General features: G+C 38.9%; 1 protein-coding gene, 1 long non-coding RNA gene and 1 other non-coding gene across 3 annotated transcripts; all 3 read left to right on the top strand.

The window, feature by feature from the left end:
* Nucleotides 1–14,305: 14,305 nt before the first annotated feature.
* Nucleotides 14,306–14,412, top strand: LOC148211844 (small nucleolar RNA R71). Its single transcript, XR_015790630.1, has one exon. It is a non-coding gene; the product is annotated as a small nucleolar RNA R71 (small nucleolar RNA).
* Nucleotides 14,413–35,806: 21,394 nt separating this feature from the next.
* Nucleotides 35,807–47,196, top strand: LOC148211845 (uncharacterized). The gene is made up of 3 exons (XR_015790149.1): nucleotides 35,807–36,318; nucleotides 36,407–36,444; nucleotides 46,796–47,196. It is a non-coding gene; the product is annotated as an uncharacterized LOC148211845 (long non-coding RNA).
* Nucleotides 47,197–48,815: 1,619 nt separating this feature from the next.
* LOC111024162 (Ribosomal protein L10 family protein) lies at nucleotides 48,816–53,874 on the top strand. Its single transcript, XM_022301778.2, has 9 exons — nucleotides 48,816–48,973; nucleotides 49,220–49,286; nucleotides 51,249–51,414; nucleotides 52,158–52,248; nucleotides 52,333–52,391; nucleotides 52,939–52,999; nucleotides 53,139–53,229; nucleotides 53,346–53,422; nucleotides 53,550–53,874. Exons 2-9 carry the CDS (start codon nucleotides 49,259–49,261, stop codon nucleotides 53,664–53,666), a joined length of 690 nt encoding a protein of 229 aa, XP_022157470.1. The 5' UTR covers nucleotides 48,816–48,973; nucleotides 49,220–49,258; the 3' UTR covers nucleotides 53,667–53,874.
* The last annotated feature ends 7,074 nt before the right edge of the window (nucleotides 53,875–60,948 follow it).

A 60,948-nucleotide genomic window follows, 5' to 3' on the forward strand; every position in this document is an offset into this window, starting at 1 on the left:
CGCACGACGCACGGGTCAGCTCCACGGTGGTCCCGACGATCTGCTGCTACGAGAACATCCTCCGGCGACGTGCGCAACCCCCGGCGGGCCTTCTCCACGGCGGCGATGCGTTCCGAGCAGAACCGGACAGCAGCGGCAACAGCCCAGGTCCGACGTCATTCCTCCGGTGACCCCGCGCCCAGATCTGTGAACGCCCAGCAAGTTTCTTGACGTTTTCCTTCCTCAGTTTGGTGTTACCCAGCCCCTCCGGCAACGTTAGATAATTACCCACACATAACCGAAGCTTGATTCTTGATACCCACTCCTTACGGCATTGGGTCGGCATTGATCCACCTTCAATCGGACCCAAATCTATGTTACCCATCAGTTTTTGACATCGGTTCAGCAAGCCTAAGGCCATTCGAAGTCGAATTTTGGAGCCAGAACATCCTCGGCGTCGACCCACTTCTAACCCAAGAGGTTTTGGTGTGAGTTAGTAGGTAACAACTCACCTAAATTTGGGTTCAATATTATTTAAATGTTTCCAATTGGCTACTAACCTCGAATCGTACTTTTTCCTTTTAGGAAGTGTTTGACAAGCTTAGAAGCTTTAGGACATTTGTGGTAAGTAGCACGGGGGCGGGTGCGTGCGTTGAAGTTTGTTATTTGGTTGTCGATGTACTGTTTATGATGCTTAACATTGGTTCTGATACGTGGTTGTGCAGTGTAACTCTTGTTTATGTAGTTTTGTATGCCTGGTTAGTGTTGAATGTCCATCGGTGTTAATAGTGGAAATTTTGTATTGTTGAACTGCTGAGATCTGTTGTAGAATGATGTATGCTTGTAGGGAATGTTCGTTAAAGTGAATTTATTTTGGAAATGTTTGTTGTCTAAATTCGTATGAAGTGTTTGGCGTGTCTCATGAGTTTTTATTGTATCTAGCAGTGCTTATTGAATATGAACGTTGGATATTAAGTGGTTGGATGAATTGTGTTGGGCTCCAATCGTTTGCAATTTGTTGACTATGCTCTGTTATGATTAAACTCACTAGGGCGCTGTTGTTAGGATTTGGTATGTTGCGAAAGCATGTTTGGTTTATTGTTTTGCTATTAGAATGATGTTTATGTTGTGGAAGCACGCTGAAATGTGTTGGTGAGCTGTGAGATGCATTGAAATCATACTAGTGGTGGTGTTGTTGATGGGCGTTGTGGTGGTTGGTGTTATTAGGAAGTTAGTACTGGAATTTTGATTGGAGGCTAGAAACGATATGTGGAGTTTTGCAAATTATGAAGTGAATGGGTGAGTGTCAGGGCATCGGGTATAAATGGTCGGGGACTGATACGTCACTAATTGGGTATCGAGGCCTCGGGTATAAATGGTCGGGGGTCGATACGCCAATATTGGATAAAGATGAGTGTCGAGGCCTCGGGTATAAATGGTCGGGGGTTGATGCGAGGAGTCTTTCGAAAGGAGAACTATTGGGGCCTTGGGTATAAATGGTCAAGGGCCAATAGATTGTAAAACATCGAGGCCTCGAGTATAAATGGTCGAGGGTCGATGCACTAGTGTCGGGGCTCTGGGTATAAATGGTCACGGGCCGACACTACCAAAAGGAATGGTTTCGAAGAGCTCGAATAACTGAGGTGAACATAGTTGTATTTGAGGTGTTGGGGAGCCAGGTGGACAGTAATTGTTTTTATATGATTGTGGTTAGCATCGGGTCTTATAAAGCATGTTTATGGATGAATATATAATGTATTAGTAGAGCATGTCTATGGCTGTTCGCGTACTGTAATGATAGAGCATGACGATGTATGTTTCCTTTATGGTTATGAGCATGATGTTTGTGTGTGCTTGGTGAGGGCTACTTACGGAGTATATTTTATATACTCGCCCCCCCTCTACAATGATTGTTTCAGGTGAAGGACTCGTGGGTGACCATGGTGATGGGACGGAGGAGACCTGACGAGCGAGGACCATAGGCTGCTTAGTTTTCCTGTTTAGTTTAATTCATGGGTTAGGGCCTTATGTTGTGGCCAATAAACGGTTTATTTACATTTGAATAATTGAGAGATTTTTCCTTGTTGTTAGTTTTGCTTCGGGATAGGTGCCTATTTGAGTTTTATTCCATTTGTTTAGATTCATATAGATTGAATAATAAACTTGCCTCGTGAAGTGGTTCACGAATGTTGTTGAATGTTATTCCATGAGATTGGTTTATCGTTAATTTGATGAGGATTGGAACTTGATTTTATAAGTTTATGTGCATAGGAAGTTGGCAGGATGTAACCGGGGTTAAATTTGATTAGTTGGGTAGTTAATGTGACCTAGAGGTGTGCGGAAAAATTCTGGGTCGTTACAATCGGGCTCTAAACTCCAATTAAATTAATATTTACCGGACTCCGTGTGGAAGGTCTTGTTTTAAAGGGGGATGGATTCCTTATCTTTTGGGTTTGGACTTGTTGGGCCTCTATATGGTTAATTTGGTTTTAGAACAAAGGAAAAAGAAAACAAAAAAAGGGAGGGACTTCATCTTCTTCTTCTCATTCTTCCTTTTGCCCTAGCCATCACCCACCCCTCTTCTTCTTCTTGTTCACCGGCGACCACACCTCACGGCGGCGACGGAAGCGGCGGCGCCTCCTCAAAACAGCAGCAGCGGCGGCCGGCGACCACACCCGTAGCAGCAGCGGCGGCGGCATCTGTAGCAGCAGCGGCGGAGGCGTGACTTCCCCGACGTCCCGACGATCTGCAGCATCGGGCGGCGCGTTCCCCGGCGATCTGCAACGAACCAGCACCGATCCTCCTTGCGGCGGCGCACGGGTTGTTACAGAGGCGAACCGGCGGCGCACGACGAACGGGTCGACGACCTGCTGCTACGATCCGACGAACAACAACTCCAGCGGCGGGATTTGTGCGTTACAGCAGTGTTTAGGACGTTTGGCGGTGACCCACATCCGTTCGAAGCTCGATTTAGGCTACTCACACCATGGCGAGCTAGATCTAGGTGACCCACATCTATACGGAGTCGGTTTTGGTGGTAATGAGTCATTCGAACCCTTTTAGAATTGATTTCGAAGGCTAAATAGTGTACGTAACTTGCTGTATTTTTCTGTTTTAGTGCTTAGGTGTGAGGTCGACGCAAAACTTAAGGGTGCGGTTGTGTGTAAGTAGACAAGGGGCGTGTGCGTGCGTTAATGTATGCCAAAATGGTCTCTAATATGCTGATTTTGTGGCGTTTAATACTAATTTTGTTACGTCATTGTGCTAAATAATTCTCGTTGTGTTAGTCGATATACTTGGAGTAGTGTTGGATATTTGTCGATGAAAATGGTGAGATTTCTGCGTTGCTAAACTGTTGAGTATTGATGTAGTAATGTTTGTTGCCTAGATATGCATGAATTGTTCGGCGTGTCTTGTGAGTTATTATACTTAGTAATGCTTGTTAAATAATGATGTTGGATATTAAGCATGATTGGGTTATTATCTCATTATTAGAAAGTTGTCTATGTCGTGGAAGCATGCTGAATTGTATTTGTGAGTTGAAAGATGCAGGGGTAGTGGCTTAAGAAAGTATATAGTAAGACTCTGGTGAGAGTTGGATTCTTGGAGGGAATGAATGAGTGAGTGTCAGGGCCTCGGGTGTAAATGGTCGGGGGCTGATACGTCACTAATTGAGTATCGAGGCCTCGGGTAAAAACGGTCGAGGGTCGATACGAGGAGTCCTTTGGAAGGAAGGTTATTGGGGCCTTGGGTAAAAATGGTCAAGGGTCAATAGATGGTGAAGTCATCGGGGCCTCGGGTAAAAATGGTCGAGGGCCGATGCAGCAGTGTCGGGGCTCTGGGTAAAAATGGTTAGGGGCCGACTCTACTCGAAAGAGTTAACTGTGGAAGGCTAGGATAGCTGTGATAAGCGTAGAGGTACTTGGGATGTTAGAAGACTAGGGGTTGGTAGTTAACGTGTTCCTGGTTGTGGTTGTCACCAAATTTTATGGAATGTGTCCATGTTTGAATGCATAATGTGATGAAAGGCATGACTATGAATGTTTCATGATTTAGTTGAGCATGATATGTGTGTGTTGTTGGTGAGAGCTACTTACGGAGTATATTTTATATACTCACCCCCCCTCTACAATGATTGTTTCAGGTGAAGGACTCGTGGGCGACCGTGGTGATGAGACGGAGGAGACATGACGCGCGAGGACCATAGGCTGCTTAGTCACTCTTGCTTAGCTTAAGTTATTAGTTAAGACCTTATGTTATGGTCAACAAACTATTTGTTCGTATTTTGAATAATTGGGAGGTTCCCACTTGTTATTGATTTTATTGCAAGATAGGTGTCTATCTTAGTTCTCTACCATTCATTGAGTTTTGCCTAGTTTGAATAATAAAATTGCCCGTGAGGTTGTCCACGGATGTTGTTGATTGATATTCTATGAAATTGGTTTATTGTTGAATTGACCAGAGGTGGAACTTGATTTTTATATAATTTTTAATAGGGAGTTGAAATCTTGCGTTTGGGGTTAGGTTTAAACAGTTGGGTAGTTAACGTGACCTAGAAGTGTGGGGGAAATTCTGGGTCGTTACATCAAGTATCTTAGGAGAACGAGGGACTACAAGCTCGTGTATGACGCTAAGGATTTGATCCTTACAGGATACACTGACTCTGACTTCCAAACAGACAAGGATTCAAGGAAATCCACGTCGGGGTCAGTATTCACTCTTAACGGAGGAGCGGTAGTTTGGCGAAGCATCAAACAAGGATGCATCGCAGACTCCACCATGGAGGCTGAGTATGTTGCAGCTTGTGAAGCAGCAAAAGAGGCGGTTTGGCTTAGAAAGTTCTTGACAGATTTGGAAGTCGTTCCAAACATGAACTTGCCCATCACACTTTATTGTGATAACAGTGATGCTATAGCAAATTCTAAAGAACCTCGAAGCCACAAGAGAGGCAAATACATTGAAAGGAAGTACCACCTTATACGGGAGATAGTGCAACGAGAAGATGTGATCCTCACAAAGATCGCTTCGAAGCACAATATTGCTGATCCTTTTATGAAGGCATTCATGGCTAAAGTGTTTGAGGGTCATCTAGAAAGTCTAGGTCTACGAGCATTGTACAGTTAGTCTAGGGCAAGTGGGAGAAATGTAATGGGTATAGTGTATGCCCTAGTTTATTGTATTTTCCCTTTGCTTTATGATAATGTACACCCCACTCGAGTTTAGTTCAAGCGGGAGTTTGTTGGGTGTGTTGCCCTAAACTCGTAGTTTGTATTTATGTAAAAACAAATTTATATTCAATAAATTTTTATTCAATAAATTTGTTGTTGAATTCATTGCGTTGTATTGTCCACAATCCAATAAACTAAACATCCGAGGTTATTTTAGTGTAATCGGGACAGTATATGTACTGGGTGTAACGACCCAGAAATTTTCGCACACCTCTAGGTCACATTAACTACCCAATCAAATAAATCTAACCCTAACTACATCCTGCCAACTTCCTATGCAAACAAACATATACAATCAAGTTCCAATCCTCATCAATTTAACGATAAATCAATCTCGTAGAACAACAATCAACAACATTCGTGAACCACTTCACGAGGCAAGTTTATTATTCAATCTATATGAATCTAAATAAATTGAATAAAACTCAGATAGGCACCTATCCCGAAGTGAAACTAACAACAAGGGAAAAATCTCTCAATTATTCAAATACGAATACCCCGTTTATTGGCCATAACATAAGGCCTTAACCAAAGACTTAAACTAAATAGGAGTAACTAAGAAGCTTATGGTCCTCGCTCGTCATGTCTCCTCCGTCCCATCACCATGGTCACCCACGAGTCCTTCGCCTGAAACAATCATTGTAGAGGGGGGGTGAGTATATAAAATATACTCCGTAAGTAGCCCTCACCAACACGCACACACGTCATGCTCAACTATATCAAGAAACATTTGTAATCATGCTTTTCAATACATTATGCATTTAAACATATACACATTTCGTAACATATTAGTGGAAACCACAACCAGGAAACATGTTAACAACCAAGCTCTAGTCTCCCTAATATTACCAGTACCTCTAAGCTTATCTCAGTTATCATACCCTTCCACAGCTATCTCCTTCAAGTAGAGTCGGCCCCTGACCATTTATACCCAGAGCCCCGACCCTGCAGCATCGGCCCTCAACCATTTATACCCGAGGCCCCGATGACTTCACCATCTATTGGCCCTTGACCATTTGTACCCAAGGCCCCAATAGTCTTCCTCCAAAGGACTCTGACTGGGCGTTTATGCTGAACGCACGCACTAAGCGTGGTAACAATTATATAGATGCAAGCGCACACCTGTCAGAGTAATATAAAATGGATGGAGTATCCAAGTATCGATCCTCAAGGACTTCTAAATAATTTCCAAACTCTGAAGTTTTAAAGAATAGTGAATGTTGAAATGAGTGATTCTTGTAAAATGGGAAGTGGTCACAAATAATGGTTTTGGATTTGGGATTTGGACTTATAATAATAAAACCTAGCCCGAATTACTTCAAGTTAGCCATCAAAGAATCAAGGACATGCTAAGGACAATATGCATTTTACTTTAGAAACCAACGACTACGCTTCTCACTTGACTTATGTCTAAGCAAGTTCAAAGTCCTAAGACATTCCCTAATATGTCTATTATGAGAGATATCTTAGTTTTAGGATGGAAATAGTCGCAACTTCGGGTTAAGGTCCTATGTCTAGGCTACTTAAGCGGAACCCTTATGTCTAAGGCGCTCCTCTCCTCGGTTTAACCACTCAACAATGCAAATAAGCAACCTTTTCAGTATTGACTTGTTAAGACTTACAGTGGCCTTCTCTAAATCCTAACTTTTTGGGAAAACATGTTGAGCAATGAATGCAAAGCAAAAAACACTACGTCTTAGCAACCCTTTTTAGACATAAAAGGCTAACTATCCATAACCGGGCTAGAGACGGGAATTTAGAAAGACATATTGAAGAAAATACAGCAAGTAAAATGGTTGAATGTGGAATGCATGTGTGAAAAACAAAAGTTATCTAATGGAGAGTTTTTATCGGGATTGAGAGCTTCGCCCTTCTCTTTCAAGCAAGGGAGAGTGTCACGTGCTCTTTCCTCCAAAAACACAACTCTCTTAACTGAAAATAAAGTAAAGGCAAAGAGAGAATAAGCAAAGTGCTAGATTTTTATATATTTGAATAAGTAGAAAAATGACTAAGTACAAATGGAAACAAAACAAGCTCAATAAAAGAATGTAAAGTGCTCGGGATTTAAAAACCAAAAGTAACTAATGAAAGCAACTCAAAAGTACTTAGAAAGCAACAAAGAAACACTAAAAATGATCAAGAGAAGGAAGCAAGGCTTGATGATTTTGGTGTAGAAGTTGCTGGAATTTATAGCTGTGCAGAATTGGTTAGGTAGGTCCTAAAACGATGGTGAATCACCCATTTCCAACTCTTTTGACTGACCAAATCGTGCTCAAACTGATAGTGGAACACTTCTTCTACACGTATGCATCGGTTGGAACCACCAAAACGCATTGGAAGACGCGTTTCATTAAGGGCAAAGTTGGAAGAAAACCTGTTTTTCTGCAGGCTTCCCAGGCGCCTGGCGCCTCCCATGATGGTTTTTCCGTCTTTTTGCTTCTTTTGATTAATTTGCACTCCCAAATGGTCCTAAAATGTCATAAATACAATATAAGCCAACCACAAACCATAATATATGAATTTTGCATGAATTGGAACTCAAATGATCGAGAAAAATCCGAAACAAAGCTGAAACATTGTAAAAACAGCATCTAAAACATTCTTTTTACGCATGTAAACAAGCGTAATCACACCCCCAAACTTAACTTTTTGCTTGTCCTCAAGCAAAACTTAGCAACTTTAATCAGCTTTCTAACACATGGACAAGGAAAAGCAAAAGCAACCGAGATGTTCAATCATAAATTGTCTCAAGGAAAAGATGTCAAAGCCTACCATTCTATTGCCTTTGTAAACTTAGTCACTATAAACCAAGTTTGAAATGATAAAAACTTTTTCTTTCAAAATCTTTTTTCTCTTTCAGAAACAGAAAACGTTTTCAAATACCCCTAAGGAATCTGCACACTCCCTTCTTACACTAAGACTTTTACATCTGACAGACCGGCTACTAGCCCCTGAGGTTTCCACACACTAACATCGGTTTCAACCACAGCTACTCGTAGAAAGACTTTGAACTAACAGCTAGGTCATAAAACGACGACAATGAGAAACACGAAGTCACTTATCACCATCTTTACTGCTATTTTCAAAGTCAACACCCAACCTAAAACTAAATGGGTGTCTACAGTAGGACTCGGGAATCATAAATACATTTTCTTTAACTCTCATTGTTTTTACCGCTCTTTTCTTTCTAACACAAGTCTTTTCCCCACTCTTATTTTCTCTCAACAAGACTCTTTTTACTCTTTTGCAACTTTTTTTTCTTTCTTTCTTTCGTTTTTTTTTTCTTTTTTTTTAGCTAAGTGCTTTTTCAACATTTTATTTCTTTCCAACTGACTCTTTTTCAAAAGAAAATAGCATGATTTTTTAAATATAAATAACACCTTATCTTTCTGAAACAACGACTGACACAACGACTGTCCCCCCCAAACTTAAGAGAGACAGTGTCCTCACTGGGAAAAGACTTTTGCATCGGATGAAAAAGGCTTAACAGTAAAAAGGACAAGGACTTCCTATATAGGGGCAAAGAAAAAGCTTAAAGTCTGTAAAGATCAAAAAGACATAAAAGAAAATGAGTTTATCACATAAACAAAGGAAATAGCTCAAAGCTTAGTCAGGCATAGAACCGAAAACTCAACAATCTCTTATAATCATCATGGACATGAAATCACATGCACAGCACAGATGCTTCAAAATAGGCATGTGAAAAGCTAAACTAAGGTTAAGTGAAGGCATACTTTAAGTGATCAGAAGATAAACGATACTAATTTATTCATGCTTCAACTGAGCTCGAAACATAATCAATACAAAAAAAAAAAAAAAAAACATGCGTAGGAATGCTAGAATATGCAAACTACGTCATTAACAAAAAGAATAAAACACAAAAAATAGCAAAGAAGGAACCTCCCCTTCATGAAGTCGGAGGTTGTGGACTAGGATCAGTGTCAGTACTGGGAGATGGATGACCAAGGATAGCAGCTAGCACTGGAGGCCATGAAGGTAAAACCGCAAAATCCAATGAAGTCCGTAAGTTGTAGATATGTTGCACGACTTCTCGAACCTGAGAGTTTTCGAAATGCTGGAAAAACAGGGTAGGCGCCAGGCGCCTACGTAATTCTTTTTTTTTTTTTTTTTTTTCAACATTTTTTTTTTCAACGTTTCTTTTTTGTTCTTTTTTTTTTCAACGTTTTCAAAAACATTCTCTTAATAAGAAAAACTTTATAATGAAACAAAGAGAAAATACAAGATACAAAGACTTCCTTCCTTTACTTTTGTTCTTTCAAAAACGGATAAGAAGGAAAAAAACATTTTTCGCAAAAATTTATTTACCTGAAAGTTGAATAGAGGTTTTTCCTCTATCCACTGGTTCTCCAAAATACGGCTTAAGTCTCTGCCCATTTACTTTAAAAACATTTCCCTTAGAGTCAACTAGATCCACTGCCCCATATGGGTAGACTTTAAAAATTTGAAAGGGACCAGACCATCTAGACTTAAGTTTTCCAGGGAAAAGTTTCAACCTAGAGTTGAATAACAGAACCAGATCATCTTCTTGAAGATTGTTCGGCCGAAGACGCCTATCATGCCACTGTTTAGTTTTTTCCTTAAACAACTTAGCATTCTCATAAGAAAAGTGCCTGTGTTCTTCTAATTCCAACAATTGTAACTTCCTCGCTTCACCTGCAGCCAACAAATCAAAATTTAATTTCTTAGTAGCCCAAAATGCTTTATATTCTAGCTCAAGAGGCAAATGACATGCTTTTCCAAAAACTAGCCTATAGGGGGACATGCCGAGGGGAGTCTTAAATGCTGTCCTATATGCCCAAAGTGAATCATCAAGCTTAAAAGACCAATCCCTACGGTTAAGATTTACAGTTTTTTCTAAAATGTTTTTTATCTCCCTATTAGATATTTCGGCTAACCCATTCGACTGAGGATGATATGCTGTTGCAACCCTATAACGCACATTGTATTTAGTCAGCAACTTTTGCATAGACCTATTCACAAAATGAGCCCCCCCATCGCTTATCAGACAACGCGGGGTTCCATAACGCGTAAAAATGTGCTTTTGCAGAAAACGAATAACAACTTTGGAATCATTGGTAGCAGTTGCAATGGCTTCTATCCATTTCGAAACATAATCTACTGCTAACAATATATAAAGCTTACCATTAGAAGATGGAAATGGACCCATAAAATCTATACCCCACACATCAAATATTTCAATCTCCAGGATCGGGGTTTGAGGCATTTCGTGGCGTTTAGATATATTACCTGTCCGTTGGCATTTGTCACAAACCTGGGCAAACTTATGTGCATCTTTGAACAGAGTGGGCCAAAAGAACCCACTTTGCAAAACTTTGGCTGCGGTTTTGTGTCCTGCAAAATGTCCTCCATATGGAGACATATGACAAGCGTCTAATATCGCCTCGTGCTCTTCTTCTGCGACACACCTGCGTAAGATATTGTCAGGTCCTAGCTTATATAAAAAAGGCTCATCCCAACGATAACATCGAACTTCATTTAGAAACTTCTTTACCTGTTGCTTGTTGAACTCATAAGGAACTATTCGACTTACCAAATAATTTGCTATATCGGCATACCACGGAACTGAATCAACTCGCAAGAGTTGCTCGTCAATAAACTGTTCACGTATAACAGTTCCATCATCACAGAGCGGGGATTCCAATCTAGACAGGTGATCAGCAACTTGGTTTTCAGTACCCTTCCTGTCCCTAACTTCAATATCAAACTCTTGAAGTAACAAAATCCACCGTATCAAACGTGGTTTAGCATCTTTTTTAGCAAATAAATATTTTAAAGCAGAATGGTCAGTAAAAACAATGACTTTTGTGCCTATCAAGTAAGACCTAAACTTATCAAAGGCGAACACAACTGCTAACAGTTCCTTTTCAGTAGTAGTGTAATTGAGTTGTGCACCGGTCAGAGTCTTACTAGCATAATACACAGGATGCAAGATCTTGTTTTTACGTTGTCCTAACATAGCTCCTATTGCATAATCACTAGCATCACACATGAGCTCAAAAGGTAAATCCCAATTAGGTTCGATAATTATAGGAGCTGAACTTAGAGCAACTTTCAACATTTCAAATGATTTTAAACAGTCATCATCAAAAACAAATGGTCTATCATGTTCTAACAATTGACACAAGGGTTTAGAAATTTTAGCAAAGTCTTTTATAAAGCGGCGGTAAAATCCCCCATGCCCTAAAAAACTTCTAATCCCTTTGACATTTGTAGGAGGAGGTAGCTTTGAAATGATGTCTATCTTAGCGTGGTCTACCTCTATTCCTTGCTTGGAAATTTTGTGACCCAAAACAATACCCTCTTGTACCATGAAATGACACTTCTCCCAATTTAGGACTAGGTTTGTTTGTTCACATCTCTCCAATACTCTCTCCAAATTAACTAAACAAGCGTCGAAAGAATTTCCAAAAACAGAAAAGTCATCCATAAAAACTTCTAGAATATTTTCTACCATGTCAGAGAAGATGGCCATCATACACCTCTGAAAAGTCGCGGGTGCATTGCATAGTCCAAAGGGCATTCGCCTAAAAGCGAACGTACCATACGGACACGTAAATGTTGTCTTCTCCTGGTCTTCTGGAGCAATAGTAATTTGATTATAACCCGAATATCCATCTAAAAAACAATAGAAATCCTTACCTGCCAGACGGTCGAGCATCTGGTCAATAAACGGGAGAGGAAAATGGTCTTTCTTTGTTACCTTGTTGAGTTTGCGATAATCAATGCAAACTCTCCACCCGCTCACAGTTCGGGTTGAGATGAGCTCATTCTCTTCGTTGGCCACCACGGTAATACCCCCTTTCTTTGGTACACACTGTACTGGGCTTACCCAGCTGCTGTCGGATATTGGGTATATAACACCGGCGTCAAGCCATTTGAGAATTTCTTTCCTTACAACCTCTTTCATCTTCGGGTTCAACCGCCTTTGACTCTCAATAGAGTTCTTAGCATCTTCTTCCAATAGAATTTTGTGCATGCAAAAGGCCGGGCTTATCCCTCGGATATCTGCTATCGTCCATCCAATGGCCTTTTTGTGCTTCTCCAAAATCTGCAATAAAGAATATTCATTAGTAGGTGATAAATTAGAAGCTATAATAACTGGTAAAGTGTCGTTATCCCCTAGATACGCATATTTCAAATGCGACGGCAATGGCTTCTGCTCCAACGTGGGTGGTTCCACTATGGACGGAAGTAACGACTTGCATTCTTCTTTTTGTATTTTTTCAATAGGATTAGCCACATCTTCTGGTCCTTCTGCTATCTTATCAAGCTCTTCTTCAATCTCTGTAACTAACGAGTCATAAAACTCATCAAACATAATAGGATTCAAGCTATTTATAGCAGAGCACTCTTCAAAGTCTCCTGGTAATTTCATGGCATCTAGAACGTTAAATTTAACTTCTTCATTATTTACCCTCATTGTAATTTCTCCCTTCCTTACATTAAAAACTGTATCCCCAGTGGCTAGAAATGGTCTTCCCAAAATAATGGGAACGTCTAAGTCTGCCTCGCAATCTAGAATGATAAAGTCCGCAGGGAAAATGAATTTGTCCACCTGGACTAAAACATCTTCTATCTTTCCCTCAGGTCTTATGATAGATCTATCTGCTAGTTGGAGGGTAACCGTAGTAGGTCTAGCTTCTCCTATGCCTAAAGATTTGAAAACTGATAATGGCATAAGATTAATGCTAGCGCCTAGATCACATAATGCCCTACCTAAGTTTTTTCCTCCTATGGAACATGGAATGGTAAAACTGCCAGGATCATTACATTTCATGGGTAGCGGGCTGCCTACAGCTTCACTACTACATTTTGTCATGGCTACCAGTTCATGCTCGCCTATTTTTTTCTTCCTAGAAACTATATCTTTCAAAAACTTAGCATAATTTGGCATCTGTTCTAGAGCATCTACTAATGGTATATTTATATGCAGTTGTTTTAAAATATCTAAAAATTTTCTAAACTGGGAATCATTATTTTTCTTAACTAATCTTTGTGGAAACGGGGGAATAGGAGTAAAAGAAGGCTGTACCTGTGGAGGAACACTCGGGGTGTCCTCATTACCTTTTCTAATATTTTCTTTTTCTGGTGTTGTTGGATTTTCTGGTATCTTTACAATTGGTTCAGTGGACGGAATCTGTACATCTGTTGTTGGCATTGTTGGTCCATCATATGCCAGTCCACTCCTGAGGGTGACAGCTTTGCACTGTTTTTTCCCTTCTCGTTTTGGTAATTCAGTATGGCCTGGAAAAGAACCTTGTGGTCTATTCTTCAATTCATTGGCGAGCTGTCCCAATTGGGTCTCGAAATTCCTCATTGATGCCGCTTGGGATTGTATCACTGCGTCGGTTCGGGCCATGTACTCCTTCATCATATTCTCAAGATTTGAGTTGTTATTTTGAACTGGTGGAGTCTGTGTTCTCTGATTGTACTGCTGTTGCGGTGGTGGGATGTATTGCTGTGTAGGTGGAACATAGGGCTGCTTGTTCTGCTGGCTCTGCCCTTGATTAAAACCGCTCGAACCTCCTTGTCCTCCCCATGAGAAATTAGGGTGGTGCCTCCAACCTGGGTTGTAGGTGTTCGAATATGGGTTAAAGTTCCTATTGTTCCCATGTCCTACATAAAAAACGGAAGCAGGGTTATGTGGACAATTATCATAGATATGGTTTTCACTGCAAAATGAACAAATGAGATCGTTGACTTGGCAAACAGGGGCAGGAGTGCAATAATCCGACTGCACAGGTTGTATCGGCGTGGCTAATGGATTTTTTATTCCCAATGCCATCTCTTTCAGCCTCTGGTTCATTGTAACCATCTCTTTTTGCATCGAGGTCGCAATGTCCAGAGCCAAAACTCCAGCTGGATCTTGCTTCTTTGGTGCTGCCCTAGATCTTTGCGAACACCATAGTTCGTTGTGTGAAGCTAAGTCATTTAGGATGTCAACTATCTCGTTGAATGTCTTCTTTGTAAAGGCTCCGTTGGCAGCATTGTTTAGCATCATCTTAGTAGGATGATCTAAGCCTCTAAAGAAATGTTCTATCTGGATGCATGCCGGCAAGCCATGGTTCGGACATTTCCTGATTAGTTCTTTAAATCTCTCCCACGCCTCGTGAACAGGTTCACGATCATACTGTCTAAAAGAGATGATCTCCTCTCTGATATCAGCGTGGCGAGTAGGTGGGAAGAATTTTGTTAAGAACTTCTCCACTAACGACCCCCATGTGGTGATGGATCCCGGTGGAAATGCATTGAGCCATGCTCTAGCTTGGTCCTTCAAAGAAAATGGAAAAAGTGTTAGTCTCAGAGCATCGTCTGTTATACCAGGTAATCGAAATGCATTTGCAATTTGAATGAATGATTTCAGATGATCATGTGGATCCTCATGTTCCTGCCCTCCAAAATGTCCAATTGTCTGCAACATTTGGAACATCATTGGTTTAAGCTCAAAGTTTGCGTGGGCTGGAATAGGGTTGACTATCCCTGAATCAAAGTTCTGAAAAGCCGTGGCGGCATATTCTCGCATTGCCACGTCTCTGTTGTCCGCCATCTGGATATGGTTGAATTCATCATTTCTCGCATGATCCCTCATATTACCGTTAACAGCAGGTGGATCAACCGGATCACGAGGTGGAATATCTGCCATTGATGTGCTCGTACTCTCTACCTCACTTTCAGGACTGATTTCACCTTCTCTCTCTTTTTGCTTTTCTAGTTGTTTTCGAAGTCTTTGCTCCTTTCTAGTTTTTCGAAGGGTCCGCTCAATCTCAGGGTCAAGGGGTAGAAGAAAAGATCTTGTGCTCATGCACTTTAACTTACCCTTGTGAGATAAACGACCAAAAATATAGAACAAAAACGGTGGATGGAAATTACACCCAACAACAATTCACAAAAATAAAAACTAAAAGAATTTGAAAATAATTTTAAAACTAAAGTCCCCGGCAACGGCGCCAAAAACTTGACTGGGCGTTTATGCTGAACGCACGCACTAAGCGTGGTAACAATTATATAGATGCAAGCGCACACCTGTCAGAGTAATATAAAATGGATGGAGTATCCAAGTATCGATCCTCAAGGACTTCTAAATAATTTCCAAACTCTGAAGTTTTAAAGAATAGTGAATGTTGAAATGAGTGATTCTTGTAAAATGGGAAGTGGTCACAAATAATGGTTTTGGATTTGGGATTTGGACTTATAATAATAAAACCTAGCCCGAATTACTTCAAGTTAGCCATCAAAGAATCAAGGACATGCTAAGGACAATATGCATTTTACTTTAGAAACCAACGACTACGCTTCTCACTTGACTTATGTCTAAGCAAGTTCAAAGTCCTAAGACATTCCCTAATATGTCTATTATGAGAGATATCTTAGTTTTAGGATGGAAATAGTCGCAACCTCGGGTTAAGGTCCTATGTCTAGGCTACTTAAGCGGAACCCTTATGTCTAAGGCGCTCCTCTCCTCGGTTTAACCACTCAACAATGCAAATAAGCAACCTTTTCAGTATTGACTTGTTAAGACTTACAGTGGCCTTCTCTAAATCCTAACTTTTTGGGAAAACATGTTGAGCAATGAATGGAAAGCAAAAAACACTACGTCTTAGCAACCCTTTTTAGACATAAAAGACTAACTATCCATAACCGGGCTAGAGACGGGAATTTAGAAAGACATATTGAAGAAAATACAGCAAGTAAAATGGTTGAATGTGGAATGCATGTGTGAAAAACAAAAGTTATCTAATGGAGAGTTTTTATCGGGATTGAGAGCTTCGCCCTTCTCTTTCAAGCAAGGGAGAGTGTCACGTGCTCTTTCCTCCAAAAACACAACTCTCTTAACTGAAAATAAAGTAAAGGCAAAGAGAGAATAAGCAAAGTGCTAGATTTTTATATATTTGAATAAGTAAAAAAATGACTAAGTACAAATGGAAACAAAACAAGCTCAATAAAAGAATGTAAAGTGCTCGGGATTTAAAAACCAAAAGTAACTAATGAAAGCAACTCAAAAGTACTTAGAAAGCAACAAAGAAACACTAAAAATGATCAAGAGAAGGAAGCAAGGCTTGATGATTTTGGTGGAGAAGTTGCTGGAATTTATAGCTGTGCAGAATTGGTTAGGTAGGTCCTAAAACGATGGTGAATCACCCATTTTCAACTCTTTTGACTGACCAAATCGTGCTCAAACTGATAGTGGAACACTTCTTCTACACGTATGCATCGGTTGGAACCACCAAAACGCATTGGAAGACGCGTTTCATTAAGGGCAAAGTTGGAAGAAAACCTGTTTTTCTGCAGGCTTCCCAGGCGCCTGGCGCCTCCCATGATGGTTTTTCCGTCTTTTTGCTTCTTTTGATTAATTTGCACTCCCAAATGGTCCTAAAATGTCATAAATACAATATAAGTCAACCACAAACCATAATATATGAATTTTGCATGAATTGGAACTCAAATGATCGAGAAAAATCCGAAACAAAGCTGAAACATTGTAAAAACAGCATCTAAAACATTCTTTTTACGCATGTAAACAAGCGTAATCAGACTCCTCGTATCGACCCTCGACCATTTGCACCCGAGGCCTCGATACTCCGTTAGTGACGTATCAGCCCCCGACCATTTATACCCGAGGCCCTGACACTCACTCCTTCACTCCACTAGTGGCGTATCAGCCCCCGACCATTTATACCCGAGGCCCTGACACCCACTCTTTCATTCCTTCCAAAAGTTCCAACTTTCACCAGAGTCTTACTATATATTTTCTTTTACCACTGACCCTGCATCTTTCGACTCACAAGTACAGTTCAGCATGCTTTCACAACTTTATCAACTTTCTAATAATGAAACAACAACCCAATCATCCTCAATATCCAACATCAGTATTTAACAAGTATTACTACGGATAATAGCTCACTAAACACGCTGAACAAAACATACATATCCAGGCAACAAACATTACCACAGCGATACTCACAGTTTAGCAAAGCAGAAAACTCACCACTTTTTATCGACAAATACCCAACACCATTCCAAGTATATCGACTACCACAACGAAGATTATTTAGCACAATGACATCACAAAATTAGCATTAAATATCACAAAAATCAGCACGTTAGAGACCATCGAGCATACATTAACACACACACCCGCCCCTTGTCTACTTACCCACAACCGTGCTCTTAAGTTGTGCGTCGACCTCACCCTAAGCACACCAAAACAGAAAATACAGCACGTTACGTACGTTATTTATCCTTCGAAATTAACTCTAAAAGGGTTCGAATGACGCATTACCACCAAAACCGACTTCGTATATATGTGGGTCACCTAGATCTAACTCGCCAAGGTGTGGGTAGACTAAATCGAGCTTCGAACGGATGTGGGTCACCGCCAAACGTCCTAAACACTGCTGTAACGTACCAATCCTGTCGCCGTTTCGCTGCTGTACCGTCGTCCGTCGTGCGCCGCTGCGAAGAGGGGGCCGCACCGCCGCTGTACCTGTCACGGAGTGCAGCCGCCAAGGGAATCGCGCCTGGCCGCCGCTGCTCGAACGCCGCCGAGGGAATGTTGCGCCGCTGATGCTCGTGGAACCCGTGCGCAGAACCGCCGCGACGTCGCACAACGTCGGAGGAGGGAGGCTGGGTCTCGCGCCGCCGCTCGGGGTGTCTTCGCCCGCCGCTGCTTCGCCCGCCGCCGCTCGTGGTTCGTCCACCGCTGCTACGGGTCGTCGTCCCATTTGGTGGGCGGCAGCACCGGTGCTGCGTCGAGGCATTAGAGAAGCTACCGGAAAGGAGGGGCGGCGGGATTGGGAACGAAGAAGAAGTCGGGGGAAAAAGCGGCTAGGGTAGAAGGAAAAGAAGAAGAAAGAAAAGGAGCTTGGGGCTAGGGTTTTCTTTTCCTTTTGTTTTGTTTTAAAAACCCATTTACCCCAATGGAGGCCCAACGTGTTCAAGCCCAAGAGGAAAGAAGTCCATCCCCCTTAAAACAAGACCCACCATACTGAGTCCGGTAATTATTAATTTAAGTTGGAGTTTAGAGCCCGATAACAAAGATAAATTTAATTAACGATCAATAAATTTAATTAACAATCAATTTAAAATTAACTGAAAAAAAATTCTCCTGATTCGAGACTAACTAACCTGAGGGACTCGGGGCGTTACACTGGGTATATATTTGATATACCCCTGATATACGAGGTATATATTTGATATACCCTTATATACAAGTGGATAATCTCCCGTGAATAACCTAAAGGGTCTATAGTATATGGCTAAGGTTGGGTACCTTATCCTGGCAACACTATAGATACGGCCCACTCTGTAAAGGTTACAGACGACTCGATCCAGGTCGTTCGTGTGGAGACATGCGAGTGGGGGTATCCTATACAATGAGTTTGTATAAGACCGGACCACGAAATAGTCAATCTTTAGATGTAACACCGTTAACTAATAGATTGTTGTTTCTTAGAATGACCAGACAACTCATTCTCAATCCTGAGTGAGTTATGGACTCCTACCCGTGATTGCTCGTCCTTTGATCTGTATGGGTGAGAGTGGCCCAAGTTGCCGACTCAACATTCCTACCATTTTGGGGACGAGACCGAGTGGGGAGCTGGGAACATAACTTCACAAGATGGAATTCACTCATCTCCGACTTTAGGGGAGTAGATGAGTGTTCCCTTAAATGCTGACTCCGGGACTTGAACAAGGGCCCCACCCTCTCATTGGCCCAAGAGGGACTTCCGGTTATTGGTCGTACCATAACCGGGTTGTTCATTAGACGAGCAGTGGTATTTAAGGAGTAAGATGTAACTCAGGGGTAAAACGGTAATTTGACCCAACTTGAGTTACGAGCACTCGTGAAGGATTGACTCGTCATTAATGGTCGTATATCCATGGACACGAAAACATTCTGCAGTGAGAATAGTGCAACTGCGGGTCTTTAGTGAAATGACCCGTAGTTAACGAATCTTGATTAACTCGATCAATGAGTTTGACAGATTAATCTTGCATCGTTGGAGCTTCTGATCTGTAGGTCCATTAGGTCCCTTTGTTAGCTCATAACGCGTAAAACGAGAATCAAGTTTTTGGAAGAATTTGAATTGTTCAAATTACTTAAGGGATTATATGTATATTGATACGTTAGAATATATAGTTAATTATAAATTAAAACTAATGAAAGAAATTATTTGAATGAGATTCAAATAAAATTAATATAAATAAGATTCATATTAAAACAATAGGTTAAAAATAATGTGCATAAGATGTACATTAGAACTATAGGTTATACGACAGAAATGTTTTAGAATATGATTCTATTCATGTGATAAATAATTAAGGGTTAATTATTTATTTGATATATATATATATATATATTAATTAATTATTAATTAGATTATTAATTAATTAACATTTATTAATTAATATGATTAATTAATTTTATATTAATTATGATATATATATTATATATGTATTAATTATTAATATTAATATTAATATTTAACTCCCCTACATTATTGCGGGGGAGTGGGGGAGTTATATGACGTGGGGACTGGTTTTCTGCAAAAGTCTGCAATTGTTACAGAAAAAAAATAGAAAACAGAACAGAACTCCCACTCTCTCTTGCTCAAGATCTCTCTCAAACTTTCCCTCTCGTTCCAAGGAAGCACTCCCACAAGCGTGATCTCGAAACCCAAGAGGATAACAAGGAAGATTCAGTGGTGGTGTTCGAGGGAAATTCATTGAAGAAAAGTTCTTCAAAGGTATAATTTTTCCTCTGTATTTTCATCTTTAACGGTTTTGGTTTTGTTTCCCAAATGTCACGAACAACGGTCCGCTTCCGCTCCGGGATTCACATCCCTTCAAGAAGAACAACTTCTCTATCTAAGAGAAGTCCCAGATACCCTCCGTCTGCTGGAGGCGCGAGTTGATGAGTTCTCCGAGAAGTTTGGAGAAATAGACGCAGTGAATGCCCGTGTAGACGGGTTGCCGATACAAGATATAGCCAAAAGGTTGAGGCCCTAGAAAGTAAAGCTACGGGTCCTGGTAGCTTTGAACGTGGAGGCAGTTCCACGAACCCAAACACACAGATAGAAGTACATATGCGTGAGTTAAACAATTCGCAATCAACAATGATGCAATTGTTTAACTAAATGACGGAGGACTTCAAAGTAACCATCGACATTGGAATCTGGGCTCTTCTACGTCATTTTTATTTACTTATTTTTCCCTCTCTTTTTTTTTTTCTTTTTTTATTCCCTCCGAGCTGAGATGACTGAAATAAGCACTAGAGTGAACCTGACCATGCGAGCCGTGGGAAATTAAGCTCTCAACCAAACGAACATGGGGTTCAACAAGCTGAACGTCCTAGAGCCCAAACCATTTAATGGCAATAGAGACGCGAAAGATCTCGAGAACTTCATGTTCGATGTAGAACAATACTTCAAGGCTACTGAGACAACGTCAGAAGAGATGAAAGTGACTTTGGCCACCATGCATCTTACTGATGATGCAAAGCTGTGGTAGAGATCTAAAGTCAACGACATTCAGAATGGACGATGCACGATCAACAACTGGGATGATCTTAAGAAGGAATTGAGGGGTCAGTTCTTACCCAACAATGTCGAGTTCATGGCTAGAAGGAAGCTACGTGAACTCCGACACACTGGAACAATCTGGGACTATGTGAAAGAATTCTCTGCCGTGATGCTGGATATTCGCGACATGTCAGAGAAAGACAAGGTGTTCGTCTTTATCGAAGGATTGAAACCGTGGGCCAGAACAAAGCTGTATGAACAAAGAGTGCAAGACCTTGCCACCGCCATGGCCTCTGCCGAACGATTACTAGACTATAACAGTGAGCCGTCCCAATCGAAAATGAACACTTCAAACCCCACTGGGGGAAACAAGACGTTCAAATCCTTTACCCCAAAGAGTGGGGGAGCTGACGAGAGACCCCAAGGCTCAAATTCCGGTCCTTCTCGAGGATCCTATCCACAAAGTCAAAACGCTCAAAGACCGATATCATGCTTCTTGTGCAAGGGCTCTCACCGGGTAGCTGAATTCCCGCATCGAGCTGCTCTTACTACCCTTCAAGCATCCGTTCAGTCGTGTAATGAACCTGAAGTTGAAACAGAGTGAGAGAAGGAAGAAGACGAAGAAACACCCAGAATGGGGGCGTTAAAATTCCTATCTGCCATTCAAAAGAGGGTCAATGGACCCAAAGGAACGTCCAAAAAGGGGCTTATGTTCGTAGATGCTACTATCAACTCTAAACCTGCCAAGAGTACCATGGTGGATTCAGGTGCAACCCACAACTTTATATCAGAGCAGGAAGCCCGCCGACTGGAATTGACCATTGAGAAGGATACAGGCAAGATGAAGGTCGTCAACTCCGAAGCTCTACCCATTGTTGGAGTTTCTAAAAGAGTGTCGTTGAAATTGGGGACGTGGACAGGCAGTGTCAATTTCGTAGTGGTTGGCATGGACGACTTCGATGATGTACTGGGGATGGAATACCTCATCGAGCATAAAGTCATACCGATGCGTTTGGCCAAATGCATGATCGTCACTAGTAATAATCCCACTGTGGTTACAGCTAGCATCAAACAGCCTGGTGGTATAAGGATGATATCCGCATTACAGTTAGAGAAAGGCCTCAACCGGGAGGAACCCACCTTCATGGCCATCTTAATGGTCGAACAGACTGTAGAGGCAAGAGATGTCCCACCTGAAATTCAAGTTGTCATGAGAGAGTATGTTGACATAATGCCAAATAGTTTACCGAAGACTATTACCCCCTCGACGAGGGATTGACCACGAAATCGAGCTCATTCCAGGAGCTAAACCTCCAGCAAATAATGCTTACCGAATGGCTCCACCTGAGTTAGCTGAACTCCGGAAGCAGCTAGACGATTTGTTAAATGCTGGATTCATCCACCCAGCTAAAGCTCTCTTTGGAGCCCCAGTGCTGTTTCAGAAGAAGAAGGATGGGACGTTGCGTCTGTGCATTGACTATAGAGCCCTCAACAAAGTCACAGTTCGCAACAAGTACCCCCTCCCCATCATAACCGACTTGTTTGACCAATTACATAGAGCTAAATACTTCACGAAATTGGATCTCAGGTCGGGCTACTACCAAGTGCGTATTGCAGAAGGTGACGAGCCTAAGACTACTTGTGTGACGAGGTATGGGGCTTTTTAATTCCTCATGATGCCTTTTGGATTAACGAATGCCCCTGCCACGTTCTGTACAATGATGAATCGGGTCTTTCACGAATACCTCGATCAGTTTGCGGTAGTCTATCTAGACGATATAGTGGTATACAACGACGCTGAAGGAGCACCAGATCCACCTCAGGCTAGTCTTCGACAAACTAAGGCAGAATCAGTTATACGTGAAGAAAGAAAAGTATGCGTTCGCACAAAAGCGGATCACGTTCCTTGGCCACGTGATCGAACAGGGGCAAATCAGTATGGACACAGATAAAGTAAAGGCGATCCAAGAATGGAGAGTCCCTACCTCTGTGACCGAGTTGCACTCTTTTTTGGGGCTGGCTAACTATTATCGACGATTTATCGAAGGATTCTCAAGGCGAGCCACCCCAATGACAGAGTTACTGAAGAAAGGAATGACCTGGATGTGGTCAAAGGAAAGTCAGGACGCCTTCGAAGATCTAAAGGCGGCCATGATGAAAGGCCCAGTACTTGGGCTAGCCGACGTGACGAGACCGTTCGAGGTAGAAACTGATGCCTCAGACTACGTTTTAGGTGGCGTTCTCCTCCAAGATGGCCACCCTATTGCTTACGAATGTCGTAAGCTGAACGACGCTATACCGTATCGGAGAAAGAAATGCTAGCGGTCGTTCATTGCTTCAGGTATTGGAGGCAGTACTTGTTGGGCTCATACTTCGTGGTGAAGACAGACAACAGTGCCATTTGCCACTTCTTCAACCAGCCGAAGCTAACATCCAAACAGGCTAGGTGGCAAGAATTGTTAGCCGAGTTTGATTCTAAGTTTGAACACAAGGCATGAAAGTCCAACCAAGCTGCTGACGCTCTTAACCGGAAAGGCGAACATGCGACTATGTGCATGTTAGCCCACATTCACGCCAGCAAAGTGGACGGGTCGATCCGCGACCTTATCCGAGAATATCTTCAAAGAAACCCCTCAGCCCGAACTGTGGTCGAGCTGGCTAAGACTGGGAAGACCCGCCAGTTCTGGGTCGAAGGGGACTTGTTATTTACAAGAGGAAATAGACTGTATGTGCCAAGAACGGGAGACTTAAGAAAGAAGCTCCTATACGAGTGTCACGATACTCTATGGGTGGTCACCCTAGGTGGCAACAAACTTATGCTTTGCTGAAAAAGGGATACTTCTGGCCTAATATGCGTGAAGATGTGATGCAATACACGAAGACCTGTCTTACCTGTCAGCAAGATAAGGTAGAAAGGACAAAAATAGCAGGGTTGCTTGAACCCCTACCAACTCCTACGAGACCACAGGAGAGTGTGTTGCTCGACTTCATCTCCCACTTACCCAAGGTAGGGGAACACAAAGCCATTCTTATCGTTATTGATCGATTTTTCAAGTATGCAACTTTCATTCCGACTCCCAAGACGTGTCCACCGAGCTGACGGTGCAATTATTCTTTAAACATATAGTAAAGCTATGGGGAGTTCCGACGAGCATCATTAGCGACAGGGATGGCCGATTTACAGGGACCTTCTGGACTGAACTTTTTTCTATTCTGGGTTCAAGCCGGAACATCTCCTCGAGTTATCACCCACAAACCGATGGTAAGACAGAGAGATTCAACAGCATGCTCGAGGAATACCTGCGTCACTTCGTCGATGCCAGACAAAGGAGCTGGGTTCAGCTGTTAGATGTGGCTCAATTCTATTTTAACAGCCAGATGAGCTCTTCAACAGGGAGGAGCCCCTTTGAGATTGTGTGCGGAACTGCCGCATATCCTTGACCACCCATATGTTGGGAAAAGTCCTCAAGCCCACAACTTCACAAAGGAATGGAAGCAGACGACAGAGATTGCTCGAGCATATCTGGAAAAAGCTTCCAAACACATGAAGAAATGGGCCGACCGCAAGAGACACCCTCTCGAGTTTCGAGTAGGTGACAAAGTTCTTATCAAGCTGAGACCAGAACAGATTCATTTCCGAGGGCGCAAAGACCAAAAACTCGTGAGAAAGTACGAGGGACCAGTGGAAGTCGTTAAGAAGGTGGGGAATGTCTCGTATAAGGTGGTGTTACCAACTTGGATGAAGATCCACCCAGTAATCCATGTGAGCAATTTAAAACCTTATCACCTCAACCTTGAGGATGACGAACGCAATACTGTTGTGCGGCCCGGCATCGACTTCAAACTGAAGGAAGACAAAGAAGCAGAAGAGATCCTTGCAGAGAGAACTAGAAAGGTTGGGAGACCCGTTCGCAGAGCTCCTTGATAGGCTTATCCTTGAAATGGGGCTACTTGCTTGACCTCTCTTCGTCTCCACGCTTCCTCTTGACCCTAGGGGTTACTTCATTGGTCTTTAAAATAGTCAAAATTTGTTAATGTGTCCAATGAAGTCTCCATCGCTTGTGGGGTCTTTCCTCAAATTGTTCTTCTTTGTTGGTGTAGGTGCCTTCTTGGAATGTTGTGCCAAATATGATCACATCAGCACGCGTTGGCTGGACTCTGGCGGGCGCACGCGAGGCGGCATCTTGTGAGGTTAGCCCACCGTTGTGACGTAGGCATGCGCACTGTGGGCATTTTGCGTGTGGTCGAGCTCTCATCTTGCCTTGATTTGGTTGTTAGAACTTAAGGCCAATTATAATCATATCACATGGTTTATGGCGACCCCAAACCTCTTCTCTCGAAAGAGACCTTTTAGGGGATGATGTTAGCCACTCCACGTTGCGATGACGTTGTGACATATATCATGATCTATCGTATTGATTTACCAATGGTTTACTATTAATTTACCTTATTGATATACCTTATGAAATACTACTGGTGATTTACCATTAATTGATGTATCACTGATATGCCATTGATTTACTAATATATCCACTAATTTTTTTCAGATTGAAACAAGTATACAAACAAGGAAAATAAAGCTAAAATTAATGCAGACAAGTTTGATGTGAACCATGGACGTCCAAAAGGACACATTAAACCAACACCAAAAGTCTTGTCTTTACAAAAATAAAAAACCAAAACATCTCCCCCAAAATCACGACAATCAATAAGAAAGAAGGCTGATAATGGTCAACCTAGTTTTGACTTAAAATTTTCTCAAATAAAATGAAAACTTGCATTTAATACAATATCTTTTAGATTCAAAATTTGTATCTACTTCTAGTCATTTATGCATATTTTAAATGATATGACAATGAGCTTGTTTATATGTAAAACACTTTGTATTATGTAACGCCCCACGCTCAGGATTCGGAATCCATCGTACTAGGAGAGGTTCCGATCTGATACCATTTGTAACGCCCCAAGCTTAGGACAGAATCTGGATTCGGCACCTCTTTGCCCCAGGATTCCCTTGCGACCTGGCTGCGCCACCGTCTAGTTCGGAACTACTTAGAAGAGCGTAGACTATCCCTACACGAGTCCTTCCAATATGCTTTGTCCTCATTCACATGCTTCCTAGTAAAGCAACTAGGAGGTCACCCAACCGAAGATTGCTCCAAGTTAAACACGCTTAACTTTGGAGTTCTTACGATTGAGTTACCGAAAAGGAAAGTGTACCTTGTTAATATAGGTAGTGGCTATCAATTCTTTTAAGCCTTTCTTGACCATTCTTCCATGATCTCAGGATCTCTCTCATTCGGACGTGGTATCGGTTCATTCATGCATCCATCCTCTCTACTCGGGCGTTAGGGAGTTCAGATGTACTACGGCTAATGTAGTTGACACTAGATGTACTACGGTTACAGTGGCTTCAATACCCGTGGTTAGGGAGTTCGAAGATGCGTTCCCTGAAGATCTTCCAAGATTACCACCAATTAGAGAGGTGGAATTCAGCATCGAACTCGAGCAGAGAACAACTCCCATCTCTAAGGCTCCATATAGAATGGCACTAGCGGAGTTGAAAGAGCTCAAGTCACAAATACGGGAGTTACTGGATAAAAGCTTCATACGTCTCAATGTTTCGTCGTGGGGTGTACCAGTTTTGTTTGTGAAGAAGAAAGACGGGTCAATGCGACTATGCATCGACTATAGAGAATTGAATAGGGTGATGATAAAGAACAAGTATCCTCTACCTCGAATTGATGATCTCTTGGATCAACTCCCGGAAGCAGTTGTATTCTCCAAGATCGACCCGCGATCAGGATATCACCAGTTGAGAATAAAAGAGGAAGATATCCCCAAAACAGCTTTCAGGTCTAGGTATAGGCATTATGAATTCATTGTAATGTCTTTTGGACTGACAAACACACCAGCAGTTTTCATGAATTTAATGAACAGAGTTTTTAAGGAGTTCATCGATACCTTTGTGATTATTTTCATTGACGATATTTTAGTTTATTCTAAAACGAACACAGAGCATGAGGAACACCTTGGAAGAGTGTTGACAACTCTAAGAGTGAATAAGCTATATGTCAAATTCTCTAAATGTGAGTTTTGGCTGCAACAGGCGTCCTTCTTAGGACATGTGGTGTCAAAAGACATAGTCTCAGTAGATCCAGCAAAGGTGGAAGTAGTGACCAATTGGCGTCGTCCATCTACTATCAGTGAGGCACGTAGTTTTTTGGGGCTGGCAAGGTATTACCATCGATTTGTACAGGATTTCTCCAGCATAGCCACACCCCTAACTCAATTCTATCTGGGACCTTGTAGATCAACCTGATGGGGTCAAACCTATAAGTTGTAAGTTTATCTACAAGAGTGAAGGGATGTGGATCCCGGAGTGGAAGCGGATCATCGTTCATGAATTTTTTAGAAATAAAATCAAATGTGCAAGAATAAGAAATACAGGGAAAACTTACATTTGAAGAACTATTCTTCAACGATTTCTTGACGAACACCACCAAATGGTCTTCCGTGCTATCCTCTAGGTACCGAGTTCTTTGCTTGTGGGAGTAACAGCAAGGAATTTTTTAGAGAGCAAAACTTGAGAAAAAATCCTCTGTATCTTCTTTGCAGGTGTTTTCCTAGAGAGACAGCAGAACCATTCTACTTTTCACCAAAAAAAAAGGTGATGTGGGGTAACTGCCCACATCACCACATCACCACTCCCCTACGTTTTTTAGGGGGAGAGGTGGTGTTTGGTTTATTTTATTTTATTAAGTAAAATCAATTAATTAATTTAATTTAATTTAATTAATTATAATTAAAATTAATTAGTTAACATTTAATTAATTTAATTAATTATTAATCTAATTAATAATTAATCAAATTCAAATATTAATTAAATAAAACTATATGTTTGAATCATATTCAAACAACTCTCTCTTGTATAACCTATAGTTTTAATATGAATCCAATGCATATCAATTATTTAAATCCTATTCAAATATTTCTCTCATAATATATAGTATTAATTGTGAATCTCTATCCAAAATTAATATATACTTATAATGTATCAATATACGTTATATATATTCCCTTACATAATTTGAACATTTCAAATTATTTCATAATTTTTTATCCTCGTTTACCCGTTATGAGCTATCAAGGGGACCTAATAGACCTACAGATCAGAAGCTCCAACGATACGAGATTAATTGGTCAAACTCATTGATCGAGTTAATCAACATTCGTTAACTACGGGTCACTCCACTAAAGACCCGCAGATACACTACACTGCAGAATGTTTTCGTGTCCACGGATGTACGACCATTAATGGCAAGTCAATCCTTCACGAGTGTTCGTAACTCAAGCTGGGTCAAATTACCGTTTTACCCCTGAGTTACATCTTTCTTCTTAAACACCACTACTCCTCCAATGAACAACCTGGTTATGATCCGACCAATAACTCGAAGTCCCTCTCGGGCCAGTGTGAGGGTGGAGCCCCTTGTTCAAGTCCTAGAGTCAACATTTAAGAGAACACCCATCTACTCCCTAAAGTCGGGGAGGAGTGAATTCCATCTTGTGAAGTTATGTTCCCAACTCCCCACTCGGTCTCGTCCCCAAAATGGTAGGAATATTGAGTCGACGACTCGGGCTGCTCTCACCTATACAGATCAAAGAACGAGCCCTCACAGGCAGGAGTCCATAACTCATTCAGGATTGAGAATGAGTTGCCTGGTCATCCTATGAAATAGCAATATGTGAGTCAACGGTGTTACATCTAAAGATTGGCTATTTCGCGGTCCGGTCTTATACAAACTCATTATATAGGATACCCTCACTCGCATGTCTCCACACGAACGACTTGGATCGAGTCATCTGTAACATTTACATAGTGGGCTGCATCTATAGTGTTGCTAGGATAAGGTACCCAACCTTATCCATATATTATAGACCCTTTAGGTTATTCACGGGACATTATCCACTTGTATATCAGGGGTATATCAAATATATACCTAGTATATCAGGAGTATATCAAATATATACCTAGTATATTAGGGGTATATCAAATATATACCTAGTATATTAGGGATATATCAAATATATACCCGATATATATATTGTCCCGGTTACATGATAATAACCTTGGATGTTCAATTTATTGGATTTTGGACAATGCAATGCTATGAATTCAACAAAATAATTTGAATAAAACTTTATTAAATATAAATTTGTTTTTACATAAATACATACTACGAGTTTAGGGCAACACACCCAACAAAGAGAAAATGAGATGCCGAAGGAAAGGTACAAATCTTTAAAGCTAGACTCGTGGCAAATGGTTACACCCAAAGGGAAGGGGTGGACTATGAGGAAACTTTCTCCCCAGTTGCCATGTTAAAGTCTATAAGAATACTCCTATCCATTGCCACATTTTATGACTATGAAATTTGGCAAATGGATGTCAAGACTGCTATTCTGAATGACAATCATGAAAGGAGTATTTGTATGTCTCAACTAGAAAGGTTCATTAAACAAGGTCAAGAGCAAAAGGTTTGCAAGCTTAAATAATTCATTCATGGATTAAAACAAACATCTCGATCTTGGAATATAAGATTTGATACTGCAATCAAATCTTATAGTTTTGGCCAGAATATTGGTAAGCCTTGTGTATACAAGAAGATCATCAACAACACTGTAGCTTTCTTAGTGTTGTATGTGGATGATATCCTACTCATTGGGAATGATGTAAGTTTCCTAATTGACATTAAGAAGTGGCTAGCAACTGAATTCCAAATAAAGATTTGGGAGACGCTCAGTTTGTTCCGGGGATTCAAATCATAAGGAATCGAAAGGACAGAACGCTAGCCTTGTCTCAGGTAACTCATATTGACAAAATGCTTGTCAGATATTCAATGCAGAATTCCAAGAAAGGTTTATTACCATTCAGACATGACATCTCTCTATCTAAGGAACAATGTCCTAAGACACCTCAAGAAGTTAAGGATATGAGACGCATTCCCTATGCTTCAGTAGTAGGCAGCCTGATGTATGTCATGTTGTGTACTAGGCCTGACATTTGCTATGTAGTAGGAATTGTCAGTAGGTATCAATCCAGGATATGATCACTGGACTACCGTTAAGGGAATCCTTAAGTATCTTAGGAGAACGAGGAACTATATGCTTGAGTATGGCGCTAAGGATTTGATCCTTACAGGATACACTGACTCTGATTTCCAAAGTGATAAGGATTCGAAGAAATCCACTTCGGGATCAGTATTCACTCATAATGGAGGAGTTGTAGTATGGCGGAACATCAAACAAGGATGCATCGCAGATTCCACAATGGAGGCGCTTGTGAAGCAGTATTCACTTCGGGATCAGTATTCACTCTTAATGAATATGTTGCCGCTTGTGAAGCAGCAAAAGAAGCGGTGTGGCTCTGAAAGTTCTTAACTGATTTGGAAGTTGTTCTAAACACGACTTTGCCCATCACACTTTATTGTGATAACAGTGATGCTGTGGCAAATTCTAAAGAACCCTAAAGTCACAAAAGAGGCAAGCACATCAAGAGAAAGTATCACTTGATACGATAAATAGTGCAACGAGGGGACGTGATCATCAGGAAGATCGCTTTGGAGCATAACATTGCTGATCTGTTTACAAAGGCTCTTATGCCTAAAGTGTTCGAGGGCAAGCTAGATAATTTAGGCCTACGAGATATGTACAATATAGTCTAAGGCAAGTGGGAGAATTGTAAAGGGTATAGTGTATGCCCTAGCTTATTGTATTTGTACTTTATTGTACAACATACTGTTACTTTTAGCTTTTGTACACCCCACTATAGTTTAGTTCAAGTGGGAGTTTGTTGGGTTTTATGCCCTAAACTCATGGTTTGTAAACATAAAACAAATATTCATTCAATAAAGTTGTTATTGATAGAATTGCATTAACCTAAATCAAATAAACTAACATTCGAGGTTATGTCATGTAATTGGAATAGTATATAACATATATATATATATTTAATATACAATATATATTTAAATACAACATATATATTTGATATATTGCGTATATATATATACAGTATATATTCGATATACAGGTGGATAATGTTCCAATAGTAACATAAAAGGTCTATAGTATATGGATAAGGTTGGGTACCTTATCCTGGTAACACTATGGATACGACCCACTTTGTAATAGTTACAAATGACTTGATCCAGGTCGTTCATGTGAAGACATGTGAGTGGGGGTATCCTATACAATGAATTTGTGTAAGACCGGACCACGAAATAATTAATCTTTTGCTATAACACCGTTAGCTAATAGATTAATATTTCAATAGGATGACCGGGTAACTCGATCTCAATCTTGAGTGAGTTATGGAATCCTGCCTGTTAGGGCTCATCCTTTGATTTGTATGGGTGAGAGTGCCCTAGTCGTCGACTCAATATTCCTACCATTTTAGGGACGAGACCGAGTGGAGAGTTGGGAATATAACTGCACAAGATGGAATTCACTCCTTCCCGACTTTAGGGTAAGTAGATGAGTATTCCCTTAAGTGCTGACTCTGGGACTTGAACAAAGAGCCTCACCCTCTCACTTAGTCCACGCTTTATCGGACCACTCGAAGTCTAAGAGCGAATTGGCCCTGTAGCTTATCAACTGGCTTTACCGCCTTCTCTCTCTACAGTCCATAATGTCTTTCATGTGTCCATGCTACGGAAGTACATGGCAGATCTATCTCACATCATCGACTACAAGTCATTGTGTCTAAGTGAGAAACTTAGTTATGAAGAGAAGCCAAGCCAAATTCTTGCGGGAGAATTGAAGACTCTTCGTAACTACGAAATATCTCTTGTTAAATTTCTTTGGCGGAGGAAGCAACTTGGGAACGAGAGGATGAAATGAAGACTAAGTATCCATAACTTTTTCAAGATTAGCAACTTTTGAGGACGGAAGTTATTTTAAGGTGGGTAGATTGTAATGTCCCATATTTTTTTCATATGTATTTTAGTAGTTTATGTTTAAATTTGACGAATTAGATAAACTTTGTTTTAATTAAAGGTGTTAAATTTAAAAGGGCTAAAGAAAAGAAAATGAATTAAAGAAAAGAAAATTTATATATATATATATATATATAAAGAAAAGGTGGGCCGCCTGAAACAAAAAAAATATATATATATATATTAACTAATTTATATAACCAATTTTGACTTTAGGTTAAAATTGGGTTGTCCTTCAAAAGTTTTCGTACTGAATTTTTTTCTTTTTGTTCTTCTTCTGTTAGCCGCCACTCACCCTCTTTATTCTTATTCTTTTACTTCCAATTCAGTTTTTTTCCCTTCCTCTCAAGCACGAAGCCAGAAATTAATATTGCTCCTCGAGAATAAGCCACAACACAATTTTGGTTTGATTTTCTCCTCGAACTATTTATCTTTGTAAGTTAAGGTTCAAGATTCAGAAAATTTATTTGTTTTATTTTGTTTGATTTATTTTTTGAAATTGTTCTAGGTTGAGTCAAGAACTTGGGTAGATTGAGCCAAATATTTTATTTTGATTTTGTTGTTGAGGTAAGTGGCTCTGCTTTCGGAATGCCTTAGGGCTAGGTTGGAATTTTTATATGATGTTTTGAATGACTATATGATGATTGTTGTTTGTGAATTGAATGTTATGTGAAATTATTGTGCTGCATTACAAAATGTTTAATTATAAGACCTCATGCATGATCTTGAATGTGAGAATGTTTTTTTATATATATTTTTGTGGCAACTACCCTACTGTAATGCACAGACTAGACTGAAATTAAAGACCTAGGTAGGTGAGACTTGATTCTGCTGACTGGGGAAACCCACCTATCTACCATAACGGAGTTGGTATCATCTGTGTGAGATTAGGTTAATTGCTCACTTGATCAAAAGGAAAGGAAAAAGGAATAGAGTTTGACTGAATAAATATTTAGGTCTCACATGTTCATGTTGCATGTGTATGCATATCTGACCTCGTTAGCTGGATTACTTATTGGATATTTTTAATACTCACTCTTATTCTAATTTTTTTAGGTAATGGCAAGAATATATGAGGCGTGTGACGAGCGGTTTGCTGAATGTGCCATAGGACCGCGTCAACATAATTCTGTTTTTGTATTCCATATTGAATTATGTTTAAGTGTTTTATTTTAAAATTCAGAGATAGTGTTTTCTTTTTTATGGGATCCCAAATAAAGGTTTCTAACGATTTTGTAGTTATGAGATTTTCTCTTTGACGTTCCTATGTGTTACCATTTTTTAAAAAATTTAAAACCTTTGAAAGCATGCATGTATTAACGTCCCTAGTTAGTCTAAGTCCGAAAAAGTCGGGTCGTTACATATTAAATCTTATGTTTGTCAATTTATTGATAATATCATGTGTTTCCTCCCCTTATTGATTAGAACATGAGTGATTCAGTAATTTTCAAATTTGAAATTCCCTCCCCATGCTTGATATATTGCTGTTTTTCTGTTATATACCACTCATATATGTCTGATATATGTTATTGATATACTTCTGATTTGATTCTCTGATTCTGATATACATGTTATTTCTATGTGCTGATCTACCTTATTAATTTGCATTTTATCTACATGTTATTTCTATGTGCTGATCTACCTTATTAATTTGCATTTTATCTACCATGTTGATAATGATATGACTATGATATATGTGTACTGATATACTGTTTATATACCACTGATATATGTCTGATATATACTTCTGTTATGATTATTTGATTCTAATACACCTCTATTATACCTGTGATATGTATGTGCTGATGAAGGGTAGAATTGGAATTATAAAAATTTCAAAAATTCAAATTCAAATATTTTGCCATAGTTACAAAATCCAAAGGGTGTTGGCGTTTTTGAAAAGATGGGTAAACCTTTTGCTACCTATGGCAAATTTTCAATAAAATATGCATGTTCAAATAAAGTAGAAAGTTTGAAATTTTAGATAACCCCAACCTAGCTCAACTGATTAAGGTATGTATCTCTGACCAAAATGTTGTGTATTCAAACCCCCACCCCCACATGTTGTTGTACTAAAAAGCAATTTACAATTTCACAAAGTTAGCATAATGTAATGAAAAGGCACTTATAAAAGTTACACTTTTTTCTCTCAATGCTTATAATAATGTCATTTTCACTTTTATTTGAAATTTCATAACATTATCGTCAATTTAAACCTTGCAAAATACCAACTAGCTTATAGCATGTGATCAAACACGAAGACTTAAATGTAAACAATGGGAAGGGGTTGTGTTCCTGTTACTGTGATGTTACTAACTTATGCTCCAGCAACAAGGTTGCTAAAACTACTGACCAAACAAATACTACATCTTCCCAAATTACCTAGATTTTAACTCTACTCCAAAACCCCATTTGGACCAACAATATATTAGAACAGTTTTTAGCCAAATTATTCCTACATACCCACACTTTATACTCAAAGATAGATCTAATACAACTTAAAGTCACTTTCTCTATTACAGTCTCCCGAAAGCTAATAAAGAGGTCATTCAACATGGTGATTAAGCACATTGAACATGAAAATGTAAAGCAAGCTTTTAACTAAGTAGAAACAACTTCATAAACCAAAAAATCAGTGTTCACAGTATTGGTTCACAACCCTCTTAGGGGCCGTTTGTTTCGTGGGAATCCAAGATTCCAATTGGAGGGGCATCTGGATTCCCACATTTGTTTTGTGGGAAATGTATGATACCCAAGCATCTCAAGATGTCCAGGTATCTTAGGATGCATGTACACGAGGTATCTAACGAGTTTTTTATGCCCTTTTGAAATGTGGGTATCCAAGATTCCCGTGTTGAGGGCATCCGCTCTTTATATTTTTCTCCTTCATTTTTTTCCATATATTTTCTTTCATCAATTTTCTTTATTTTTCCCCAAAACATTTTTATTTTATTTTTAAATTTATAATTTAAATAAATTAATGGACTCATTGTCTAATAAGCAATTTTATGCAATTAAGTATATTTGTACATTACATTTACATATAAAATAAACTGTAATTAAATTATATAATATCTCGATTTATTTTTAATATTTTGAAGGAATTATATTATTAATAATATTTATTATCATAAATATATAATTTTAAAGCACCAATTTTTTTTACGACCAATATATCTGTGATATATTTCCTCTTAAAAAAATATAATATGATGGTAAGATAAATAAAATTTACCCAAGATAATACCAATTATATGATTGTCTTTTTGGAAAAATATTAAAGTTGAAAATGAAATATATATTGAATTACTAGGAATTAATTTGTTCTACAAAACAACATATAAAAAAACAAAATATTAAATTAATTCAAATAAATCAATTATATTAAATGAATTTATAAATTCGTGAGGGCATTTTTAGAACATCCTGTAAATTTAACACATTCCCAAGAACAAATCGTGCCAAATAAATGTGGCTATCAAAATATTCTTGCACATCCTTAATAAATTTTCCTAAACAAAGAGGAATGGAGAAGAAAATACAAAACTCATGCAATAGAGAGTATAAAAGAAGAAGAGAAAATCAGTAAAATCTTCACTGCAACTACCCTTCTTCTTTGGGTTTTTCCTCTAAGGTGAGAATCTTATCTCCTTTGTGTCTTGTCTTACTTTAGGATCGATGAAAAATCAATGGAGGCAACCTTTCTTTTAAGCTTTTATACCTCTCCTACAAATCTAAGGTAACAATTTCAAGGGTAAAATGGGATCCAAAAGCAGCAATAACGCCCCGCGTTACTCAGGTTAGATTTAATATGGACTTTCAAGGTTCAACCCCAAATTATTTAAATTTATATCGGCATAACTTATTTTAATTTGTTTTATTCTTAGTATATTTTACTTTGGATCATTGGAGTCAAAATGGTTTATAATTAAAACATATAGGAATTCTAATTCTTTAAACCTTTGGACAATTTAGAATTTGGGCCTTTTTGTTTCAAATCCAAACAAAAGAGAAATAAAAGAAAAAGAAGGGGAAATGCCAAAACCTAAATTTTTCTTTTCCGTCATCGTTCAAGCAAGTCCCTCCCTCCCCCACATTTTTCCTCTTCCTCTCGTTGGTGACGAGCCTCCATCAATGCCGCGACCCCGCCTTCCGACGACCCACCCTGACAGCAGCAGCACTGCGCCTCTGTTCCCCGACGACGCACTCGAGCGAGCAGCAGTTTGGCAACGCGGACGAACTGGCAGCATGTGCTCGACGTTCGTGGTGGCTGGGTTTTTCTGGGCGTTTCCGGTGGCTATCGACAAAGTTTGGGTTGATTAGCGGTGACCCACGACTCTTAGCACATAGTATTGGTGGCCCGTGCTCCTTGGGTAGCGGCCAGCAGCGTCGAAGTGGTTTTCGAGCGACTTTTTCTGTTGTAAAAATGCAAATAGCTTAGATTCTCTGCGTTCGACGACTATCCACTTCCGTTCAAGGCCCAATTTACGCTACCCACGCCTATCCGAAACAGATCTAAGTCATTTACACATAAACAAAGTCGATCTCGTGGTAATGGACTTTCGAAACCCCCTTGGAATGTTTTTCCCATGGCTGAAAATTAGAAATAACTTGTTGTTCTTCTTGTTTTATGGTATAGGTGTTGAAAACATGCAAGGACTAGGAGCGTGGTAGTGTGTAAGTAGTAATAGGGGCGGGTGTGTGCGTTTATAAACTGTTCAAAATGTGTTTTGGTTATTGGGTTATCTAAAATGCATATTTCACATTGTTATGATTACTAGATGTGTTAGTTAGGAATGATTGAATGAATGCTCTCAAATTGGTCATTCGTGCTAGCGTTACGTTGTTGGAGTAGGTTGGATGAAATTGTTTAGTTTTCTTTTGTCAGATGTGTATTATAGTTACCTGTTGAAAGGGTCTGTTTCAAGGCTGTGCGAGTTGTATCTATTCTTATCACTTTGTGTAAAGCATGTTGAAAATGTCTGAGAATGTTGCTATTTATCTTACAAGAGCCATTAGGTGTGTGTTTCCCTATGATGTGAGCATGCTGCTGGTTTGTTAAATGTTGTGTTATGCGATCTTTATGCGTTAAAATCATGCAGGACAATGGGTTGTGCTAGGACATTGTAAAAAGTGTAATTAGGAGGCTAGTACTGGAAATCTCGGTTGGAGACGTGGGTGAAGACACCGAGAGTGTCAGGGCCCCGGGTGCAAAGGTCGGGGACTGATATGGTACTACTGGGTGTCGAGGCTCCAGGTACCAAGGTTGGGGGTCAATACACCAGTCTTAGTATGGACGAATGTTGAGGCCCCGAGTACAAAGGTCGGGGGTCGGCATGAAGAAACAAATCATTGGATCAGCACTCTAGTTGGGTGTTGGGTTCCGGGTATAAAGGTCGGAGATCGATTAGTGAAGATGAGCGTCGAAGCCTTGGGTACAAAGGTCAAGGGTCGAACGCCAAGTTATGTAAATGAGTATCGGGACCTTGGGTACAAAGGTCAAGGATTCGATACTAAGCGAAATGTGGTGACGAAGTTAGAAGGTGTTTGAGAATAGTCAAACACCTACGGGCTAAGAGATGTGGGTTGTGATAGTTTAACGCTCGTTGTATGTTGCCAACCTTTACCACTTGTTGATTTCTTGAAATTCAAGTCAATATGTCGTTTTGAATATCATGTGATAGTATGTTGGTGCTGTGTAGTTAGTGAGGGTTACTTTTTATATACTCAACCCCCACCCTAAAATTATTGTTTTCAGGTAAGGATCCGAGTTTTGACCATGGTGGTGAAGTGGAGAGGGTTCGACTGTGGAAGGACCATTAGGCTGCATTTTTTTTTTATTGTTATTTCTCCTTATACTATCAGGATAGTGGAAGTTTTCCTTTTGTTTTGGACATTCTAGTAGAGCGATGTTTAGGTGTGGCCTTGGTGGCGTGGTCCGATGTCTCTGGACATTTTATTGCTTTTGAGTCGCTGTTTTTTTTTTTAATTATTTAGTAATTTACGAGTATTGGCTATGGAATAAACAGGATTTTATGTTTTGTTAGCCCACGGAAGGCGAGTTGACTTATTTGATTATTGGAGAACTTTTGAACTTTTTAGACCATGTTGGCTTTCATTGTGTGTTAAGGGGAGGGTCGGTGCATGTAGTTGGATAAAGTTACACCGAGTGTACTGTGGAAATTCAAGGGCGTTACAGTTGGTATCAGAGCGGAGTTGTTCCTATAGACTAACCTAGTAATTAGGTTGTTAGTGATAGTGGTCCTACATCAGCTTTCTCGTCACCACCAGGTACGCTTTCCTCCTTCATGACTTGGTTTCCGAAATTGTATGTCCCTCGTGTTGACTTGTCTATATACTTGAACACCATAATGTATTGTTGGGCCTTGCTAGTTAGGCATGGATTTGCTCCCTAATGTTAGTTGAATGTTTTATATTGACGTTGCGTCCTGTGGAACTGTTAGACTACCGTTCACTTGGGACTATATTTAGATTTAAGTGTTAACATTTTTTTTGTGGTTTTGGTGCCTTCCCATTCCAAGCGATGCCGCCTTGTCGTAGTATGAGAATTCGTGCAAACGTTAACCCAGCTCCCGAAGGCGAAAATGTGGTAAACCCACCGACTCCTTCGGCGGGTTCTCAAGGAGGAGTAGTTTGTCCGATCCTTCCAGTAGCAGCACAGGAAAGAATGGATCCTCCAGTTCCCCTGGAAGTCCCCAAGTGAACCCCGAGGTGGCCTTGCTTGCGGAGGCATTACAGGCACTAATTAGTACACAGCTGGGATTGGTGGTACACAAGTCCGGCAAACCCGGGATGTTCAAACTCCTCAAAAGGAGGCCTAGTTCATCAAGGATTTCAAGCGTTTTGGGCCCCCTACTTTTGACGGAGGAAGCGAGAAAACCACTGCAGCAGGGGAGTGGGTTAAGGAGTTAGAAGCTCTGTACTCGTACCTAGGTTGTAACGACCCATTCAAGGTTAAAGGTGCAGTTTTTATGTTGAGAGGCGAAGCTCTGAATTGGTGGGATTCGGTAGCAACTGCAGAAGACCATGCCAATGTACCTATCACCTGGGCGAGGTTCAAGGACTTGCTGTATGATTATTATTTTCCAGAGACCGAGAATGATGCCAAGGAAGCAGAATTTCTTTATCTCACTCAAGGTACGTTCATGGTGGCCCAATATGAAAAGAAGTTTACAGAGCTCTCCCATTTTGCCTTAAACTTAATTCCCACTGAGGAAAAAAATATAAAAAGGTTTGTTAAAGGTCTGTGCAAGGGAATCAGGGGACCAATTGATCTTCAGTGACCAACCACCTACGAGCATCTCAACAGCAGGGCACCCTTCCGTTGTATCCCTCCTGTAGGAAGAGACATTCCGGGCAATGTTGGTCCGCTAATAGAGTCTGCTACAGATGTGGGAAAGAGGGACATATAGCAAGGGATTGCCCTATGACAGGCTCGAACGCACAAAGGTTGGGTTAGAAGGCCTCCTCAACAGTGCTGACTCATGAGGGTAACCAGAAGGCTCGAGTTTTTACAATTACCTATGAGAAAGCAGACAATGTCGAGGCTGTGGTAACAGGTATTTCTGTTATGTTTTGAGTTCTTGGGTTATGCGTTATGGATTTATGCATTTATCCTTGTATCTCTTTTCAGGTACTGTTCTAGTTCTTAGTGTACCTGCTTATACGTTGTTTGATTCGAGTTCAAGTCACACCTTTATTTCCAATGCGTTAGTTCGACAAGAGAATCTAGAGCCAGAACCATTGGGCTTCTTGCTATCGGTGTCCACACCATCGGGTTCAGTATTGGTCACTAGCCAAGCGGTGAAAGCAGGGAAGCTATCTTTTGATGATTAGACCTTTGAGGCTAGATTAATCCTACTCGACATGCGAGATTTTGATGTCATATTAGGCATGGATTGGCTAGCTGCTAACCAAGCTAGCATTAATTGCTCGAAGAAGGAAGTCTCCTTCTAACTACCCTCCGGCTGGAGCTTTACGTTCAAAGGTGTTATGGTGGGGTTCCAAGGGTAGTTTCAGCACTAAAGGCTCGACATCTTTTGCAGCATGGTGCTTAGGGTTATTTGGTGAGTGTCGTTGACACCAATAAGGTTTCTCCCAATGTCGACTCCATCCACGTAGTCAAGGAGTTCCCTGATGTGTTCCTTGAGGACCTCCCTAGGCTACCCCCAGTTTGTGAGTTAGATTTTTGTATTAACTTGCTGCTTGGGACAGCATCCATCTTGAAAGCACCCTACCGAATGGCTCCAGTCGAACTAAAAGAGCTTAAGGTACATCTAGAAGAACTACTAGACAAGGGCTTCATTCGCCCAAGCGTATCCCCTTGGGGTGCACCGGTACTTTTCGTGAAGAAGAAGGATGGATTGATGCGGCTTTGTATCGATTACCGAGAGCTAAATAAGGTGATGATAAAGAACAAGTACCCTCTCCCTCGTATCCAGGACCTGTTTGATCAACTGAAAGAGGCAACGGTGTTCTCGAAGATAGACTTGCGTTCAGGATATCATCAGCTGAGAATTAAGGAGGTTGACATACCTAAGACAACCTTCAGGACTACGTACAGACACTACGAGTTTACGGTGATGTCTTTTAGACTCACCAACGCCCTCGCGGCATTCATGGACCTTATGAATCGAGTCTTTAGAAATTTCTTGGATGTGTTTGTGATTGTGTTCATTGACGACATTTTGATTTACTCCAAGACTGTAGAACAGCAAGAAGGGCACCCAGTGCAAGTCCTGACCGCTTTGAGAGAAAACAATTTGTATGCTAAGTTCTTAAAGTGCGAGTTTTAGTTGGACAAGGTGGCCTTCCTTGGTCACATAATCACCAAGGAGGGCATTGAGGTGGATCCAGCTAAAGTAGAAGCATATAGCAGTTGGCCGAGGCCCAGCACGGTGACAAAAATCCGTAGTTTCCTCGGATAGCTGGTTACTACAGAAGGTTTGTCTAAGACTTTTCCCGTTTGGCTGCGCCATTGACTCAGTTGACTTGTAAGAATGTTGTTTTCGCTTGGGGCGACGAATGCGAGAAAAGTTTCCAAGCATTGGAAGGAACGACTGGTCACGACCCCTGTGTTGATCGTACCGGATGGGACAGGGGGTCTAGTGGTGTACAGTAAGGTTTGGGTGGCATGTTGATGCAGTATGGGAAGGTTATTGCATATGCCTCGCGACAGCTAAAGGTGCACGAGCTCAATTACCCCATCCATGATTTAGAACTTGCAGTGGTAGTGTTTGCCTTGAAGATATGAAGGCATTATTTGTATGGGGAGACAATTAAGATATTCACATATCATAAAAGTTTGAAATACTTTTTCACTCAAAAGGAGCTTAATCTAAGGCAAAGGAGGTGGTTAGAATTGGTAAAGGACTATGATTGTGAGATCAATTACCATCCGGGTAAGGCGAACGTAGTGGCCGATGCCCTTAGTAGAAAGGCGACGAGTGCAGCATCCTTGGCAGCATCAAATAGTCCAGTACTAGCAGAGTTGGACCGTTCCGAGGTGGAATTGGTAGTGGAAGATGTCGCGGCTATGTTAGCTCGACTTTCGGTGGAACCCACCTTAAGACGACGAATCATTGCTGCCCAAAAGGAGGATCCCAGCTTAACAAAAGGTTTCAATATGGTGGGTCAATGAGATTTCTCTCTTTCTGGTGATGCGGCTTTGCTCTATCGAGGTAGGATGTGCGTACCAGAACATTTTCCTTTGAGGCAGGATTTGCTAGCAGAGGCTCATAACACCCCATTCTCAACTCACCTTGGGAGTACAAAGATGTACAAGGATCTCAAGAAGCATTATTGGTGGCACAACATGAAGCGAGAAATTGCCCAGTTTGTTAGTAAGTGCCTGACGTGTCAACAGGTGAAGGCCTCGAGGCAGAGACCTGCCGGGTTGCTGCAACCCTTAAGCATACCTATTTGGAAATGGGACGACGTGGCAATGGATTTCATCACAGGGTTACCAAGAACAGACAAAGGGTACACAGTGATTTGGGTTATTGTGGATCGTTTGACAAAGTCGGCTCATTTCATTTCTGGCAAGGCCACGTACTTAGTGGAGAAGTGGGTAGAACTATACTTGCAGGAGATAGTTAGACTTCACGGCATACCTGTGTCCATAGTCTCAGATCGGGACCCTCGATTCACGTCAACTTTTTGGCGTAGTTTTCACAAGACACTTGGAACTCAACTTGATTTTAGTACGACGTTTCATCCTCAAACCGACGGCCAGACTGAACGTTTGAATCATATTCTGGAAGATATGTTGAAGGCTTGCATAATGGACTTCGGTGGTGGGTGGGATAAACACCTGTACTTAATGGAGTTTGCTGACAACAACATTTTTCAAGCAACCATTGGTATGGCGTCGTATGAAGCTTTGTATGGGATGTAGTGTAGGTCCTCAGTTCATTGGGATGAGGTTGGTGAAAGGTTACTGTTGGGACTAGAATTGGTGCAAATGACTAATGAGGTCATCCAAAGGATCAGGGCGAGAATGAAAACTGCTCAAAGTCGACATAAAAGTTATGCGGATAATCGACGTAAGGAGTTGGAATTTTGCGTCAGCGACCAAGTTTTTCTCTGTGTGGCACCGGTGAAAGGGGTCCTACGTTTTGATAGGAAGGGAAAACTTAGCCTAAGGTATATTGGACCTTTCGAAGTTTTGGAACGCATCGGTCCAGTACCTTATAGATTAGCCTTACCTCCATCGTTGGCTATAGTGCATAACGTGTTTCATGTGTCCATGTTGAGGAAGTATGTCCATGACCCTTCCCACGTTTTGAATCTCAAACCATTGCAGTTGGATAAAGCTTTGTGCTACGAAGAGATACCTGTTGAGATTTTGGCAAGGGAAACCAAGACGTTGAGGAATCGAGCAATTGACTTAGTGGAGGTTCTATGGAGGAACCACCAGGTTGAAGAAGCTACTTGGGAAAGGGAGGATGAGATGAAAGCCAAGTACCCGAGTTGTTTTCCCAGCGAACTTTCAAGGACAAAAGTTTTTGAAGGGGGGAAGTCTGTAACGCCCCGCGTTACTCAGGTTAGATTTAATCTGGACTATCGAGGTTCTACCCCAAATTATTTAAATTTATATCGGCGTAACTTATTTTAATTTGTTTTATTCATACTATATTTTACTTTGGATCATTGAGGAGTCAAAATGATTTATAATTACAACATATGGGAGTTCTAGTTCTTTAAACCTTTGGGTCGTGCGTTAGAATTTAGAATTTGGGCCTTTTTGTTTCAAATCCAAACAAAAGAGAAACAAAAGAAAAAGAGGGGGGAAAGCCAAAACCTAAATTTTTCTTTTACTCCTTCACGCAAGTCCTCATTCCCCCACGTTTTCCTCTTCCTCTCATCGGTGACGAGCCTCCATCGACGCTGCGACCCTGCCTTCCGACGACCAACTTCGGCAGCAGTAGTGCCACGCTTCCGTTCTCCGACAACACACTCCGGCGAGCAGCAGTTCAGCGACACGGGCGTACCGGCAGCATGTGCTCGACGTTTGTGGCGGCTGGGTTTTTTCTGGGCGTTTCCGGTGGCTGTCGACAAAGTTTGGGTTGATTAGCGGTGACCCACGACTCTTAGCACATAGTATTGGTGGCCCGTGTGAAGGGATGGGAATCCCGGAGCGGAAGCGGACTTTCGTTGCTGATTTTCGGGATACAAAATCGAATTTTACAGAGGAAATACAAACCTTTGAAGAACGTTTCTTCAGTAACTTCCCCTCGAACACCACCACCGGATCTTCCTCGCTATCCTCTTGGGTCTCGGGATCGTGCTTGTGGTAGCACGTTGATAGAAGAGAGGGAGAGATTGAGAGAATTTTTAGAGCAATTCTGGGAGTTTTTCTATTCTGTGACCTTCTGTGTTTTTTTCATTCCCCAACTCTTGAAGAAGAAGAAGGGTGACGTGGGATAACTCCCCACGTCACAAAACCTCCCACTCCCCTACAATTTTGCAGGGGAGTTTAATATTAATAATATTAATATTATTATTAATATTAATATATATATATAATATATATAATAATAATTATAATATATATATATAATTAATTAACCAAATTAATTAATTATTAATCCAATTAATAATTAATAAATATATATATACATAAATAATTAACACTTAATTATTTATTATAAAATTAGAATCATATTCTAAAACATTTCTCTCATATAACCTATAGTTTTAATGTACATCTTATGCACATTATTTTTAACCTATAGTTTTAATATGAATCTCATTCATATTAATTTTATTTGAATCTCATTCAAATAATATCTCTCATAATATATAGTTTTAATTTACAATTAACTATATATATTATAATGTATAAATATACATATAATCCCTTAAGTAATTTGAACAATTCAAATTCTTCCAAAAAATTTGATCCTCGTTTTACCCGTTATGAGCTAGCAAGGGGACCTAATGGACCTACAGATCCGAAGCTCCAACGATGCAAGATTAATCGGTCAAACTTATTGACCGAGTTAATCTAGATTCGTTAACTACGAGTCATTCCACTAAAGACCCGCAGTTGCACTCTTCTCACTGTAGAATGTTTTCGTGTCCATGGATATACGACCACTAATGACGAGTCAATCCTTCACGAGTGTTCGTAACTCAAGTTAGGTCAAATTACCGTTTTACCCCTAAGTTACATCTTACTCCTTAAACATCACTGCTCCTCTAATGAACAACCCGGTTATGGTCCAACCAATACTCGGAAGTCCCTCTCGGCCAATGAGAGGGTGGGGCCCCTTGTTCAAGTCCCAGAGTCAGCATTTAAGGGAACATTCATCTACTCCCCTAAAGTCGGGGAGGAGTGAATTCCATCTTGTAAAGTTATGTTCCCAGCTCCCCACTCGGTCTCATCCCCAAAATGGTAGGAATATTGAGTCGGCGACTCGAGCCACGCTCACCCATACAGATCAAAGGACGAGCCCTCACGGGCAGGAGTCCATAACTCACTCAGGATTGAGAATGAGCTGCCTGGTCATCCTAAGAAATAGCAATTTATTAGTTAACGGTGTTACACCTAAAGATTGCCTATTTCGCGGTCCGGTCTTATACAAACTCATTGTACAGGATACCCCTCACTCGCATGTCTCCACACGAACGACCTGGATCGAGTCGTCTGTAACCTTTACAGAGTGGGCCGTATCCATAGTGTTGCCAGGATAAGGTACCTAGCCTTATCCATATACTATAGACCCTTTAGGTTATTCACGGGATATTATCCATTCATATATCAGGGGTATATCAAATATATATGCCCCGTATATCAACTATATACCCAGTATACATACTGTCCCGATTACATCAAAAATAACTTTGGATGTTTAGTTTATTGGATTTTGGACAATGCAAAGCTATGATTCAACAACAAATTTATTGAATAAAAATTTATTAAATAGACATTTGTTTTTACAAAATACAAACTACGAGTTTAGGGCAACACACCCAACACCGTGCTCCTTGGGTAGCTGCCAGCAGCGTCGGGGTGGTTTTCGAGCGACTTTTCCTACTGTAAAAACGCAAACAGCTTAGATTCTTTGTGTTTGACGATTACCCACTTCCGTTCAAGGCCCAATTTACGCTACCCACGCCTATCCGAAACAGATCTAAGTCATTTACACCTAAACGTAGTCGATCTCGTGGTAACGGATTTTTGAAACCTCCTTGGAATGTTTTCTCCATGGGTGAAAATTGGAAATAACTTGCTGTTCTTCTTGTGTTTATGGTATAGGTGTTGAAAACACGCAAGGACTAGAAGCGTGGTAATATGTAAGTAGTAATAGGGGCGGGTGTGTGCGTTTATGAATTGTTGAAAATGTCTTTTGGTTATTGGGTTATCTAAAATGTATATTCCATGTCGTTATGATTACTAGATGTGTTAGTTTGGAATGATTTAATGAATGCTCTGAAATTGGCCATTCGTGCTAGCGTTACATTGTTGGAGTAGGTTAGATGAAATTGTTTAGTTTTCTTTTGTTAGATGTGTATTATAATTACCTGTTGAAAGGGTATGTTTAAAGACTATGCGAGTTGTATCTATTCTTATCACTTTTTGTAAAGCATGTTGAAAGTGTCTGCGAATGTTGCTATTTATCTTACAAGAGCCATTATGTGTGTGTTTCTGTATGATGTGAGCATGCTGCTGGTTTGTTAAATGTTGTGTTATGCGATCTTTATGCGTTAAAGGTTTGTTAAATGTTGTGTTATGCGATCTTTATGCGTTAAAATCATGCAGGACAACAATGGGTTGTGCTATGACATTGTAAAAAGTGTAATTAGGAGGCTAGTACAGGAAATCTTGGTTGGAGACGAGGGGTGGAGTGGAAGTTATGAATGAAGACACCGCGAGTGTCAGGGCCCCGGGTGCAAAGGTCGAGGACTGATATGGTACTACTGGGTGTCGAGGCTCCAGGTACAAAGGTTTGAGGTCGATACGCCAGTCTTAGTATGCATGAATGTCGAGGCCCCGGGTACAAAGGTCGGGGGTCGGCATGAAGAAACAAATCATTGGATCACCACTACTAGTTGGGTGTCGGGTTTCGGGTACAAAGGTCGGGGGTCGACACGCCAACTTGGTTAGAATGGGTTTCGAGACTCTGGGTACAAAGGTCGGAGATCGATACGTGAAGATGAGCGTCGAAGCCTTGGATACAAAGTCAAGGATCGAACGCTAAGTTATGTAAATGAGTATTGGGACCTTGGGTACAAAGGTCAAAGATTCGATACTAAGCGAAATGGGGTGACGAAGTTAGAAGGTGTTTGAGAATAGTCAAACACCTACGGGCTAAAAGATGTGGGTTGTGATAGTTTAACGCTCGTTGTATGTTGCCAACATTTACCACTTGTTGATTTCTTGAAATTCCAGTCAATATGTCGTTTTGAATATCATGTGATAGTATGCTGGTGCTGTATAGTTAGTGAGGGTTACTTACGGAGTATTTTATATACTCACCCCCTCTGTAATTATTGGTTTCAGGTAAGGATCCGAGTTATGACAATGGTGGTGACGTGGAGAGGGCTCGACTGAGGAAGGACCATTAGGCTACATTTTTTTATTGTTATTTCTCCTTATACTGTCAGGATAATAGAAGTTTTCCTTTTGTTTTGGACATTCTAGTAGAGCGATGTTTAGGTGTGGCCTTGGTGGCGTGGTCCGATGTGTCTTGACATTTTATTGCTTTTGAATCGATTTTTTTTAATTATTTAGTAATTTACGAGTATTGGCTATGAAATAAATAGGATTTTAGGTTTTGTTAGCCCACGGAGGGCGAGTTGACTTCTTTGATTATTGGAGAACTTTTGAACTTTTTAGACCATGTTGGCTTTCATTGTGTGTTTAAGGGAGGGTCGGTGCATGTAGTTGGGTAAAGTTACACCAAGTGTACTGTGGAAATTCAGGGGTGTTACAACAATAGCCCAAATTCGTTTAGTGCATTAATTTCTCGGGTAAATGCCTGCCGTTGCTTTAAGCTTTTTTCAGACTTAGCTCCAATGCTCTGGCGTCACCTTTGCTACCACAAAACATTAAAAATTAGAGTCTTTTCATAATATTCAACAACGTACAACACAAATGAAATTCTCCTTTGAATGATCCTATTATAGGCCTAGAACAGGCCTAGAACATTCGTGATTAGAGTTAGCTTGTTCATTTTTCTTAACTACCCAAAGCATTTTTCTTTAAAATAACTATCTTATGGAGAGTTATCACTCTCCAATTCTCATGCTCGTGAAAAATTTTAGTCTACCTTCTCCACTTTGTTCTTTGGTTCCAAAATCGAGATCCAAGTTAAAGAATCTCTATATGGGGATATTCGCAGAAAGAATTACCAATTTTTTAATTTATTTTAATTATTTTTAGAATTTCAAAAATAAAAAGTCTAATAAATATATTAATTACTTTTAGAATTGTTACTTACTAGTATAAATAATTAGCTTAAAAAAATATTTAGTATTTTATTCCCAATTTACTAAATACATTAATAAAATATATATTAATTATTTAAAAAATTGGATCAAGGACGAGGTTGGGACAAGCATTTACTATTTTTAGAGTGGGAACCCGACCCAGCAGAAATTTTTGTCATCTCTAATGTAGATACATGAAAATACAGATTTAGGGAGATGTAAATAAACTTTTTAAAGAGAAATTTTAGAGAGATAGAAAAAAAAATTTAGAAAAAAAATTAGTAAAAGAAAAGTTAAAGACAAAAAGAGAAAAATTTTAGGAAAAAATAAAAGTAAAATTGAAAGGAAAATATAGGTTAAAGAAAAAAAATTATAGTGAGAAAAAAGTTAGAAATAAAAACAATATTTGAAATATATTTTTAGAGAAAATAAATAAAGAAATAAAAATAATGAAAGAAAATTGAACGAGAAAAGAAGATATAATTTAAGAAGAAAATAGATTAGGATGAGAAAGAAAAGTTATGAAAAATAAAATTTTAGAGAGAAGTTTGGAAAAATATTAAAGTCTTAAAAGAAAAAAATGAGAGTCATCTTTTAGAAAATAAAAATAGGTAACAATGAAAATTTTAGAGGGTGAAAAATAATAATAAATATTTAAAATATTAAAACTTTAGAGATAGAAAAATAAATCTTTAAGAAAGAAATTTAGGGAGAAATTTATTTTTATAGTGAGAAAGAAATTTGCTAGAGATAATTATGCCAAAAAGAAAAAAAAAAGTTTAGTATTTAAAGAAAAAATGAAAATTTGAGAAGTAGAAATCTATTTTTAAAAACTATTTTTGTTTTTCCAAATTTAGATAGAATTTTAAAATTATTTTTTAAAAACTAAAAACAACAAACAAAAATGGAAGGTTCTCTTATTGATTAATTAATTTACTATGTGTAATTAATTGAAAACTTTGTATAAGATCGATTTAATTTAATTTTTTTTTGATATCATAACATCGATTTAAATGATTATTTTGTGTTTCAAAAAAGAAACATAAACTTATTATTAGGATCAATAAGTTATTATTTCTTCATCAAACATTTGAAATAAAACCCTAATATATATCGTAAAACCCTAATCCTTTATCCCCACTCAGCCGCCTCTCTCACACCCTCACCTCTCCCTCTCGATTTTTTCTTATCTCCCTCCGCCGGACCACTGACGCCGAACGCCAGCTCCCGCCGCCGTCGGTCTGTTCAGGTTCGATTCCGCCGCCTTCAAGTTCGATTTCCCCATTATATATAGATTGTAAATTTGCATAAATTCTCTGGGTTCCAGTTTCTTTTTTCAATTTAATCTTTCTTTCTGATTCGAGCTCACCGAGTTGGCATCAGTGCCAAATTTTGTTTATATTAATCATTTAAAGAGGTTGTCTTGCCTCTCATCTCAGAGCTCACCTCTCAGCCTCACTCTTACGCTTCACCCATCTCCTCTTTATTTCTGCAGTGGTAAAGCAGGTAGCAAAGTTATCTGTAGCGATAAAAGATGCCCAAGTCGAAGCGTGATAGACCAGGTCTGTTTCGATCAGTTTTCATATCTATGCATTGTTACCCTGCCGCTGAATACAAGTAAAGCAAGAAGTTGAATCTGTCGCACTTTATTCATGTGTGAAATTACCCTTATTATGTCGCTTATTTTCTATACGTTAAGAATTAATTTCTATCTCATATGGGTTTACTGTGTTGTAAACATAGAACACTAGCTCTTTGAGTGGATTTCGAAATTGAGTTGAAACTCCTAGTTCCCCCTCTGCCAATTCATTCCGTTTTTAGCAGTGTAGAAAGGGATTTACGAGGAACTAAATTATATATTGAGCCTTAAGCGACATTCATACAGCTTGCGTGAATGAAGCTTTAGGCTATTGTAAACCAGATGATGCTAGGAATTAATTTTTTTGACAATAAATCAGGAAATTTGTGTGAACATAGCTCAACAGTGGCTAAAAGTTTCTATTTATGTTGCAAAAATGTATGGTTGGTTACAGCTTGTGGCCTCAGATTATGTCATTCATAAAAGAATGAAGAATAGGGTTAGTAGGCCAGGAAATGCTTGTAAACAGTAACCAAATAAAAATAACAGTAAACCAAGGAAACATTGATAACTAGCTATGTTAATCCCTCTCCAACTTGAGGTTGTAGTGTAGGAACCACTTCAAGTTGTCCTTGAAAGAGTTGTAGTTGTTAGATGGTAGTTTCTTAGTTCTACTAATTGCTATCCGTCGTTAGATGACATGCAACTCATTTCAAGTTCCTTTTATATAATCTTGCCTCTTATGAAATGAAGTTCACTCTCAAGGTGCTTGGTTCACTAGGTTGCCTGCAAGTGCATCCGCACTTGTGTTGTTACATCATGTAATAGGACTTGAACCTAAAGCTATATACTTTTTGGTTTTCATAGGACAACCCCATAATCCTACAAAAGAGGGGAACTCTTAGGATTTTAATAACCTAGGTAGGTTGAACTTAGACCCTCAAGGTCGCTTCCAGTTTTCAGACGGTTTATGCAAGCTAAAGTTAAATCGTGAGTTAATATCTTTTCTGGCTTAATTTATTGACGCTTAAAGATGATGTTTGGTGGTACTGTTTAGGTTCTAAGATGATATTGATATCCCTTCACCAGCTAGAGAGGTTATCCACTAGTTCCTTCTAATGAGGTGGTCTCTCATATATATAGCACCTCTCCTGGTGGTTCAGATAAAGATTTCCTAATGAAATTTTCTCTCTTGCTCGATGTTGAGCTCCATAGTACTTTTCTAAGGCTCTTCAAATTTCTGGTAATGTGAAATGTGTTACTTCAGCAAATTATTCAAGAGTGAGGAATTTGTAGAGGCGTCCTAATAGGAGGAGTTCATTTGAGTACCACCCTATTGTGGCTTGGGTGGCTGTCTTGAACTAGGCAGAGTTGTATATAACCCTCAAGCTTGTTTCCTCTAATGGTAGGAGTGGCTGTAGTCTGCCCTACCAGATATTTTCAGCCTAGTTTGATGGAAGAAGCATTTTGGTTTAAGGTGTATCCAAGCAGTTGCTGAGGTGACAGTTTCTATTAATATGCAAAACGTGGAGTTGCTTACAACCTAGGGATCATGCTGACTAAAGTTATGGTGTTTATTACCTGAGATTAATTACATTTAGATAAGAATAAAAAATAGAGTTATGTGGCTAATGAATATTGTTAAACAGAGACCAAACAATATACCAGGAAGATTTAACAACTAGCTTTAACAGTAGAAAGATGTAAAAGTTTGTTCTTTTAATTCAAGGTTCTTGTTAAATTATGGGTCGTTTGTACGAGGTAATTTCTAGTCAAAGTTCTGTATGGGCTTGAGGCAATTTAAGAAATTAAAGGACTAGTGGTGGTAGTATTCAGTTTTAAACTTGTGTGGTGTCTTGAACTTTAAAGAAAGAGGAGGAATCTGAACAACTTAGTTCATTGCAGATTAGAGTTTTGACTAATTGGTTGGTGGGATTAAATGCAGTTACTTTATCGAAGACCAAGAAGAAAGGAAGAGAGCATAAGAAATCAATGGTGGATTTAATTAGGCAGGCTGTGGAAAATTACAACTCAATTTATGTTTTCACTGTTGAGAACATGAGAAACCTCAAGTTCAAGGAACTCAGGGAGCAGCTAAAGTCAACTAGCAGGCAAGTTGTGCTGTATTTTCTGTTTTTTTTTTTTTATAATTATATATTTGCTGCATCATTCCAAATATTTATTAGTGATGAAAATGTTACTTCCTTTATTTTTTTCATTGGCTTCTTGGAAGCACGAGGAAAGATGAAAATAATGAATAGCATGTTTTAGCAGGAAAGATGAAAACATGTGGTGTGGTTGCCTTTATGACTGAAGAATCTATTTTAGCAGGTTAATCGTAACAGCATTGCAGTATCACACACTTAATTAGTATTTGTTTCTATTGTTACAGAGGAACCTTCACCCCTTGTTTTAAAAAGTGTGTTTCAGTCAATAAAAGGGTTTATGACCTTCATCACCTTGTGCTTCGTGTGGTCTCACCTGGGGATGCAGCTTGTGTATATGTGGGCCCCTTTATAATATATTGTTCTCTCTATATTTTCCTTCATTAAGGCATCAGTGTTATGAAAATCATATTACCCGATCTTTGAAAATATTCTCTAGCTGTACGTTATTGTATTAGCTATTAGGCCTTTAATGCCTGTTTCCTTTTTAAAGAGGCCAGTCGGTCATAAATTTGGGATATTCTATTTGGGAAACTTGTTTCGTACAATTTATGTTTGGATAACGACATTGAGTGGCATCTTGAGATGTCATGCATGACTTGTCTATTTCTCTAATTAAATGATGCGGTTTGACCTGACTGAACAGTTTACAAAAGGTTCTTCAATTGATATATTTTTTTTGTGTACAGATTGTTTTTTGGAGCAAACAAAGTCATGCAAGTTTCTCTTGGCCGAACTGTTTCTGATGAAATTCGACCGGGCCTTCACAAGATTTCTAAGGTGAAACTCTTTTTCTGTGTTGTATTTAGTTCAAGTGTTCTTTTTGCTTTAGTAAGTAACATCCAATCTTCTACATTCTTTTAGCTTCTGCATGGAAATACTGGACTTTGTTTCACGAACTTACCAAAAGAAGAGGTTGAGAGGTAAATCAGACATGGTCTACTTTTTAAACATTGGCAAGCTCTGCTGAAAGTGATAATTTGTTAGGTTGCTAGTTGCTTTTTCAATTTAAATGCCTACTTAAAAGTTAATTCATTATTTATTCTATTTCTAGTTTAAACTGAAGAATAGGATAAATTGTGCTCAATAAATAACTGTGAATACAAAATTCTGAAACCTCATTTATGAAAGATGTGTTAATAAATGACAATTATCTTTGGCGTCAAGACGGCGCAAAAAAAAAAAAAGTTTTTTGCTTTGAGGTTGAACTCTATAAATCTTACAGAAATTTAAATTGGTATGTCGGTGTCTTCAGGTCAAAACAATAATTCCCAAATTAATAATATCACATGGTTATGACTATTGTTGTGTGGGAAATTCAATAGGAAGTCGTACAACCCGTTACTGGAACGTGAACGCAATTTTCATTTTTTAGTATGTCAAACAGCATAATGGAAAATGATGGGGGATATGCTTTGTGTTTAGAGTAATGCTCGAATTAGGTTGGTACTTTAATGTTGTGTTCTACAGGTTATTTAATGAGTATGAGGATTATGATTATGCAAGGACTGGAAGCACAGCCACAGAAAAGGTTTTGCCCCTTTGTACACATGATCTTCATGGGAGTTTGTTATAAAATTGATTGTGCAGTGATTCATTATTTAGATATCATTTGTGTTAATAATGAAATATGGATGAAATGAAGTTGAATTTGATTTGATATCATTTAGGTCGAGCTTAAGGAAGGTCCTCTAGAGCAGTTTAGCCATGAGATGGAGCCTTCTCTACGGAAGCTGGGGATGCCCGTTCGTTTGAACAAGGGTGAGAAAATGCGCTTTCTGCTTGCAAGCACCTGCACTACCTGTGGCTGTAATAAATAAAATGTTGGTCATAAATTAGAATTAATTGTTGAGGAATTGGAACTTGAATTGGTGCAGGTGTTGTGGAGCTTGTATCGGACTTTGTTGTTTGTGAAGAGGGCAAGGCTCTATCACCAGAGTCAGCAGGCATACTGGTTTGTAGCAATTTTAGGTGTTCTTGACCCTTTTTCAAAACACTAGTGCATTATTTCCAAGCATGCAAACATGAAAGTTTTTAGTGTGAAGTACTGAAAAGTGTGGCTTGTGAAATTTTGGTTGCAGCGTGCGTTGGGGATAAGGATGGCTAGTTTTCGCCTGAATTTGGTGTGTAGATGGAGCCCTGGGGACTTTCAACTTTACATCGAGGGACTCGATAATTCCGACGTTGAATCTGCCTAGATCTCCTAATTCATTTCATAGTTATAATATGATTTCTTTTTTCTTTTAAACGATTGTAGAAATTTTGCTCGAATCCTCCATTTTGTTGTCTTGGTTTAGTGAGGATGAACGAATGTAATTATGAGTTTGTAGATTTACATTTGTATTGCTATCCAATGGTTAGACTCTGTGTTCTTCAAAGATAAGATAATATTCTCTTTCTTTTTTAGTTTCCGGGTAGGTTTGAACACTGCTTTTTGGTTGAAATATTGAGCTTGGCTTATGTTGACTAATATAAGATGGTATTATTGTAAAAATGATAATTCCTCACATTGGTCTTTCCATTACATACTTGTGTATATTTTGGTATTCTAGACCACAACTACTTCGCATAATTTTGTTCTTATTGGAAGTATAATGTAAAATTGAATACAAACTTAGTAAGTTCTCCAATACTGTTGGCTAATCCCATATTGAAGTAATGCAATAATTACCGTGGTGCTCTTGGAGTTGTAAATGTAGTAGGTGTTTCGAATTTGCAAATATAGCAAAAATGAATAATTTGTCCAATTCAAATATGTTCATGAAAAGATTGAAATAGCCTTTTGAAGTGCTTGTCAGTATATGAGTGATACATTTTATATATATATATCATTGATAGATATCTATAATATTAATGTTGGTAGGCGTCTATTAGTAATATATCATTAGTGTATCGTCTATCAATGATATACATCTATTAGTAGTATATTATGAATGTCTATCGTATATCATTGATAGATGTAAATAAAAAATATACAAAGATTAAAAAAATGTGTGAAAATAAATATTCAAATCTCCCACCTACCTTAGGAATTAGCTTATATTATTTAGAACTATTATAGGGCTCATCTGGTAACCTTTTTGTTTCTTGTTTCTCATTTCCAATTTTTGAAAAACATAAGTATTTGGTAATTCTTCATATTTCTTATTTATCATCTTAAAGAATCGTTTCCAAGAAATCACAATTTTGAAAACAACTAAATCAAATTTCTTGTTTATTGTTCTTTTCAAAAGAATTCTTCTATCATTTTTTTACTTATAAATTCATAGTAAATATAACATAAAAATTTTGAATATTTAATTTGAAAGATTAATTTTCATATAAAACTTTCACTTTTTGTAATTTAAAATTTAAGATAACACGAAACAAGAAATGATTACCAAATATGTTTTTGTTTATTTTTTCAATAAAAAGGAAATATAGGTACATTACCAAATGAGTCATTAAATAAATACGAGATCAGTTATATAAATGTAAATTTCTAAAATATCTCTTACTAGTATCATCTTGATTTGTGCATTGATTTTCCATAAATCATACTTTTTTTAGTACATTGTGGAGGTGAGATTCGAACTCACGATCTTTTAGTTGGAGATAGATATCTTCATCAGTTGAATTATACTAAGGTTGGCTCATAAATCACATTTTTTCCATTTAATTTTTGAGGAAAAAGAAAAAAATAAATTCCATCAAACCCATGAATCAAGCTTCCACTTCTCTGGTGGCAGTTTTTTTTTTTGGGTTGTTTGTTTTTTCACTTTCACTCTCAATTTCTAGTATTAGTTTAGAGAGTTTTCTTTTTTCCCTTTTTTTTTCATTTGAAAGAGTGTTGACGATTATTTTTTTATCTTTTATTTGATGGTTATGTTGCAAAATATTATTTGTTATATTACTAGACAATTTTTTCCCTCTCCCCTTGAGATAGAGGAAATAGAGATATTAGTATAATGTATGAACTTTATAATTTTACATTTAACATAATGATATTAGTATATGGTCTATAATTTAATAGTTAATATTTTCTATGTCTATTTAAAGTTTTAATATAATGACAATTATTGTTTGGGTAATTAGAAAACCACGAATAAATAAAAGTGCTATTTCGAAAAAAAAAAGAATAAATAAAAGTGAAATCTAATTTGATTAATATTAACTTTATATATTAATAATATCCTAGTATGGTGAATAAATTTTAATAAAGCAAATGGTTTAGCGCTTGCTTTCTCATATTTATTTGTTATATTTTTCACTTTTTCTAAAAATAAAAAATTTAAGAAACACTTTTATTTCTAATTTAAAAAATTAACCTTACTAATCATAAATATCAAAATAAATTACACAAGGACACGTTATAAAAATATGGGAAAATACATTTCTGGTACTTGAGGTTTGAACTATGTTTCTATTTAGTCCTTGAAGTTTTAAAAGATAAACTTTTGATCCTTGAAATTTACAAAATGATTCTAAATGTTATTAAAGTGAGTTGACTTTACATCATGTTGAATGTACTCTTAAATGCTGATGTGACTTGATGACTTGTGAATTTCTTTATATATCATGTGACAAATGTGTAAATGAGTTGGAAAATTGGAAAACGTAAATTTTTAAAGTGGTAAAAGTTAAAATTAAAACTTAAAAAAAAAAAAGACAACGAAAAAACTAAACTTAAAATTAAAACTAAAAGAAAAGACAAAACTAACTCTGAAGATTTCTCCTCACGTATGACTCCTCAAATCCCTCCTTTCCTTTCATCTTTGCTTCTGCACTAAGGAAGTTATGATTCTGCTAACGTATGCCCCAAACTTTATTATTGGACCGAATTGTTGCAGCTTTTGCTCTAGCTTATTGCGATTGAACCTGGAACTTGCGACTGAGCCTAAAACCTTTGACTCTTCCTTTCTTAAATGTGAAGGTGACGATTGAACGCCAGGAGATGGGTTATTCGAAACATATTTGATTTGTTTTTCTTAGTGTTATATTTCCTTAAGAGTATTTAATATATTCTCATTCGTGGATTTGTTGTTGTTACTATCTTTTTTTCTAAATAACATTTAAATTGTAGAAGTTGAAATATCTTTTAATTCCCTCGTTATCGGCATCAAGATTAGCTTCAACTCTTTTTTTTTTTTTTTAGATATTCAAGCATAAGCTCGATTGTTTGCTTTGTTTTTTGTTTTGTCAGCTGTTTATTAGTTATTTTCTTGAATATGATAACTATATCGTGTTTAATCCACAATTTTTTTTCTAGCATGGATAGCGTCGATCTTATATTCCAATTTCCATTGTAACAGTCTTGTAGCAGAGAACTTTGACTATGTTGGGGGGATTCAAACCATGTTGAGTGTTGATTGAGATATGTTGTCAATTATTGAGTTGAATAATTTGACACAAGAGAACGTATTGAACATTAATAGCTATTGGTATCTTAAGCTTGGTCTAGAACTATCTTGTGGTTTAAATCTGCTCAATCATGATAACTAGATTCTATATATAGTAAACCAGATTCGCGAGAACAAGACGTTACATATCTATGTTAAACATAATCCAAATGAAGAGATAAAACTATTATGTCGGTATCCCACTTTCTCCTCTCAAGTATCTAGTGAAAGCTCTGTCGATTTACCTAAAGATGATATAGTTTCGGATGGGTCAAGTGAGTCGTCAACCATTGAAATGAATTTGTTTGGAGATTTAAATGATGGGATAGTAATTCAACTTATGTTTAATCTTCGAATTTGAAATCTCCATATCTATTTGAGAATGAGGAAGAGATGCATAGCTATCCTGTATTTAGGACAAAGACATTTGCAAGCTGTTGCATTTCAAGTAGGAATGTCTCATTTAGTACTAAGGAGGTACTGAAGGAAGCTATCAAAGAATCTGTTGTGAAAGATATTTATAGTGTAAAAATGATTAAGAATGGTAAAGTATGAGTGAAAGTTATTTGCATTGGTGGGTGTAGTTGGAAATTGCATTCCATAGTGATCCCTAGTGAGCTCACATTTCAAGTAAAAACATACTTTGGTGATCACACTTGTCATCCTGAGTTCCATAATAGAAATGTGAACTCTCTTCATGGGTAGCATATAAATTTTTAGTTCGATTTAAATCAAATCCTAACATGAAATTAAATGAGATTCAAGAACTTGTTAAAGTAGACTTTAGAGTTAACATTTCAAAAAGTCAATTAGCTAGAGTAAGGAGAAAGGCCACAAAAAGTTTTGAATGACTCACTAGTTGAGCAATATAGGAGTTTGCGAGATTATTGTGAAGAACTTATTCGGTCCAATGAGGAGAGTACAGTCAAGGTTGATAATGCGATAGGCTTGACGATGTGAGTGGCCCTATATTCATGACTATATACGTGCTTCAAAGCGTGGAAAGATGGATTTGTCTATTGTAGACTATTTATTTGTTTAGATGCATGTCACTTGAAGGATACATGTTAGGGCCAATTAATGTCTGCAATCGGAGTTAGACGACAACTCCATTTATCCAATTACTTGGGCTGTTGTGGAGGCAGAGACAAAGGATAGTTGGATTTGATTTCTGTAGTTGCTCAAGATGACGTCAGACCATTTCAGTCTAAAGAGATCACTTTCATATCAGACCAACAAAAGGTATTATATCATTTACTCTTTTAACTATATTGGCTATGTGTAATGTCTATATTTTTATGTTGTTTGTTAATTATGTGTTGTTTTAACAATTTTTAACAGGATTTAGTTCCAACATTCGATGATTTCTTTCCAAATGTGAACCAAAAATTTTGTGCTAGATATTTGTATGCTAACTTTCAAAAGATGTAAGGGATTACATCTTAAGAATTGTTTTTGGAATGCTTCAATAAATACCACAAGGAAATAATTTGATTGGTCAAAGCACTCTTTTGAAACCAAGCTTAAGTGTGATATAGTATTAGAATATTTTGTCTCGATGTTTTAACTCCCTTGTATTAGAAGTTATTGATAAGCCTATAATTCAAATGTTTGAAATAAAAGAAAAATGGTTACGACATAACTCACTAAGAAATTTACAGCATATTCTAGTCTTGAAGGGGAAATAGGAGCTAAGATTCGAAAGAATTTGGATGAAGCGAACCATGTCTCTAAAACTTGTATACCTAAATGATGTGGAGATATGTTATTTGAGGTTGAAGTCTGCAATGAACAATATAATGTTGACATAGATAATAAAAAATATAATTGTAGAAAGTGAGATTTGACTGGAATGCCCTAATGTTGTTCAATGCACACTATATTTGAAAAAACCGTCGGAAGAGTTAGTGCGTAACTGTCTGATCCAATCTATTTCTGCAGCAATGGCGGCAAGGGCTTTGTATTCAACCTCTGTAGAACTTCTGGAAACTGTTGTTTGTTTCTTGGCTCCCCATGAAATAGGATTACTCCCTCAGAAAACAACATACCTAGAGGTAGAACGCCAATCCAGTGAATCGCCAGCCCAGTCAGAGTCCCAATAAGCAAGAAGTCTTAGGGGATCAGAAGTACTTTTGCGAAATAATATGCCATGACGTTTAGCAGCCACCAAATGAGCTTCATGAGGACTATGCATAAATTGAAAGGGCTTGCTTATAGCAAAGGCAATATCCAGCCGGCTGAAAGTAAGATAATGAAGAGCACCTGTAAGAGCTCTATAATTTCGAGAATCATCAGTAGAGCAAAGGATCCTCGAATCAGTAGAAGAGACTAAAGCCAAAGGTGTAGAGCAAGACTTTGCACTGGTCATACCAAAACGATGAAGCACATCTTTAGTATACTTGGATTGATGCACAAACAGGCCATTAACAGTAGAAGAGATCTCCAAACCAAGGAAGTACTTTAAAGATTCCATATCAGTCATATCAAAACAGCATTGCAGCTAGGAAATGAGATCAGAAACGTAAGATGAATGAGGACCAGTGCCAATAATGTCATCAACGTATAACAATAGGTAAGTCATCAAACCATTAGCCTTGCGAACAAATAGAGACGAATCAGCTTGAGAAGCCTCAAAACCAAGTGTTAACAAGTAGGAGGTAAAACATTCAAACCAAGCACGAGGTGCTTGTTTAAGTCCATATAATGATTTGATGAGTTTGAAAACCAAGGTGGGTCGAAGGGGATCAACAAATCCTTGTGGCTGCTGCATGTATACCTCTTCTTGCAATTCTTCATGTAAGAATGCATTTTTAACATCAAGTTGGCGTAAAGACCAGCCATATTGAGCTGCCAAAGAAAGGATAATACGGACAGTTGGCTTTTTAACGATAGGGCTAAATGTTTCATCATAGTCAATGCCCTCTTCTTGATGGTAACCCTTAGCTACAAGACGTGCCTTGTACCGAGCAACACTACCATCAGGATGTCTCTTAATCCTATAAACCCATTTACACCCAATAGCCTTTTTATCAGCGGGCAACTCAGTCAAACACCAAGTATTTTGTTGGAATAAGGCTTGAAACTCTTCAGACATAGCTTGACACCAAACAGGAATTGTAAAGGCCTTGGTAAAAGAAGATGGTTCATCAGTAGTATCAGAAAAAGAGCTAACAGCAACCATAAACAATTTCTTCTTTGAAATCCCTGACTTACTCCGTGTTTGCATGCTATGAACATTCTAAGAAGCAATAGGGGCAACAATAGGCTCAGACATAACATGTAGAGAACTAGTAGGAGGTGCAGTAGTATTAGAACTAATATCAGGAGCATGTGGTGCAAGCTGAGATTCAAGTCCAGACTCAGGAACATCCGGGTAAGAATGAGGAACAGTGTAAAAAGGAGGAGGTAGAATCGAAAACAACAAAGCAATTATTTCAACACATAATTGGTGAACGGAAAGAAGATTAGATGAAATAGTTGGAACATGAAGAAGGTTGCAAAGTTTTAGAGAAGAGGTAGAGGTATGAAGAATACCACTGCCTATGTGGGCAATTGGCAATGACTGACCACTACCTACTCCAATCTGTTCATCACCCGAATATTTAGAAGCAGTACTAAGTTAGCCCAAATATGCAGTGACATGAGCATTGCACCCTGAATCAGTAAGCCACGAGGGATTAGAGGATGCAAGAGTGGCATAGTTGTGATTAGCCACCATTACTGCCAACTGAACAAGAGGATGATGCCCTTGGAAGCTGTAATTCATTATATTAAAGCAATCCAATGTAGAGTGACCAGTTTTCAGGCAAATCTGACAAACAATCCTTGAAGAGAAACCTTCTTGAGATGATTTGCCAGTAGGAGCAAGAGGGAGAAGACCTCGACCTCGTCCAACATTAGTAGAATAATTGCCAGTCGGAGCAAAATTAGGAGATTTCGTCTTAGAAAAGCGATTCTTACCAAAAGCACGACCACGTCCCACATTGGGATTGAAATTCTAATTCCAAGAGGTCATAGAACTTGCAGCCAATAGAGCAGTAGGAGAAGCGAAAACTTCATCACGTTTATTCTGCTTTTCAGTAGCTGCTTCTTCTGAGACGAG

Source organism: Momordica charantia (assembly GCF_013281855.1).
Source record: "Momordica charantia cultivar OHB3-1 chromosome 4 unlocalized genomic scaffold, Mcharantia_2.0 BLBB01000004.1, whole genome shotgun sequence".
NCBI classification, from domain to species: Eukaryota; Viridiplantae; Streptophyta; class Magnoliopsida; order Cucurbitales; family Cucurbitaceae; genus Momordica; species Momordica charantia.

What these genes read in the sequence shown, in the direction of transcription:
- LOC111024162 (XM_022301778.2), top strand. Translation starts at nt 49,259, where the DNA reads ATGCCCAAGTCGAAGCGTGATAGACCAG. An exon ending in CAGCTAAAGTCAACTAGCAG is followed by an intron (nt 51,415 to 52,157) that starts GCAAGTTGTGCT and finishes TTTTGTGTACAG; the next exon opens with ATTGTTTTTTGGAGCAAACA. An exon ending in CCAAAAGAAGAGGTTGAGAG is followed by an intron (nt 52,392 to 52,938) that starts GTAAATCAGACA and finishes TGTGTTCTACAG; the next exon opens with GTTATTTAATGAGTATGAGG.